The following is a 72,089-nucleotide window of genomic DNA, read 5'->3' as shown; positions in this document are numbered from 1 at the left end:
GAGCCAGAGACAGAGACAGAAACAGAGGCAGAGAGACAGAGAGACAGAGAGACAGAGAGGAAAGAACAAAAACAAAGCCAGAAAGAAAAGGGAAGGGAAGAGGAGAGAAGGGGAGGAATGGCAATATAATTTATTCATTTATTACTCATGTAATTCTGAAAGTTAAAGCCGAGAAAAGTTCAGCTGAGTTAAGTGCTACGAAGCCAGGCAATGCATTGAAGAGAGCATTTTTTAAAAAAGCTATTTCTTAGCAAATGCTCAACTTTCCTAACCTGGGAACCTGGAGAAGAAAACAAACAGTGCTTCTGAAATTTACTTTTGTGAGCACAGTGAGATGCAGTGGTTGGAATTTGGCTTCCGATCTGCCAGATGCTGAAGCAGCCAGTGGCTTCAGCCATTCTCAATGGCAACTAGCCACTGTGGTGAGAAAATAGGTATCACCGGCTCACTGAACTGCAGCGATGGCTGGGGACACACAAAAACCAGAGCCCCTCTGTGGTTTCCCTCACTACTATGGCAGCTGCTCCCTTTCCCAACCCGGACAGAGGGCCTCTCCTGGCCAGCATTTCTACAGAAGGTTAGCATGGCTCTTTTGTGGTCGTGTTTGTTTGGTGTTTTGTTTGGGGTAGTACAGGTGTGTTTGAACTCAGGGTCTTGTGCTTACTAGGCAGGTGTTCGGCCTCTTAAACCACACCAAGTCCTTTCAATTTTCATTATTTTTCAAACAGAAAAGCCTCAGGCTGGCCTCCACCATGCTCTTGTTGATGTTTCCCATGTAGCTTGGATGACAGGTGCATCCTACCACACCCAGTTTTTTTAAGTGTGTGAGATGGGGTCTTTTGAACTTTTTCCCCCCAAATTAAATTCAAACTAAATCCTCCTGGTCTCTGTCTCTTGAATAGGTAGGATTACAGGCAGGAGCCACTGTGCTTGGCCTATTTCATGGTTTGTTTTGGTTTTTGGTTTTTTGGGTTTTTTTTTTTTTTTTTTTTTTTTGTAGGTTGTGGGCCTGAACTCTGGGCCTGGGCGCTGTCCCTCAGCTCTTCAGCCCAAGGCTAATGCTCTACCACTTGAGCCACAGCATCACTTCTGGCTTTTCTTTTTCTTCTGTTTATGTGGGGCCGAGGAATCAAGGCATGTGAGGCAAGCACTCTACCACTGAGCCACCTTCCCAGCCCCTCTTTCATGTATTTTTAAGTTCCCTAGCAACTGGCACCAAACAGATACACACTTGCTAAGCAGCACTGAATCTTTCTCCTGGCCAGCGCCAATCCAGCACGTTCTAGGCTCCCTCTCTGAGTTCTCTCCCTGCTCTGCCTCTTCTAGAATTCAGGACTCATTTGGCACTTGGCTTTGAGAGTGTAATTCCACTATCTCACAGACAAAGAAGTGCCTCTCCAAAATCTCTTCTTGGAACTGGGGAAGTAGGTCCTTATTGTAGAGTCTCCAACCTCCATATCCACGAGATTCCAGCCTGTCTAGAGTAGGTACATAGTATAGTTAGACTACTCCACTACATGTCTCAAACATACATGCTCTGGAAGTGGAGGGATCACATCTTTATGACCCAAGTCACTGAACTGGTAGACCACCGGATTTTATTAACAATTAACCTAGTGCAATTGCTCATACCTGAAATTAATTCCAGCTTGGCATTCCAAGCTTGGGAAGCTGAGACCAAGAGAATCACAGACCTAGGCCAGTATAAGCAAAAAGTTCATGAGACCATATTTCAAACAATAAAAAGATGGATTCAGTGATACATGCCGGTCATCCCAACTACTGTAGAAATGTAAATAGGAGACCAACTAAAAATGGACACTCTATTCAAAATATAATAAAAGCACCTGAAGATGTGGCTCAAGAGCTAGAGTAACTGCCTAGCAAGTGCAAGGCCTTGAGTTCAATCACCAATACTGTAAAATAAATAAGCAAATAAATAAATAAAATGAAGGGCTAGATTGATTTACTAACTTAGGGTAGTGGCTTTCCAACATTATTTGTCAATTTTCAAATCATTGTCCCTGAGCTTTTTTGTTCAAGGCTAGTGTTCTACCACTTGAACCACAGCTCCACTTTTTGGTAGTTAACTGGAGACACAAGTCTCACTGTCTCTCCTTCCTTGGCTGGCTTTGAACCTGGGTCCTCAGATCTCAGCCTCCTAAGTAGCTAGGATTACAGGAATGAGCCACTGACAACCAGCTCTAATGTTTTTAAAATATTATTCCTAGATATGGAAACAGCCCAGATGCCCTACAGTAGATCCTAAAAATGTGGTACTCATACACAATGGAATTTTACATAGCCATTAGAAAGAATAAAACTAAGTCATTTGCAGGGAAATAGAACTAGAACAAATCGTGTTAAGTGAGGTAAGCTGAGCTCAGAGAGACAAACAGCTCAGGTCCTCTCTGATATGCAGTAATTAGATCTAAAATACATTGGAATATGATCAATTATACAGGATTCTAGATCCACACTGTGAGATCAAAAGAGGATCCTCTTAGGAGAGAAACACAAAGAAGCAATGCCAATGTGCCTCTTAATATTCATATAAAATTATATATATAGTCTCAAAATGAACTCTAAGACATGGAAACGAGATAACGCTCTCTTTCCTCTTTGAATTTTTACTTTTTTATGATTCTGTCCTCTTTTCTTTATGTATGGTATATTCACATGTATATCTTCAGGAGGGTGGGGGGATAGTGGAGAACTAGAGGGAAAAAGGGTGAAAAAGTACAGCAGCGTTGTCCACTGGACATTGGTGAAAGATGGGAGGTAGCCACAGGAAGGAAGGCCCGGGAGAGAATGAGGGAAGGGACGATGCTATACAGAAGGAAATGTATTCATTACCTGACTCATGTCATTATAATCCCTCTGTACATCACCTTTATAATAACAATGAAGTAATTTTAAATAAAAATTAATAACATAAAGGAATATCTGTCAACAAAAAACAACAACTATTATTCCTGATTCTGGGTACTGGTGGTTCAAAGCCCACCAGTAAAGTCCTCAAGACTTTATCTCGAATGATCCAGCAAAGAAGTAGACCTAGAATCATGGCTCAATGGGTAGAGTGCCAGCTGTGAGCAAAAAGCGAAGCAAGAGCTAGACACCCCAAGTTCAAACCTCAGTACCAGCAGGAAACAATTGTAAATGCTTGCTACAAGCAAAATTTTGTAAATGGACTCATTTCTGTTGTAAGTATCTGTGTTTGTTGCTGTCTTGCTGTATCATTTGTTTATTTATTTGAGGCTGGGAGAAGGGCCAAGCATTGAAAATGTCTATCCAGCTGTGAGAATCAATGGGAATTAGTTAGGAAGGCAAGCCTGGTGCCATGTGTGAAAATGTTTTCACAGAATATCTGATAGTCTTCATAAATGTCTCGCTACACTTGACTTTTTCTGTGGTTACTTCAGCTTAGGCCCATATCCCAGCTTCCAGGTACAGAAAGAAACTTTCACCCAAGGGTCACAGAGAGTCATTGACACCTCTGGGCAAGCCATCAGGCCAGAGGAGAGAGTGAACAGGCTTCCTGGGAGGCCAGGGAGATGCCACAGAGTTCAGAGAAGGTGAGAAAGTTAAATGCATTCATCATCAGCAGAACTCCCGTGCCTCTCACCACAGACCTTGTTCCCTGGGCCCTGCTCTTGTGCGCCTGTGCACGTGCCCACATTCCAGCTCATCTCACAAGGTCAGGAACTTGGCTGTTGTGTCCTGGACAAGCTCTTCAAGATGGACCTGTGAGAGAGAGTGAGGGAAGAGGTGACATTGGTCAAGATGCACTGTAACTCACAAATTGGCACGTCCAATTGAAACTCTTATGGACAACTACTTAAAGATAATAAAGACAAGTAGATAAATAATTGACAGATTAAACAGAGATGATAAGGAGATAATTGACAGATAATAGGTGATTGGTAGGGCTGGGAAGGTGGCTCAGTGGTAGAGCGCTTGCCTTGCATGCCTGAGGCCCTGGGTTCGATTCCTCAGCACCACATAAGCAAAAAGAAAAAAGTCAGAAGTGGCGCTGTGGCTCAAGTGGTAGCGTGCTAGCCTTGAGCTGAAGAGCTGAGGGACAGCGCCCAGGCCCAGAGTTCAGGCCCCATGACTGGACCAAAAAAAAAAAATAGGTGATTAGTAGATGACAGATAATAAATGGTTGACAGATGATAGACATCACAGCTAAGTAGATATTTGGATAGATGATAATGATAGATAGATAGATAGATAGATAGATAGATAGATAGATAGATAGATAGATAGATAGATAGATATGAAAGCCAGGCTCCAGTGGCTCACACCTCTAATCTCAGCTACTCAGGAGGCTGAGATGTAAGAATCACAGTTTGAAGACATCATAGGCAGTAATAACTCCACTTTTAAACACCAAAAAAAGCCAGAAGTGGAACAGTGGCTTGAGTGGCAGAACATTAGCCTTGAGCAAAAAAAGCTCAGGGACAGTGTCCAGGCTCTGAGTTCAAGCCCTGTGACTGGAGTAATAAATAATTAAAGATAAATGAAGAAGATGAACCTGTGGCTGAGAGCATCTTAGTAAAGAGCTTGCTCAGAAGGCAGAACGCAGTTTGGCATCTGTACCTCTACTCACCAGCCATGGGGACTAAACACCATTAGCCCAACCCTCATCTTCCTGGCCAGCAAGATAAGGCAGCCCTTCCCTGCAGGGATGCTAGTGTGGATTAAGTGAGATCATCCCTGGAAACCATGTGTGCAAAACGTTGGCTTTCATCAATTATTATGCAACCTGACTCCATTCATAAACGAAATGAAAATAAAGAACATAGTTGCCCCGCTGGGCCCCGGACATGGCAGAAGAGGGGAAGGCACTGCTCAGTGCTGGCTCCACTCAAGATTTGCCCCTAAGACTGCAGTTCAAAGCCAGCCTGGGCTGAAAAATCCCTAAGACTCCCTCTCCCAACTAACCTGCAAAGAGCCAGGCTGGATGCATGGCTCAAGACTCTTATCTCTAACCAGCAAACACTGCAAGTGGTACTATAACTCAAAGTGGTTCAGTGCTAGCCTTGAGCAGAAGTGCTCAGGGACAGTGCCCAGGCCTTGAGTTCAAACCTCCTTGAATACCAACTGGGACAAGCCATCCCAGCAATGGGCACCTAGACTCAGCCAATCTGGGGGACAAGGGACCGTGGAGAGGAGTAAGAGATGATGTCATATCAGCCACTTTGTGCCTGCCCTTTCAAAATTAACCAGAGCCGGGAGGTCAATAGAAGTAAGAAGCCTGCCCATCTAATGTCCATATCTGTCTATCTATTAACTGGACAGGAATTTACATTCTTGCCTTTGTTACCTGACTTCTCTACCTAGTCGCCAGATGTCAGAAGTAACAAGGGACATTTCTACCAACATTTTCAGCCCCAAGTCCTTCCTCTTGCCATTTATTTGCTCTCTAGTATTTTTTTTCAGTCCCTCAATGCCTCATGAGATTTCTCCAGACCTCATCCAAGAAACTTGCCTCCTCCAGACTTCATCTAAGGACTCAAAGCCCAAGTGACAGCTGCTGCCTGCTGCCTTCTCCCAGAGGGGACCACATCTCAGCCTTTTATCCCTACTGTCCGCCCCTGGCCAGCAGGAAGTAGCCAGAGAGAATCTTCGCCCTTTTTCATAATTATCAAAAGGCTGGAATGTAAGGTCTGCACAGGGACACCTCCCTCCCTCTTGGCTAAGTTTCCACCCAGTATCTGTTACCTAGGTAACTGGCAGACCTGGAAGCAGTCACCTTCCCCTCCTGCTAGGTCACATCCTAGGCCACCTCTGGTCACAGGCCTCCTGTCTGACCTTAGAAGGGTCCCAGACACTGAGGTCACATCTGGCTCCAGTGTGGCCACACCTTTCTCCTACTTGGCCACACCTCTTCCTGCCCCTGGCCTAGATAAGTCCTGGCCCAGGAGTGGGTTGTCCTTTTTTTTGCCCCTCCCTCCTCCTCCCCATCCCTCCCCCCCCCCCCCCTTTCTTTTCTTGCCTGGAAAAAAAAGAAAACAAGATTTGCCCCTAGCCTCTGTGAGATGCCTAACAGTGCCCCTGGGCCAAACCCTCAAAGTGGGGCATATCCAGGGCTTCTCATCTGGGTCCACCCTCTTGTCTTTTCAGCTTTTGAGCTTTCACCACTTTTTGGAAAGAATACCTAAAGAAAAAGGTTGAATTGGCTCTAATAGCCTACACCTGTAATCCCAGCTACTCAGGATGGGGAGGCAGGAGGACAAGAAATTCAAAGTCACCATGGAAGATAGATAGACAGATAGATAGATGATAGATAGATAGATAGATAGATAGATAGATAGATAGATAGATAGATAGATAGATAGATAGATAGATAATGAGGTTCAAGCCAGCTTGGGCTACATAGCAAGACTCCATTCCAAAAAAAAAAAAAGGGAGAAGAGGAAAGGAGAGAGAAGGGGAGGAGAAGAGATAGGGAGGGGAGGGGAGGAAAGAGAGAGAAGGAGAGGGGAGGAAAGAGGAAGGGAAGGGAGGAGAGAGGAGGAAGGGAGGAGAAGGGGAGGAGATTGGAGGAAAAGGGAGGGGAGGTCCAGGAGAAGACCACCAGGATAAAAGCCTTCCCTAAACCTCACACCTGGGTAGGGTGACCCGCCCCTTTTGGCTTGTCTAGGTTATTCTTACATAATTATAACCTTTTGTTACCTGGCCCACGGCTGGATGCCTCATTCTGCGAAGGTCCAGCCCCTGGACATTGAAGGGCAGGAATCCTCTCAAGCAACGTATACCAGATAGATGTGCCGAGACACCAGCTTCCTGGGCCAGCAGCCACAAACAGCCATCTCCTTACTTGCAAACAGCCGACCCCAACACCAGCCACCCTACCCTTCATCCAAACTGTGTCCCTGGGAGTTCCTTTAGCCCAGGACCTTAATCAAAACCCCTCCTCCTCTGGAAGAGAGTCCTAGGAGGCCTGTGACCACAAGAGGCTCTAGAGAAGTCTCTCAACCTGCTCCCACTGGGTACCCAGGCCATGACATGAAGCCCAGAATATCAACTTCTGAAGGTAGAGTTGTGGCCCAAAGTTTAGCTCAAGCCCTTGAGCAAAAAAAAAGCTAAGCAAGAGCTGGAGGCCTTGAGTTTTAGCACCCTCCCCCCAATACACATGCACAAAATCAAAGGGTTAAATTACAAAGAAATAACCTTTAAAACTTTGTAATAAAAATGCTACATCCTAGACCATAATTGCTGAGTACTGGTGGCTTCGTCCTGTTATCCTTGCTACCCAGGAGGCTGAGATCTGAGGATCAAGGTTCAAAGCCAGCCCAGGCAGGAAAGTCTGTGAGACTCTTATCTCCAATTAACCAGCAAAAATCTTGAGGTGGCTCAAATGATAGCGTGCCAACCTTGAGTGAAAAAGCTAAGAATAAGGGCTCATACTTTAAATTCAAGTCCCTAAATTCAAGCATACAAAATCAACAAAACTAAAACCAAGGGCAGTTGGTAGAGAGCAGTGGACAAGCGGGTCATTTCTGAGTATCTGCACATCACCTTATAGATCACAAACGTATTCAACTTACAAATCCCAATTTTTCTCCTTGCAGCCCAATACTGAGCACTAAGAGATCTCTGGAGTGTGTGTGTGTGTGTCTGTGTGTGTGTCTGTGTGTGTGTCCTGTGCACCGTCCTCAAGTTTTTTTGCTCAAAGTTAGCACTCTACCAACTTAAGCCACAGCTCTACTTCTAGCTTTCTGTGGTTAATTGGAGATAAGAGTCTCACGGACTTTCTAGCCCAGGCTGGCTTTGAACTGTGATCCTCAGATTTCAGCCTCCTGAGTATGACAGGCATGAGCCTTGTGACTCGCCCAGACTTAAGAGATCTTTTATACACACAATTGGTTGTGATGTGGAAGAGAGTTATAGCCTGTCATTGCAACTGTGGGATCCTTTCTGGACATAGCCAGTCCCCTCTCTCCCTCCCTTCACAATAAGGAACACAGTTAATTCAACGTCCTAGAGAGCCCAAACCAGCATGAAATGAGGTAAATTGTGGTTCTAAATTCATAGAATCTTATTGCTTGAATTGGGTGACCAGTCCTGAATACATTGTTTGCAATTTTCACCTCTGCCTAAGTTGCAGCCCTGCCCCATTTCCAAAGTATGCAAAAGGGGAAATGCAGCGCCACCTGCTGTCCATCCAGGGGAAAGTCGAAGTGGCTAAGGATTTCTATTTTTCCAAAGCAATTATCTCCATTATAAAAATAACAAGATTTGTTTGCTACCTTATGAATTTGTATGTGCCGGTCTGGGGCTTGAACTCGGGGCCTATGCACTGTCCCTGAGTTATTTTTTGCTCAAGGGTAAAGTACTCTACCACTGGAGCCACAGCTCCACTTCTTTTTGGTGGTTAAATGGAGATCAATGCTTGATAAGAAATGCACTCATTACCTTGCCCATGTAATTATAACCCCTCTGTACAGTATTTTCATAATTTAAAAAAATTCTTAAAAACTAAAGGTATGGAAGCCAATAAAAAAAAAGAGTATCATGGATTTTCCTGCCAGGGCTGGCTTCAAACTGCAATCCTCAGATCTCAGCCTTCTGAGTATCTAGGATTACAGACATGAGCCACTGACACCTAGCCTATAATAGGAATTTTAGTATACATATTTGTTTTTACTTTTGTCTGACAGTCTAGATTTTTATCAAGAAGAATACATTTGAAATATTAAATCTAGTTTGTAATACCTTATTTACTTTCTAGAAGCAGGGCATACATTTTACGATAAAGTATCTAACCCTAATTAGAATGCTTTCTTTTGCATTAATTTAAAACACCATAAAATCAATTATTATATCAGGAAAGCCAATATATATGCAAATATAAAGGGACTTATTGAACAGGCTAAATATATTCAAACAATGTTATAGAAGAAATAGCACTTTTAAGATAGCACTGGAATGAAAAGCAATTGATTCAAAAGCAGTCTTGCTTTGTTAGAAAGGAGAGAAGAAAAGAAAAGAAGGGAATGATTTGCACTGGTGGCTCATACCCAGAATCCTAGCTACTTAGGAGACTGAGGTATGGAGCATCACAATTTAAAGCCAGACTGGGCAGAAAAGACTGTGGGACTCTATTTCCAAAACAATAAACAGAAAACCAGCCTGGAGTCATGGCCAGAGTGATAAAGCACCAGCTGAGCAAACAATTAGGCAAACAAGTGCAAGGCTCTGCTTTCAAACCCTGGTACTGTCAAAGAAGAAAGAAAACGAGAGAGGGAGAAATAGAAACAGAGACAGAGAGAAGGGGAAAGAAAAGGAGGAGTAGAGAGCACACACAGAGACAGAGAGAGGGAAAGAAAAATACAGACAGAGAGAGAGAGAGAGACAAAGATAGAGAAACACAGGGAGGAAGGGGGAGAGAAGGGGCCAAAGTCATAATATCCCCTGCAAGGACACAACCTCATTGGTCTAACATCCTTCCACTAAGCCCTATCTCTGCAGCAGGGGTGGGAAACGTCAGCCCATGGACTGTAGAGGACTGGCAAAGTGTTAGGTATAGGACAGGACACACACTCATGCTTATTATTGGCTTCTCATCAGTTCCCCACAGTCGTCTGCTGATATCACTGTTTTCTATGACCTGTAAATGATGTAACAAAGACCTAAATGACCCTTGGCAGAGAAAAAGTCACTGCCACTGGGTGCCATCACCTCCTGACTATTTGGCAAGATGGTGGTGGAACTGCTAACACAGGGCCTTTGGGTTACATTAATCCAAACCATAATCAACCAGGCGCCGGTGGCTCATGCCTGTAGTCCTAGCTACTCAGGAGGCTGAGATCTGAGGATCGTGGCTCAAAGCCAGACCAGGTAGGATAGGCCGTGAGATTCTTATCTCCAATAAACCATTAGAAAACCAGAAGTGGAGCTGTGGCTCAAGCGGTAGAATGCTCGCCTTGAGCTGAAGATCTGAGGGACAGCGTCTAAGCCCAGAGTTCAAACTCCATACGGAGCAAAAAAAAAGTTTCTCATCCTCCTAGACTAGTTAAGCATCTGTCAAGCTTTTCTTGATGTAATTGCTATGTAGATAAAAACTATAGATACAATTAACATTTTCATACATCAACTAATAGACATGCTTTGTGACAATAAGTCAAAACTCCATTTTTTAGTAAACAAGTACCTCCTCCAGGCAATAACAGTGCACGACTGAGCTACCCTGCCATGCTGTTCACACATCTGAATTCTAAACCCAGAAATCAGAAAGAAAAAAAAAAACAAAAGGCCTGGGGCTCAAGCCTGCAATCCTAGCTATTCGGGAGGCTGAGATCTAAGGATCACCACTTGAAGCCAGCCCAGGAAGGAAAATCTGTTCAACTCATCTCCAATGAACCACCAAAAATAAGGACAGAAGTGGAGCAGTGGCTCAAGTAGAGCACTAGCTTTGAAGAAAAAAGCTTAGAAACAGCTCCTAGACATTGAGTTCAAGCCCCAGGACCAGCACACACGCACACGCACGCACACACACACACACACACAATCATGTTTCCTTAGGATTGCTGAAAATAAACTTCTTTTCAAAGCTGTAAATAGTAACCATAGCTAAACATTAAGGTCCAATGAGGCAGAAAAGAAGAGCGACTTGTAAACTCTGAGTTTGGGCTTTCAGGACCCAATTACTGTAGCAGGGACAATCGTGGTGTCTTTATCTGGAATTTGAGAGAGCTATTTACTTCAAGGTAAACCAATTGATGGCTCTCTTGGTGTAATTGAGGAGAAACCTCTAGGATCACAAATCCATCCAGTAATTACTTTGGGATTCCACGGAGAAAGTGTCTACATAATTTCCTTTGTATGTGTTTTCCAAAAGGACATGGGTCTCCTAGCCAGTGTTCTCGAAGTCACAAATGCACTCCATTGATTTTCTCCCATCTACAGTGGGTTGATTTCTAGCCCATAGTGTACAGAGTGAATGAAACAATGACCGAATTGAGAAGATATTGATTGGTGACCATTGATTTCAAGGCCCCAGGGTGTCAAAAGATTAGTTACTTTTAAGAGAAGTACGAAAGGTGACTTTGAACTACTTTTTTTTATTGACTAACACAGACCTGATAAAACATTCTGTTCAGCCACACAGTTATTCAAAAGCCCCTATGAGCAGATCTTGTTACTTCTTTGTTGGAGCTCAATGTAACACTAGGCCAAAAAGCATTGTGTGTTTGTGTGTGTGTGTGTGTGTGTGTGTGTGTGTGTGTGTGTGTGTGTGCGCACGCACGCGTGTGCACTGTTGAGGTTCTAAGCCAGGGCCTCAAAAACACAAGGTAAAAATGGAGCTGTGGTTCAAGTGGTAGAGTGCCAGACATGAGCAAAAAAGACAAGACGAACATAAGGTCCTAGTTCAAGCCCCAGTATACATGTGTATACACCCATGTGTGCATGCATACACACACACACAAACACACAAAGCAAGCACTTTACATATCATTGAGCTACATTCCCAGTCTAAGACCTGTATAACCCTATCAACATAATTTCCAAATATAAATGTATGATGCACTTTTTGCATCATGGTATTTTAATAAGAATGATAACATATATTTAGTGATTTTACACCTATTATCTTATTTAATCTTCACAACACTGCTCTGAGATAGGTACCAATGTTATCCATGTCTTAAGGAAGGAACTGAAGCACAAAAAGATAAGTGATCTAAAGTAACACAGCTAGAAGTTGGATGCTGGGGACTCATACCTGTAATCCTAGCTATTCAGGAGGATGAGATCTGAGGATCGAAGTTCAAAGCCAACTTGAGCAGGAAAGCCTGTGAGTCTCTTATCTCCAATTAACTATCCAAGAGCTGGAAACAGAGCCATGACTCAAGTGGTAGATCAGCAATCTTGAACAAAAAAGCAAAGGAACAGTGAGTGCCCAAGCCCTGAGTTTAAGCCCTGGAACTGGCATAGAAAATTTTTTTTAAATGAAAAGCAAGAACTTGTTTCCTCCCCCTTGTCACATGACCAGAACACAGGTAGGCCACTATCTTTGTCCAACTAGATATTCTCATAGCTCCAAGGCCATTCTTTTTTTTTTTTTAATGAATTCTTTTTATTGCAAACAAACTTCTAAACTAATTTCTCCACCCACTTTCTTTAGAAGGAAAAAGAAATCAGCAGGCTAAGGAGATACCCATTCAATAACTGACATGATTAGAAATTAAGATATAAATGGGTGACTCACAATTTCATTAGCTTACAAAGATGGTGGATCCAAGGCCATTCTTATGGTGTGGTTGACTCCTAAGCATTTTCAGCTTTGGAGCTCTTCATTTGCATCTTGTACAAGCATTAAAAAAGAGTTCACCACAGCCTAATCCAATGGTTAATTAGCAACACCTGCATCATGGCGCTATTAGCATCTTGCTACTAGGTTACTCTCTACATTACGGAGGAAGTGATTATGCCTGTCAAATTGTGACAGGACTTGCTTAGTTTGTCAGTTCATGTATAAATTTAAATGTCATCTTTTTAATAGCTTGCCCCCAAAAAATGTTTAGACATGACAATTGCTATTTTTGCATTTCACTCACAGATTGCCCTTGTCGATGACAGAATTGCAATTCAATTCCTAAAGATTAAGAAGTTATATTTACATGCATGAGTGTGTCTTTTTAATGGTGTATGTGTGTGTGTGTATGTATACTGGCGCTTGAACCAGGCAGGGCCTCTTGTAGGTTTTTCACTTAAGACTAACTGGCAGGCTGGGAAGGTGGCTCAGTGGTAGAGGCCTTGCCTACCATGCATGAGGCCCTGGGTTTGATTCCTCAGTACCACATAAAAGAAAAAGCCGGGAGTGGCGCTGGGACTCAGGTGGTAGAGTATTATCCTTGAGCAAAAAAAGCTGAGAGACAGTGCCCAGGCCCCAAATCAAGCCCCAGGACTGGCCAAAACAACAACAAAAAAGGCTAACTAGCACTCTCTCTGTTAAGCCATACTTCTACTTCTGGATTTCTGTGGGTGAATTAAAGATAAGTCTCCTGGGCCTTCCTGTGAGGGCTGACTTCAAACTTGGATCCTCAGATCTCAGCTTCCTGAGTAGCTAGGATGACAGGCATGAGCTACAGGCACCCAGTTTAGGCTATAGTCTTCTACCTTCACAGATACATGGACATTAATACAACAAGTTCCATTTTTACCTTTGCTCAAATGTTCTATTTTTGCAATGTATTTTCCCCAAGAACCACCTTTCACAATACCTTGAATATTAAATAAAATTAAAACAAAAACAAAACACACACAAAAACTCAAGCTGGGCTCATGCCTGTTGTCCTAGCTACTCAAGAGGCTAAGATTTGAGGCTTATAATTTGAAGCCAACCCAGTCAAAAAAAAAAGGTCCATGAGACTCTTATCAACTATTAACCAGCAAAAAGCCAGAAGTTGAGCTGTGGCTCAATTGGTAGAGTACCAGCCTTGAGTGAAAAAGCTAAAAGACAGTACCCAGGCCCTGAGTTCAAATCCTAATCCCAACACACACACACACACACACACACACACACACACACACACACAATCTATCTCTAAAATATTTTGTAGTCCCCTCCCCTTTTTTTTTTAGTTAAAGGTACTGATGGCTGGGTGCCAGTGGCTCACACCCGTAATCCTAGCTACTCAGGAGGCTGAGATCTGAGATCACAGTTCAAAGCCAGACTGGGCAGGAAAGTCCATGAGACTCTTATGTCCAATTAAGCACCAGAAAACTGGTGAAGTGGTGCTGTGGCTCAAGTAGTAGAGCACTAGCCTTGAGCTGAAGAGCTCAAGGACAGTACCCAGGCTCAGAGTTCAAGCCTCAGGACCAACTAAAACAACAAAAACCGAAACAAAAAAGATCCACAGTTACTATGAAGATGGGAAGCCTGTGGTGAGGTAGGCCCCTCCCTGGGACCCCACTGCACCCTGTGATAAGGGTCCTAGTTTCCTGGGAGGCAGACTCAGGTTTTGCCTACAGCTGTGCACTACAGAGCCCTGTAGACACGCTTTAATAAATTACTATTAAAAGTACAAGAATTGCCAGGTGCTAGTGGCTCACAGCCGTCATCCTAGCTACTGAGAAGACAGATCTAGGTTCAAAGTCAGCCTGAACAAGAAAGGCCATGAGACTCATCTCCATTTAACCACCTATAAAACAGAAGCGTCGCTGTGGTTCAAAATTGTAGAGCGCTAGCCTTGAGCAAAAAGTCTCAGGGACAGTGCACAGGCTTAGAGATTAACAGGGCGTCATGCATGCTAGGCAAGCACTCTTCCACTAAGCCACATTCCCAGCCCTAAAAGTGTAATCTTTTTCTTTTCTTTTTTTTTGGTCAGTTGTGGGGCTTGAACTCTGGGCTTGGGTGCTGTTCCTCAGCTCTTCAGCTCAAGGTGAGTGCTCTACCACTTGAGCCACAGGCCACTTCTGGTTTTTGAGTGGTTTATTGGAGATAAGAGTTTCATGGACTTTTCCTGCCTGGGCTGACTCTGCGATCCTCAGATCTCAGCTTCCTGAGTAGCTAGGATTACAGGCATGAGCTTTTAAAGTATAATCTTAACTTCGAAGCTGTAATCATGTTTTCAAAGCCAGGCTGTTTTTACTTTGGAATCTTTGGAATCTTCAGAGGTTTTTAAGGATAGGGCATTGTGTGTGTGTGTGTGTGTGTGTGTGTGTGTGTGTGTGTGTGTGTGTGTGTGCGCGCGCGCGAGCGCTAGAACTGGAGGCTTGAACTCAGAGCCTTGCACTGTTCTTTGTTGTTGTTGTTCAAAACTGGCACTCTACCACTTGAGCTATAATTCAACTTCAGGCTTTTTTCTAGTTAACTGGAGATAAGACTCAGATTTGTCTGCCAAGGCTGGTTTTGAACCTCCATCCTCCAGATCTCAGCATCCTGAGTAGCTAGAATTTCAGGAGCCACCAGTGCTCAGCACAAATAGGACGTTTTAAATTTGCCAATCTTCCTGATATTAAGAAATTAATGATAATATGATTTTATAATACATTCAATGAAAACAATAGATAGCTTGCCCTTCTCTGACCCACCCTTCTTTCTCTCGCTCTTCTTTTCTGCAGTGCTAGGGATAGAACCACAGGTCTCATACACTATGTAAGCACTCTACAACTCCGGTCCCAAACTTACCTTTCATAAGAAAAAAGGCCAAGAGAAGAAAAGCAAGCAACAATTTCAATATTCCTCTCTTCTGGGTTAAGATTTCCAAATACACTTCCCTATTGAGATACCTACTTTTTAGAAACAGAACAAAAAAAAAATTGGCACAAAGTATAATCCATAGGGTTTGGACATTTTACCCGGACATGCTGACTCTATAAAATGTCCTTCCTTGTATATAATATAAATCATCTAACTGTATTAAAATTAAATGTAATTTGAAATTAATGATGTGAACAATTTATTACAGTTATCATCGAATCAAACCACTTTGATAATGCAGCCATTCACCTTGGCTTCCCAGAAACGAAAGAAATAAATAGCTTTCCAAATGGCAGAGGAATGGCTGAGCATGTGGTACTGCATAATGCATCGCTGACCTCCATATTCTTGACAAGTCCTCTCACCTCCCTGGGCCCTGGGTCTCACCTGAAAACAGCACAATATTACCTGCCCAGAAGGTTATGGTCATCTGCAGGGCAAGTACTTACCAAAGGGCTCAGTAGGAGCAACTCTCCTGCATATTAGAAATCTAATGAAAAGTTAGGTGTTAGTGGCTCACATCTGTAATCCTAGTTACTCAGGAGGCTGAGATTGGAGGATCCAAATTTGAAGCCAGCCAAGCAGACAAATCCTGAGACTCTTCTCTCACGTTAACAAAAAAAAAAAAAAAAAAACTGGAAGAAAAAGGAAAAAAATCTACAAGAGAAGGTATGGCTCAAGTAGAGTGTCAGCCTTGAGGGGAAAGGCAAATGAGTATGAAGCCCTGCATTCAAGCCCTAGTAATGGTATGTATGCATGTGTACACATGCGTTACCTAGGCAACTGAAGACATGGAAGGTCACCTCTAGATCCGATGTGACCACACCTTTCTCCCACCTGGTCCCACCTCCCTTCACCTGGCCACACCTTCTCCCCCCTCCCCCCCACAGGCCTACCCCTACCCTAGCTAATGCAAGGGGCGGGAGGGGGGGGAGGGTGAAGGGTCAGGCACTCTCTTTCTAGCCTCCTGGAGTGCCAATCTAGCCTGGTGCCAGCCAGAATGATGAATAAACCTACCCCTTACCTGAATACCACATGCGTGGTGGTGTTCTTACTCGGCAGCTTCTTAAAAAACCTAACATAAATGGTGAAAAACAAAAAACCTCAAGGACAGTACCCAGTCCCTGAATATTCAAGCCCTAGTATTGACGCATGAAAAAAACAAACAAAAGCTAGGTGCAACCCCCAGTTGTAAGCTAGCATTGAAAGTTCAATTTGCCTGAAAAAGCAGTTGCTGTTTTCTACTAACCAAAGTTTTGGGTTTTAATAGCTGCTTAGGGACAGGGAACAGCCTGTGAACTTGCATAAGGAAGAAATTTGGAATTAAAGCCCCACATAGAACATTCACTGTCAGTTAAAGAAAAAGCTGGGGAAAGGCTGTCTATCCACCATTAGGGAGAAGGGGAAGAGACACAAAGAGGGAGGGGGAGAGAGAGAGAGAGAGAGAGAGAGAGGGAAAGAGAGAGTCAAGAGTGCATGCAGATGTGTCTAGCTTAACCCATATTCAGGTGCTTAAAAATAAAGATCGCCATAGAATTGAAAACCCAGAAATGAACCTACAGACCTATAGCCATCTAATCTTCAATAAGGGAGCTAAAAAAAAATAGAATGGAAGAAAGACAGCCTCTTCAGTAACTGGTGCTGTCAAAATTGGTTAACTACTTGTAGAAAACTAAAGCTAGATCCTTATATATCACCCTGCACCAGAATCAACTCCAAATGGATCAAAGACCTCGGAGTCAAAGCAGACACTCTGAAAACACTACAGCATGGAATAGGAGAAACCCTAGGTCTCCTTGGCACAGGCTGAAATTTTCTTAATAGAGGCTCAGAAACACAACAAATCAAAGAAAGGTTGGACAAATGGGATTGCATGAAATTGCAGAGCTTCTGCATGGCAAAGGACATAGGTAGCAAGATCAATAGAAAGCCCATGGATTGGGAGAAGATCTTCACTAGCCATACAACAGAAAGGGTCTCATATCTAAAATATGCCTGGAACTCAAAAAATTAAATCTCCCAACAACAAATCTTCAAAGAAACAACTGCCCGCCGGGCGCTGGTGGCTCACGCCTGTAATCCTAGCTACTCAGGAGGCTGAGATCTGAGGATCGCGGCTCAGAGCCAGCCCGGGCAGGAGAGACCGTGAGACTCCTATCTCCAATAAACCATCAGAAAACCGGAAGTGGCGCTGTGGCTCAAGTGGTAGAGCGCTCGCCTTGAGCTGAAGAGCTGAGGGACAGCGCCCAGGCCCAGAGTTCAAGCCCCACGGCCAACAAAAAAAAAAAAAAAAGAAACAACTGCCCAATAAATAAGTGGGCTAAAGACTTACCTCTCTAGCCATAAAAGAAATGCAAATCAGGCTGGGAAGGTGGCTCAGTGTTAGAGCGCTTGCCTTGCATGCCTGAGGCCCTGGGTTCGATTCCTCAGCACCACATAAGCAAAAAGAAAAAAAGCCAGAAGTGGTGCTGTGGCTCCGGTGGTAGAGCTGAGGGATAGTGCCCAGGCCCAGAGTTCAGGCCCCACGACCGGACCCAAAAAAAAAAAAAAGAAATGCAAATCAAAACAACATTGAGACACCACCTCACTCCAGTTAGAATGGCTATAATCAAGAACTCTAATAACAACAGATGATGGAGGGGATGTGGACAGAAGGGAACCTTACTGCATTGTTGGTGGGAGTGTAAACTTGTTCAACAACTTTGGAAAGCAGTATGGAGGTTCCTCAAGACTCCACACAATCCATCCCACTTTTGGGCATTTACCCAAATGTTCATAAACAAGACCACACTAAAGCTACCAGCACGACTATGTTTATTGCAGCATTATTTACCATAGCTAAGATATGGAACCAACCCAGATGCCCCTCAGTAGATGAATGGATCAAGAAAATGTGGTATATATACACAATGGAATTCTATGCTTCCATCAGAAAGAATGACATTGCCCCATTTGTTAGGAAATGGAAAGGCGTGGAAAAACTTAAGTGAAGTAAGCCAGGCCCAAAGAAACATAGGTCCCATGGTTTCCCTATTTGTAATATCTAGTATATGTCTGAGTCAAGCAGAAAAGGTCAGAAAAGTTGATGTTAGGGAAATGAACCCTAAGATATGTATTGAAATGTTTTTTTTTTCTTTCATGCGATTGTTTGCAACACATTTATAAGATTATTTCTTTGTTGCTTTGTATATCCCTCCCCCACAGTATAACCCCTGCTTTCACTGTTATTTGATGTCGGTATAATTTGTGGAGGGGAAGGGGAAAAACAAATCGTTTAAATAGGGATACAGGTGGACCCATTGCAACAGAAGTGTAAATCAGTATAAGAAACTAGGCTCCAATAAAGAACACAAAATAAGAAGGCACAAAACAAGCATATAGTTGCTCCAAATTGAAAATCTCAGCCAGGCACTGGCAGCTCATTCTAGAATTGTAGCACCAGGGCAGCCTAAGCAGAAGAGTCTGAGAGATCTCCCATCTGCACAGACGGAGCTACACTTGGTGGGGCACATCTGTGATCCCAGCAACAATGGGAAGCCTTAAGTGGTCAGCTCACAGTCCAGGGATATGGCTGGACAGAAAGGAGGCCCTCTCCTAAAAACAGCCAGCACAAATCCGGGCCAAAGGTATGGATCAGTGGTAGTGCACCAGCCTAGCATGAGTGAGGCCTAAGTTCTACGGAGGAAGAAAGAAAAGAAGGAAGGGAGGAAGGAAGTTAGGAGGGAGGAGAAAATAAGTCTGGCAGTGATTACACTGAAGTAGTATACCGAAGGAATATTTGAAGTAATTTAAATTGAAGATAGTCAATGGTTGATTCTAAAATACAATGAACCACCAGAGGGTGCCAGCGGTTCATGCCTGTAATCCTACCTATTCTGCAGGCTGAGAGCTAAGGATTAAGGTTCGAAGCCAGCCCAAGCAGGAAAGTTAATGAGACACTTACCTCCAAGTAATCACTGGCAAAGCCAGAAATGGCACTGCGAATTAAGTGGTAGAGTGCTAACCTTGAGCAAAACGAGTCAATAGACAGCGCCCAGGCCAAGTTTACACCCCGGGACCAGCTAAATAAAGTAAATATTATACAATGGAATTGTCTGACATTGAGTCATTTTCCACACTGGATCTTACAGATAAAATTTATGTATAATAAACTTCAGAAAAATTAGGGTTTGAAAATAAGCTGTTGGAATAATCCCTCTTTTTAGTGAAATATAGAATTGTGGGTCTTTTTTTTTTTTTCATCCAAGACGGGATTTGAACTGGGTAGGATTCATTCATTGGCTGGTAGTCTACCACCTGAGTGAGCCACACCTCAAAACCCCTATGCCTTCAATATAGAATAAGAACATGTGTGAAATCTTAGGCCTTCATTGGAACTATCTTACATAGAAATGAAACTTTATATTCACTTTCTATGTTTGAGCAAAGATAATTTCTGCAAACTTCTATAGGAAAGTATGGACTTAGTTTGTTTTCTGTTGCTGACATAACCAGGAGCTGTTGGCTCATGCCTGTAATCCTACTCAGGAGCCTGAGATCTGAGGATTCCGGTTCAAAGCCAGCCAAGGCAGAAAAATTCATGAGACTCTCATCTCCAATTAACCAGCAAAAAGCTAGGCTGGGGTATGGCTCCTAGTACAGTGCCAGCTTTAAGAAAAAAAAAAAGCCAAGAATGTGAGGGCCTGAGTTCAAGCCTCAGCACCAGCAAAACAAAACAAAAAACCCAAAATCAAAAAACTATCTAAGATCTGGGCTGGAGCTCAAGTGGTAGAGTGCCTACCTAGTAAATATGAGGCTGAGTTTAAATTCCAGTAGTGCCAAAAACAAAAATGTAAGACCTGGCTAACCAAACTGACAAGCACTTAACCTAAAAGCTGCAAAATTAGCAGTTACTGAGCTTGCATTAGCCTATCCTCAAAGGAAAGTGGCTTTTCATGTTCCTTTGGGAACATTCAACTCAGCCACCACCATAGTAATGCTATGACAGTGTCTCAATGGTGGTAGTGGCTCAAGCCTGGAATCCTAGGACAGAGGTTCAAATTCAGCCAGGCAGAAAAGTCTGTGAGACTCTCACCTCCAATAAATCATCATAAAGCCTGAAGTGGGGCAATGAAAGGGAAGAAGGGTAAGCAAATGTAACCATGATATTAAGTATATACTATGTAGAAGATGACCTATGTAACTTGTGGGCAGGGAATAGAGAGGAAAACTGGGGGAAAGCAAAGGAAGGAGGTGACATTGTCCAAAGAAATGTACTCATTATTTGACTTATGAAATGGTAAGCCTTCTGTACACCTTAATAACAAAACTGTATTTTTTAAAAGGGGGGGCTGGAAATGTGGCTTAGTGATAGAGGGCTTGCCTTACATGCGTGAAATCCCAGGTTTGATTCCTCAATACCACACAAATAGAGAAATTTGGAAGTGGTGCTATGGCTCAAGTAGGAAAGAGCTAGCCTTGAGCAAAAACACTCAGATACAGCATCCAAGTCCTGAGTTCAAGCCCTTATAACTAGCATGCACACATGTGCATGTACATGTGTACACACACACACACACACAAATGACTCACAGCGAGTGTTCAAAGCTCAGGTGGTCTGGTTAGTTCTGGCATCTCTGAGCTCCCATTTTCTGACTGTCCTACATGGAATGTTGGGCCATATTGGAATGAAGGTCAAGTTTTCCTTTTATGTGAGGAAAGTAGAATTAGGGACCAGTACTACTGACACTAGGGTTGAGTCATGGGCTGTTAGGGACAAGCACAAATAAGGAGAACAGAGGCTCTCTGGATAGGAGTTGCTTGTGCTTATACCATTCACTACTAGGAAACTGAGGCAGGGAGTCGATTGGCCCACTCCATAATGTATTATGCAAAGCAGCAAGACCTTCTGTGGAATCGTATTCCCACTGGCCAGTCCTCCTGATTAGCCAGCTCAAACCTTCACTCTTCTTCCAATAACTATCAGTGAGTTGATATCAGTGTGGGCAAGTGTGGGAGTTCCAATCCATGAGACAAATGGTATCAGCCTCCCAGGTACCGTCCCATCAATTATTCTAATTAGGCGGTGCTTACCTAAGGGTCTGCATATCGTGCCAGAACCTCTGCCTCCTCCATTGCTAATCCCAGAACCTGTGATTTACCACTCATCTTCTTCTTGAACTTAAATGTGCTGTTGGGTGCCTTGATATTCTATCCTGACTCCCTGCATCTGAGGTTGTATTTTAAATAGGAAAAAAAAAAAAAGCGCCAACTCTTTTGTACCACTACTTAAAGAAAATAATATTAATAATAAAAATTTTTAAAAATTTTAATCAAGCCAGGTGTCAGTGTAATCCTACTCAAGAGGCTGAGATCTGAGGATCTCTCGGCCCTCCTACTCACCAACTTTATCCACAACTTGAGTTTCTCTTCCTCTGAGCATCCATGCTGAAATAAAGGACAGTTTGTAAGTCTAGAGGTAGATCTTCATGGTCCAGCCAATCAGGAGAGCTTTGTTCTCTTGACAAAGTAATTTTTTTTAATTCCCTAATCTTGGGCAGGAATCCAGGCCTGGGTGCTATTCCTGTGCTTTTTTGCTTAGGTTAGCATTAGTGGTTACTTAGAAAAAAGAATCTCACAGACTTTCTTGTTCAGCTGGCTTTGAACTGTGATCTTGAGATCTCAGCCTCTTGAGTAGCTAGTATCATCGCTGTGAGCCAACGGACACCCAACACAAACTGATTAAGACAGCTACTGCTGTAACTAACTGTGAGGACAAGCAAAACCTTGCTCATGCAAAACTATTTCTACTTCTTTGTCACTGACATCTGGAATTTACCCCACCCCACTGGAGCCATGAAGGAAGACCAAGCTTAACACTGTGAGAACGGAACTTCCTCCAGCTTAAGACTCCTATTATCCAGCATCCTGGCCTAAAGATGACAGAATTGCTCTTTTGTCTTAAATAGTGGTACAATGGCGGTTTCACTTCCACAAGTCCGATTATGAGTACAATGCATCTTGATCAACATCACCCCTGCCATCATTTGTTTCGGCACTAGGAACTTTGCTCCTAAAACTGTGTATGACTGTTAAAATAATTCAGACACATACATTTGCAAAAATTAAACATTTATTGAGCACATGTTTGTTTAGTAACAGCAACACATTCTTTCTCCAGAAAAGATGAGTCAAATCCCTTTAAACTGAAGGAATAATTCTCTGTTCTTCCCAGGTTAGACCCAAATCTACATTTTTATACTCTGTAATAACTTTCAAATAATACATACACACACAAAATAACTGAAGGAACAGACTCACATTATTCCAAAATCAAAATAGTTTAAGGTAACAAGCAGTTAAAGGGCATGTCACAGTGTACACAACCCCGTCGGCAGCTTTAGAACTACTGCTACTCGAAATATTTAACTGTTTATGCAAAACACCTGTAACCTTTTCCAGTTTCAGATTTTTATTATCTCCTTCACAGATCCTGTTATAGCATCTATCAAAACCTATGGGTCCAGCTCTGAAATACTGTCATCACATAATGCCTGTGTGCTCTGTTAAATTCTTAATGGATAACATTTTCTGCAACAGTATAAGCCCTGGATTGTTTCTGCACAAAACAATATTCCAGTACGTCCTGAAGAGACCCCATACAAAGGTTGAAAACAGCTACTGTCCATCACATTTGGGTTTATGCTTTAAAATGCTCTGTACACAGTTGCATTATCTTAACCAATTTTTTTTTGGGGGGGGGCGGTGCTGGTTTTGGGGCTTGAACTCCAGGCCTCAGTACTGTTCCTGAGCTTCTTTTGCTCAAGGCTAGCACTCTACCACCTGAGCCACAGCTCTCCTTCAAGCTTTTTGGTGGTTAACTGGAGATAGAGTCTCATGGACTTTCCTCCTAGGGCTGGGTTCAAGCAGTAATCCTCAGAACTCAGCCTCCTGAGTAGCTAGGATTGTAGGCATGAGCCACATGCCCGGCTTAACCAACTTTTAAAGGGACTCGCTATGGTATTGTATCTCACACATCCCAACTGCATATATGAACTAAATATAATCCAAGGCTCCATACTGGTTCTTAAGTTTCATAGTAAAATGTCCAGACACAGACCCTTCAAACAGTATTCACAGTACTGGTAGTGACAGAAATTGTTAGCAAGGATTATTTTTGTTTGAAAATTTAGGATTACAGAAAATGCTAAAGCAATGATCGCCTTAGAAAGGTTGGGGGAGTGGCTCAAGTAGTAGAGTGCTTGCCTAGCGTGCACAGGCCCTGAGTTCAACGGGCCACCAAACAAAGGGAAAGAAATCTCATCAGACACTTAGAACTTAATAGATATGAGGTGACAGGTTTTCTAACACAAGTATGACATTGATCTGTGACTGTCCATTGTCCAGATCAACATGCTATTCAGTTTTCTCCTACTTCTGTAATTGCTTGTTATTTGAATGACACATATACAGTTCTAGTATCTAATCTCGCTCTTGTCTCTTCTTTTCTTTTTATGCTTTTTTTTTTTCAAGACAGGGTTTTGGCCTTGAACCCCAAATCTTCCTGTCTCAGCTTCTCAAGTACTGGGATTACAGGTGTGCACCACTACATCCAGCTTTCTTTCTAATTCTTGTAACAGTTTCTAGTTTCTGTCTTAAGTTTATGCAATTTAGTTTTTAAAAACTTATTTTTAATGTCCAACTAAGAAACACCAAACATCAAAACAGTTCTGTCTTTAACAGGCAAATTGGTTGCTTTGGCAATGTATAAAACAATAACTATTATAGTATAAATCATTTTAATCTACTTTTATTAAATATTCAAATGCAATAAGGCAATTATTACTTTAAGAAGTTTAAAACTGAGTTTAATAAATGGATAACTGGCCCCACACCTGACGTATTACACCCCTGCTTTTCTTCTCTACTCTATGAAACCAACATCGTTTTGAAGAAGTGGTCTCTCTGAAATCATCTCAAAGAGGTTCTGATCGCAACTACAGTATTACTTTCAATATAAGCATCCAAAAACAAAACAAAAAAACAAAAAAGCAAATGAACAGTATCTTCTGTGGCTTTCCTTTCATGTGTCTACCATCAACTTTTGTATCCAGTCTTGACAGCACAGCCCAAAGCATCCCTACTAAGAGCAAGCACACACCATCTACTGTGCCGTCTGCCACTGGAGGGGGCAATGATTCCCAAACCCTACTTCCTGTCAGGACCATTTGGGAAACAGAGTTGCAGGCTCCCCCTCAGATCTAATGAAGTAATCTTCTTCCCAGGAACATGTGGTCAGTCTTACATAACCTAACATTTGGAATGACTAAAGGACAATGTTATCAGAGAGTAGGATCCAAAAAAAAGACAAAAGACAAAATGTGGGGTTGTTGTTGTCCTAAATGATCAGTGAGTAGGGTGACTGGAAACATGCCTAGTCTAGTGGTGGTGGACCCAGCAAAGCCAGCTCTGTTACCCACTGCATGAAAGCCAGCACCTTTCTGGCGCTGAGCAGCGGGCAGGCAGATGTCGGCCTAGAGAAGGCACACACCACTTCTCCATCTCTGCTTCTCCATTTTCTCACCTTCTTTTCATCTTTCCTCTTACTCTTACTTCTGCCGTCCTCCCATTGTCCTCTCTCCTCTCCTCATCTCACTTCCTCTCTTTTCCTTCTTGAGTTATTATTCATGTACACCATTCTTTTCTTCTCTACTTTCTCTTCCTTGGAAACTCTCCCTTACCTAACAGAAGCAAATTCATTCTGGAGCTCTACGTCAGGAAGCATTCAGCCAGAGGACACTGACCACCAAGGCAAATGAGAACCTCAGCGGCAGCACGGCTGTGGCAGGACGAACCTCACGGAGGATTTTCCAGTCCCTTTCCTCTGCTGAGTCAAATCTTCTGATGGGGTTTGAAGGGCACACCAACTGTGCTTAAAAACCTAAGGCACGGAGAAGGTTACGTGACATGCCTGAGGTCTCTAACCAAGAGAAGAATCCAGATCTGGTTCACAATCTGGTCTTCCTGTGGCTACACCCATACCTGACCAAAGGCAAAACGAAGAGGCCAGGAGTGGGCCAGTGTTGTTCCAGGCTCTAGGGTGTCCAGAGATAACTTAATGACCACGTAGTTACCATATATATGCATATATATATGAAATACTCTTCATAAAATTATATATTTTCTTAAAATATAAATCGAGATTCTCCCAATTCTTTTAAGATGACTACTTCATACAAATAAAGTCTGACTACATTTTAAAATCTTTCCACTTTGGCAATACTATAGCCCAGAGATAGTTCCGAGGTCAGAATTGTTCTAACACACAAAGAATATAATTTATATAAAATGCATAGGCACGTTATGTTCTATGAAAGACTACTTACACTGAAAAAGCATGCAATATATTGTTATTTAACCTTAACTCTGGAAATTGCATTTCTGAAGACTTCACAAGGAAATTACCTTGTCTAAAGATAAAATTCAGGAAATTCACTATTAAGAAACATTCTGTTGATAACATTAATCTTATGTAAAACAGTAGACAGCCTTTACCATAACCTGATTTATGATAAAATGATCATTAGCTCGAGTCTGAAGAGACCAGAGGGGTCTTTTGGCTCATCTACAATGTACATGGTGGGACAGTATGAACTGACCTACAATACAAAGGAGACTGCAGCATTTAGCCCTGTGACTAAAGCATGGACACTACCATCAATGCAATCACGTCAGAGCAGAGTCTCATCACTGACTGAGAAAATTAAATCTTTGGGATCTTATGGTCATAAATTTGTAACTTGCCACTAACACCAATTGACTCCTCTAATTTCAACAAATGTGGCATCCTAACTTCAATGTTAACTTTGGTTAAAAAAATAATAATCCATGATTCCCAAACCAGTTGATATCAAAATTATCTAAGCTTATTTTAAAAACCATAATCATCACGTGCTTGCATTTGCACCCTGATTCTATAAACCATCTATGTGATATTTGAAACAAGCAAGGAAATTTGTGTCAAGGACTGGCTATCAAAAGGAGTCAACCTACTGTTGCTACTTTTATCCTCATGAATACCAATGAAGTATTCACACCAGTGAAATAACATGATGTCTGAGGTTTTAAGGTATTTCTTTAAAAAAAAAAAAAAGGGGGGGAACAAGGGATGGAGGAGGAAGAAGAGAAGGCAGCAAATATAGTAAGAAACTGGGTATTGGTTAAATTTTATTTATTATTTTTGCAGTGCTGGCGTTTGAACCCAGGGCCTTAAGCATGTTAGGCAAGCACTCTACAACTGAGCTACACCCTCAATCCACTCTTATGTAATTTTGTATTTCTTCCTCTTCCCATCTCTCCTTTGGACTCCTTCCTAGACAAAGTATACTGTACCTCCAAAGGGTGAAGCTCAGGCCATCTATTTTTTTAGCAAGCTATTTACAGTCTTACATAGCCAGGCAGAGGTTATTGTCATTCATGGACCATTTGAATGAATACGTATGTGTGTGTATGTATGTACTTAAAGTTTTTAGGCTTCTCACTTTTTGCTCACAAGTGACACCATAAGGATTCTCATTTTCTACTGAGCAAACTAAATTTCAACAGTTCTTACTTCACTAAAACACTGTGCCAAGAGTATACAGCTCTTGATTCCTAATCTACCTGTTTTAAGAATAGTAAGCTGGTTATTAACTTCTCTTTTGGTGGGGGAAAGGGTATCAACTTCTACTTCACCTTTTTAAAGCTTCTCTCAGTCTGTCTCTGGTTGAAACACACAGGACAGTGCCATGCTCTCATCACTTCATCCTGTATACTCCATGCTCACACTGGGTACTGGGTCTCACAAAGCCAGATGTTACAGTGTTCACATGACTGATATTTTACTTCATGATTCCCTCTTGTCCAGTTAAGCATTAAATAGCCAAGATGGAATAAGAAGGCAACCATGCAGAACTGGTAAGCCATGTGCCCTAGCGTACATGCTAAGTAGTCAGAATGTAGAACTATCGCAGGTTAAGAATGGCAATACAGGTAATCCTTTTCTCATCTTCAAGATGTAAAAAACTTGTCTTTAGGGAAGAGAGCCAGGTGCTGGTGGCTCATACTCGTAAACCTAGCTACTCAGGAGGCTGAGATCTAAGGATGGTGGTTCCCATGCCAGCCTGGGCAAGAAAATCTGAGAGACTCTTATCTCCAATAAACTACTCAAAAGAGCCAGAAGTGGCACTGTAACTCAAGAGGAAGAGTACTTGCCTCGAGCAAAAGAAGCTCAGGGATAGCGCCCAGGCCTAGAGTTCAAGCCCCGAGACCAACAACAACAAAAAAACACCTAAGAAGGTATGCACACTACCCTAATAAAAACAACTATAATTCTGTGTAAAAGACTTCTTGATCCAAGTATCCACTGAAGATGTCTAACTTGAAGTAAAGCTCTATATATTTGCTTCTTCAAAAAATGTCTTGTAAAGCCATTTTGAGGTAGAAGAAAAGTCTAAATGGACCTCTTTTTTCTATGCTGGCAAAATTAAACTTTCTGGTCACAGAAGTACTTAGCTATGCTTTTGGTCCATTGCATTTCCCATTCCCACTAGGGCTTCTCACTTTATTATCAACACAGTGTAGTTTGCTTCCAGAATGCCCAGCAAATTTTTAAATTTTTTCACTTATAGTGATTTAGAAACAAAGTCCCAAAATATCCTAGAGCTGTGTTTTGGCAAGACAGTTTGACACAAACAAAATGAAAACATTGTATTTCTCAACACACACACACACACACACACACACACACACACACACACGTATGCCTCAAAGTGTTTACCTGTTTCTTTTCTCATACAGCTCAATTTTTTTTTAATGTGCAGCTTACTTAAAATCTAAAAATAAATTTAAACACGATTGTCACAAAAATATCGTAGAAGAGAGATGAAATGTATAAGGGTACACATAGATTGTCAATGGTTACATTGGTTATATCACATTTCTTGAAAACAGAACTTTTCTGCTCCTGTAAACAACTTTTTCCCACATGTGTAAAGTGAGGTTAGTGCTGACATCATTATTGCTATACTCACAGTTTGAATGTCTCCATTGTGTATGAGGTACATTTTCTCCATCCATACACACACACCGCTCTTACTCACTCAAGAGTAGGAGCCCACACAGCTACAGGCTACAACCACTCAATGTTTTCAACACTGGAATGACAGGAAGTCATGCTACAAATATCAGAGATCGAATGTCTTCTGGTTGGAGACCCAGATTCTTCATTACATGAATAGACTGCTCTGTTAACTTCTTCAGGAAAATAAGATTACTCAGAAGATAAACAATCTCATGCTAAATACTTCATCCAAGAATACTCCTTCCATTTGTCCTCTGACACTTTACTGTTTTAGCCTCTGAATTTAGCAGCCACCAGAGTCACCTTTCCTCTCCAGGTCTGTCATAGCGTTCTCTTATGCTCTTCGCTAGTTGTTTGATAAACACTCTGTAAATTTTCCCACAGTAGGTATGCACTGTCTTCTGTAGTTCCAGTTCTAAAGGCTCTAATAAGGAACGAACATCATCATCTTCAAAGGAACACTAGAGAAAGAAAACAAAAAGGCAAAGAAACATATAAAAATTACCTAAATGATTTCTTCAATCAGTTTAGTATTAACGATCTCCATTTAATATCTAAAAATAACATGCTCAAAAAAATCACAATTTGAAGATAGCTTGGGTAGAAAAGTCTGTGAGACTCTTATCTCCAATTAACTATCATTAAAAAAAAAAAAAAACTCCAGAAGTGGAGGTATGGCTCAAGTGGTAGAGCCCTAGCCTTAAGCAAAAAAGCTAAGTACCTCACACAGACAGGCCACTTAACTTCAAAGTCAGTGGAAAATGCTAAATCACAAAAGAAACTCATAATCTGAAACTGAGAGTTGCAAGGGACCCTCTGGGATACTTCCTGCAGATACTTTGCAGGAAGCCAGTCTTCCAAGAGTGCCAGATGCCCGTGGCAAATGCCTATAACCCTAGTTACTCAGGAGGCTGAGATCTGAGGATCATGGTTTAAAGCCAACCCGGGCAGTAAAGTCTGTGAGTCTTTTATCTCCAAATAACCACCAAAAAAGCTGGATGTGGAGCTGTGGCTCAAGTGATAGAGTGCTAGACTTGAACAAAAAAGCTCAGAGACACCACCGAGGCCCTGAGTTCAAACCTGAGGACTGGTACATACACACAGACAGGTACATGGAGTCTCTTGATATGAGATGTTTTCTGAGATAAAAACAAAACCAATTCTCAAGAAGTAGGCCTCCAAACATCATCATTCTCCTATCCTCACCTCCTAAATGATGAGATTACAGGCATGTGCCACCCTACTCTGGTATGAGATCTTTCTCTTTTAAAACACTACAAGAACAAACTTGCATGCTTTGTTGGAGGCTGTGCCTTTACCTGACTGCTCCTTTCCTTTGGGACCTGGTATTCATCAGCCTGACAACTGGGGCAGAGGTCAACTCCTCAGACAAGCCATTCTCACACAGTTCATTGTCACACAAACCTTTTGGAAGGTCATACTTTATAACTAAGGCTGTTAGTTAAAACTGGGAGTAAGTAAATTGTAAGGCTGTGATGATCACAATTAGGCACTCAGGAATTTTCAAACAGCTGAAGCTGTATGAAAAATACAGAACAGCAGTTCAGCATCCAGCAAAACCTGAGTGTTGAACACATACACATACACAAACACACAGAGGTACTATGGTAGAGAATATTCAAGGCTCCTTTGCAAAGACAGCTATGCAAATATAAGCAGAGTATGAAGTAAAACAAAATAACACAGGAACACAAGGAAACATAGTAATTCAGAATGAAATACATGAAGCAGAAAATACCCTACAGAGCCATAAAATGTTGTTCTGTTTTTAATTTGTAGTTTTTTAACTTAATATTTTTATTTACTGAGCAACTAATATTTAACCAATATGTATAGACTGCAAAAACTGATTTGCTGACAAAAATCGCTATGCATTTTAAAGATAGCTTACATCCTTTGTAATTCATACCATTTATTGTATTCTCTGATTATGACTAAGTTTCTTCTGAAAACTGAATAAATAGCCGTGTTTGAATGCAATTCTTTAAAAAATTACACTTCTCATTGAATTATAGATAAGAATATAAACCAAGAGCATCATAAAAGACTGATTAAATTCATTAAGCTGAAAAATGAATAGATATAAGCTGTAGTTAATATAGACCCAAAACAAACACCAAAAATCATTAATTCAGTATTTGAAACCATTTTAAAAATAAGTTCTATTGTTTTAAAATCAAGTACAATTAATCACCTTAAAACTTACTCAGATTTTAAAAGGCATGTAATTCTAAGCCAAAACAGGGAGAAAAATCAAATAAAATCAGAAATACTTCACTAATAACAGATATTTTAAAATGCTCAAAAAGAAACAATCTCATTTTTATAGGAACGCATTTCTTTTCTATCCTGCAGTCTCAGAACCCCAAAAGTACTTTTCTTCATTTTTATCACCTCTGAAAACCCCTAATAAAGCAACATTAAAATATGATATTAATTTCTGAAGGCATACAAGGCCTGTTACATTAAAATGAAAATCAACATAAATGTGTAATTCTTCAGTGAGTATAGTTATATCATGATAACCTGATTTACTTAATAACTTTATCTGTCAAGTTTATAAGACAAGAAACTTAGCAATTATTCCACAAAAATATCAGCCTACAATGCTGAGTATTTCTGGTCTACTGCTGAGTCGAGAAACCCTGATCTTGGGAGAAAACAATTCCTTCTCAAGGTGGGCCATCCCATCAACATAGTTTATCTTCCACTTCCATTCCAGCCACCAAAACCTTCATCTCTCCCTTGACAATGCCAGGTCTCTCTTTGGACCTTTGCCCGGCCTCGAAACCTTTCTCTCAGTCCAACTAGCTCACTCATCTAGCAAATGCTTAGTCATTCTTTGGGCCCATTTCAAATAGCACCCTTCCAACAGGGCTTTCCCTAACCTGTCAAGGCAAATCTTCAAAACTCTTTTTCTAGTGAAGTCTCTCTCATAATCACTTACAGTGTCTTTATTTGTACTGCTCTCAATGAGACTATACTGTATACTAGTTCCAGGTTTTCATTAGCAAAAAATGTCAACCCAGCAGAGGAGTCATCAGCTCTTCTAACCCCAAACCCTTAGGCCAAACTAACATTTCTATTGTGTTTACTCTTCACATCTACTAACATTAAGCAATCTAGCTGAAGAGAGTACATGTGAGTGGCCCTATATGCTTCTCGCTGGACAGCAATGAATTAACTGACTGCTCCTTGGATTTGTCCTAAGTCAGGGCCAGAAACAGTCAAAGCTCTGGTTCAAGTGTCCATCTAGAGGTTTTGAGGTGTAATTATTCGCCCTATTAACTGACTGTAATCATACAAAAATTTTCTTGTAAAAACAAGGAGAGAACAGACACTAGGGCGAGGAGAGAGGAGCAATGTAATTGTTTCTAAAATCATTACAAAGTAAATGCTTAAAAGAGAAAGATTTCAGCTGGGCGCTGGTGGCTCACACCTGTAATCGTAGGTACTCAGAAGGCTGAGATCTGAGGATCATGCTTCAAAGCCAGCCCAGGCAGGAAAGTCCATGAGACCCTTATCTCCAATTAACCACCAGAAAAACCCTAAGTGGCACTGTGGCTCAAAGTGATAGAGCACTAGCCTTGAGGCTCACGGACAGTGCCCAGGCCCAGAGTTCAAGCCCCACAACCAACCAAAAGAGAGAGAGAGAGGGTGGGGGGGAGAGGGAGAGGGAGAGGGAGAGGGAGAGAGATTTCACAACAGAGTAGGGTGGAACATGCCTGTAATCTCATCATTTAGGAGGTGAAAACAGGAGAATCATGTTAGGGCCAGCTAGGGCTATACAAGAAAACATTCTCTCAAAACAAAGAGAAAGCCCTATTTATAAGTACAATAAATGAACAAACAAAATACTTAAATTTAAGACATGTCCAAAACATATAAGAAAGCTGTAAAACATGTCTAAAAGCCGTTTTTTCTCCATTACAATATCTCGGCATCATTATTTTAGTCTGTTTTCTGCTGCTTTAATAAATACATATAGGTAGTTTATAAAGAAGAGGATTATTAGCTCACAGCCCTCAAAATCCAATATGTTCCAGTACGTGGTAGGCTTCTAGGGCAGAAAGTGGAAGAGAAGCAGGCACATGCCCAAGAGGGCCTAGAGGAGGTGCCCAGCTCACTTTGTAACAGCCTACTCTCAATAACTATCTATTCCCAATGGAACTCTATGAATCCCTTTATGGGAATGAAACCCCTTCACCTTAATTTCTTCTCAGAAGTCCTACTACCTGTTAAATTTAACAATTAACTTTCCACATGAGGACCAGGATTTGAACTCAGCCTCATCCACTCTCAACTTGCTTCCCCATAGCTGGTGGTCTACCACTTGAATCCCTCCTCCAACCTGGCTTTTTGCTGACTAATGTTTTAGAGACTGACTCTCACAGACTTGTCTGCCTGGGCTGGCCTCAAAACATGATCTTCTAGGGCTGGGAAGGTGGCTCAGTGGTAGAGTGCTTGCCTTGCATGCCTGAGGCCCTGGGTTCGATTCCTCAGCACCACATAAGCAAAAAGAAAAAAAAAAAAAAAAAAACATGATCTTCTAGGTCTCAGCCTCCTGTGTGCCATGAGCAACTGACTCCAAGAGGAGTTTTCTTTCTTTCTTTTTTTTTTTGGTAGGTCCTGGGGCTTGAACTCTGAGCCTGGGCACTGTCCCTCACCTCTTCAGCTCAAGGCAAGTTCTCTTTTGGTTTTCCAGTGTTTTATTGGAGATAAGAGTCTCATAGACTTTCCTGCCCAGGCTGGCTTTGAACTGCAATCTCAGATCTCAGGCTCCTGAGTAGCTAGGATTACAGGCGTGAGCCACGGGTACCCGGCTCAACATGAGTTTTCATGGAGATAAAGTACATCCAGCCCATGATATTAGTCCCTGACTTAATATGAATTAAAATAAAAAAAAAAAAATAAAATTATCAAGATGATTTTTACAACACATTCAAGGAAATACACAATAGCTAGGATATTACTAAAAAGGATAAGCCATAAAGAGGGAATGGCCCTACCAGATATTAAAACATAAAAGAAAGCCGTTACAACTAGCATTGTAACAACCAATGGGAAAAACAGAAAATGCAGAAATTACTCCTGGGTAAATGACTCACATTTATAATCCTAGCAACTAAGAAGTAAAGATCACTTTGAGAAAGAACCAACTGAGAATACAAGACTTAGTAGAGAAGTTTTGATAAGAAGCAGAGGGTTTACATGATTTTAGACTATCCCCACCCACTGCTTACTACATAAAAGGGCAAACTAGATGAAATTCTTTGCATTATTTTTGCAAACCCTCCACAAACTTGCAAGGTTTTTCAAATAAAAAGTTCCTCCACAGTATGGAAGACATAACATCACATATGGATGATCAGAAGCAGGCTAAACTGAACTAATCAAAAGAAAAGAGGCCAAAATAAAAAATACAAAACAAAAAAGAAAGAAAGAGAGAGAGAGAGAGAGAGAGAAAGAAAGAAAAAGAAAGAAAGAAAGAAAAGAAAAGAAAGAAAGAAAGAAAGGAAGAAAGAAAGAAGGAAGGAAAAGAGGTAGAGATGGTAACAGATTTTAAGTACCAATATTACATTTTCTGAGCTTAGTATCTATATTGTGACTGATAAGAGAATGCTGTTATTTTTACAAAACCCACCAAAGCATTTAGGGATAAAAGTAATGCACGCAACAACAAATAATTCAGAAGAATATACAATGTAGAAAGAGAACAATAAAGCCAACAGGGCAAACTGTTAGTGACTGATGAAACTAAGTAAAAGATTTGTAGAAATTCTTTGCATTATTTTTGCAAACCCTCCATAAGCTTGCAAGGCTTTTCAAATAAAAAGTTAGAAAAAGAAAAAAAAAAGGCAAGCTTACATTTCTTAGGGCTTCATAAACAGCTCTGAACGCTGGCTGCTTCTCATCATGGTAGACACCCCTGTTCCCATGAAGAATGGAGATTCCTCCTTCCTCGGCTTCCAGACAATTGCTCCCATATATACAGTGATCCGGTCGATAATTCCAGTGACACGGAAAAACAAAAAGGCTTTCTACATGAAGAAAAATCAAACAATGAAGCACCTATTCCTAATTCTAGAAAACTTAACACTTTGTAAAATTGTAATGTATAAATATAGCTTTGTCAGAATAAGACTTTACTTAATTAAGACAGTAGAAAATATTCCCTGGCTTTACATTTTTTCTAACTAAATCATTATTTGAGGGAAGACTTACTCTGTCTCAAATGTAAATAAATAGTGACGATCATCAGTATAAGCCAAGTCAAATGAATGAGTCTTTCTTTCTGACTAATTATTGTCTATGATTGTTTCTACAAATGCCAAGGACAAAAGGAATTTACATGATTACCTGGATTATGAAAAAACATGATATTCAATAGGTCTTGATCACCCCAGGTGATGTTTAGCTTGTATTTTTTAAGCAGTGGCATAAGTATGTCTCCCCATTGTAGCCGTACAGTTGTCATATCATTCTGTTGATAAAAACATCCAAGAGTCTCAGAATTTCAAGTTCACATTCCTCTCTTAACAAACCTCACAGAAGCACAAGAAGAAATGTAAACTCCTTTTGTTATTTAGAATACTAAAAGTGAAAAGCATAATACATAACAAAAGAGCCAGGCACTAGTGCCTCACACAAACAATCCTAGCTACTCAGGAGGCCGAGATTCTGCCCAGGCAGAAAGTCTGTGAGTCTCTTGTCTCCAATTAACCACCAGAAAACCTGAGTGGAGCTGTGGATCAAAGTGGTAGAGCAAAACATCTCAAGGACAGAGCACAGGCCCTGTGTTCAAGCCCCCTGACTGACCAAAAAAAAAAAAAAAAAAAAAGGATAACAAAGAATCTGAAGCTACATTTAATAGCGAAAAAGCTACGAGGCAACAAAGAAAGGGAAAGTAGCAATTGGTGCTACATCTTCATTTTAAGATGTATTTTGAGAACATGAGACAATCTTAGTACAGTGTGTTACTATAATTTTCTATTGTCTCATTATTATTGTTAATATTCTCCTGGTCCCAATTACAAACTGAACTCAGCTCTGCCTGTAGTTTGGTATGCCCCAAACTTCCAGGTATCCACTTAGGGGTCTTGGTTATCAATCCTCTTCTTATTCCTCATAAAATCAGTAATGCACAAAAAAAAAACGATTATAAAGTTTAGAGATTACTTCAACCCCTACATCTCTATCAGTAGCTAACTTAAAACATGCCACAGGGATGGGAAGGTGGCTCAGTGGGGTACAGTGCATGCATGAGGCCTTGGGTTCCATTCCTCAGCATCACATAAGCAGAAAAAGCCAGAAGTGGTGCTGTGGCTCAAGTGGTAAAGCTAGCCTTGAAGAGCCTGAAGAGCTGAAGGACAGTTCCCAGGCCTAGTGTTCAAGCCCCAGGACCGGCAAAAATAAATAAATAAAAAGCAAAAACCACAAACAAAAGGATAAGAGGAGAGGCAAAAACTACTGAGGTATTTAAGAATGGCATATAGTTCAAAAAGCTAAGTAAAAAAGTAGAATAAACTATACAGACAGTTATATAGCTATTTTTTAACTTTTAAAATCCAAATGGTGTTAAATTATCTCTATGGTTTTATGCAACACTAAACTCATAATTCTACAAATTTCCATGCAGTTATTGAGAAATATTATTTCTTAGTAGATAATCTTATAGCACCATCTTCTGGTATAATATTACCAAGCATAGTCTAATAATCAGAAAATAAGAAAATCATGTTAGGCTGGTTTTTACTTGGTCAAACTTTTATGACCTATGCAATGTTAAAATTTAGAATGCAATAACAAACTAAAGAATTGTTAAGCAAGAATAGCTATTACTTAACACTCGTAACACAATCAATTCTGGAAGAAAAAACTGAATTTAAACCAAGATTTGCAAAGGTTCAAAAAATGAGTTTATTAAAACAAGGTTCACCTAGTCATTAGGATGCAAGGGCCGCAGGAATGCTAATACTCAGCGACGGTGGCTACATGTGGCTACCCCTCAACCATTTAGCCCTTCTAAATGGTGAGGATTTAAGCAGGTATGTAGGGGAATTTTAATTACTATTATAATTATGTAAATTCTGATCTACCACACAAAAAATATAACAAATACAGACTCCTAGGACATAGTATCCCTTAATGTCTAATATACTTTTAATAGACATTCGGAAATGCACACTGAAGAGAAAGCCAACAGTAGGTGTTTGCCCAGGAGTCACATTTGTTTTTATCTACTGTTTACAATCTGTCTGTTAAGTTTCCAGATCTGTACTAAATACTTTAGATGGATGACTTCCAAATTAATTTGGTTAAATTAAATCAGCTTTCTATTTTTTCAGTTGAGAAAGTTGACAATGAGAGCTAACTAGATGGTCAGCAGTTAAGCATTTTGCAGGAGGCAAAGCTACACATAAGCCAGTCTGACCATCACCCCAATCAATGCCTTCCAACTGACCACATCCAGGTAATCCCATGGTAGATAGTAAAGCATAGCGACAAATTCAGAATGCAATCAGTGAATTTACTGTCACTTCCACTGACCCCGCAGTTTGAAAGATTACAAACAAGATCATTTTAAGTTAACTTCCAACACAGCATTATAAGAGCCAACATCGATATGTGCAAGCCTGTCTTAACTCACTTAGTCCTCACTGAATCATCAAAACTTGAAAACAGCCAGGTGCTGGTGGCTCACGCCTGTAATCCTAGCTACTCAGGAGGCTGAGATCTGAGGATCACGGTTCAAAGCCAGCCCTGGCAGGAGAGACCGTGAGACTCCTATCTCCAATAAACCACCAGAAAACCGGAAGTGGTGCTGTAGCTCAAGTGGTAGAGCGCTCGCCTTGAGCTGAAGAGCTGAGGGACAGCGCCCAGGCCCAGAGTTCAAGCCCCACGACCGACAAAAAAAAAACAACTTGAAAACATTACTATTGCTATCATTCCACTTTACAGATGTACAAAATTAAGCCTGCTTATAGCCCAAGCCTATCCAAGTTCACTGAACTACCAAAAAGGTAAGGCAGGTACGGTTGGAAGCAGACCAACAGGCTGGAAAATCTACAGTCTGATCCATGGGTCTGCTGTCCTAAGACAGTGCATAATTTAGACTCAACTATCCTGTGTGTGTGTGACTACTTCTTGCAGTAATACCCCAGAGGGGTGAGGCTCACTACTTGTGCAGATTTCACTTCCTGGCTGTGATGCCATTTGGTTTGAGCTATGCTAATGAGTTGCAAAGAGAATACTATAAACACGCTTTTCTTCACATAAAATTCTGAATAATTTAGCCTAAACTTTAACAGAACACCAAATTGAAAAGCAATTTCAAGAAGAGAAACAATAACCTACTACTTCTACCTAGCAACTCACCTTGAAATACTTCCTTCTCATTCGAGTCATGTTCATCAACATGACCCCAGAGTTCACTCCAGTTTTCCCATAGTATGGGTGTCTAGCAAAGCGATTGTACCATCCTATTCGAGGCTCCTCATGTTCTGGTGCCATTGCAGCAATTTGTGTGGAATTAAATTTCTTCAGTAAAGACCAAATATCATCAACAGGTCGTAAGAAGAGGATATCAGTGTCAACATACAATAGGGAGTCAACTTCTTTCAGGATTAACTATGAGGAGAGAAGATAATTCAAACATTACTCCTAGTTTAATAAAAAAACCAAAATACACTTTACTCACAAACAAGACCAGCAATACTAACAGTTAGGAGAATCAGAGCATTATCTTCAAAGATCAGGAAGGAAGCATTTTACATAATGGATAATAACGTTTAAGAGTGGATTGGGGGGTGGGGCTGGGAAGTTGGCTCAGTGGTAGAGAGCTTGCCTCGCATGCATGAGGCCCTGGGTTCAATTGCTCAGCACCACATAGGCAGAAAAAAGCCAGAAGTGACGTTGTGGCTCAAGTGGTAGAGTGCTAGCATTGAGCTGAAGAGCTGAGGGACAGCGCCCAGGCCCAGAGTTCAGGCCCCACAACCAGGGAGGGGGAGAGAGGAGGTGGATTCCTATCTTGAACACTAATTTCCTGAGATAAATGAAGAGTTAGGCCAACACTAAGGAAGACTTTCTGAACTTGTTCCCTCAGCCTATAATACTGGCACTTTTCCAGCACCAACTAGTAAGTAGAAGAGCTAAACTGGAACCCAAATCACAGGTTGTAAATGTGTAGAGAAATCCACATTTGGCAACAGTAGAGTGACTTGTCATAGGTGAAATCTGGCCACATAGCACTTTTTAAATCTTTAAATTTTTAGCATTTAACATTTAATATCTGGATAATTTTTTTATTCTGCCTTATCCACAAACTCCAGAATCAGACTCCTGTGAACTTACATTTGATTAGGCTCACCTAAACTTTTTTTTTTTTTGGTGCTTGTCCAGGGCTTGAACTCAGGGACTGAATACTATCCTTGAGCTTTTGTGCTTTTATCATTTGAATCACTTCTTGCTTTTTGGTGGCTAACTGGAGATAAGAGTCTCAAGGACTAGCAGGACACCAGTAGCTCATGCCTGTAATCCTAGCTACTCAGGAGGATGATATCTGAGCATTGAGATTTGAAGCCAGAAAAGTCCCTGTGAGATTATTATCACCAATTAACCACTCAAAAACCAGAGTGGCACTACATGTAGCTCAAGTGATAGAGCTGGCTTTGAGCACAAATAGGCTCAAGGACAGCACCTAGACCCAGAATTCAAGGCCCACAACCAATTAAAAAAAAAAAAAAGACGAGTGTCAAGGGCTTTTCTGTCCCACTGACTTCAAACCCTGATCCTCAGATCTTAGCCTCCTGAGAAGCTAGGATTGTAAGTGTGAGCCACTGGTTCCTTGCTTATACCTAAACTTTTCTAGTTAAGAATACAATGAGAACAAAAGCTTCATTCTTGATCTGCTAGTTTTTCTAACCTTTATTATTGCTTTCTACAGCAGAAAGAAGACTTAAGAAAGATCCTAGGACAAATTTTTTTTTGTCAGTTGTGGGGCCTGAACTATGGGCCTCTGGGTGCTGTCCCTCAGCTCTTCAGCTCAAGGCTAGCGCGCCACCACTTGAGCCACAGGGCCACTTCCGGCTTTTTCTGCTTATGTGGTGCTGAGGAATGGAACCCAGGGCCTCATGCATGCAAGACAAGCACTCTACCACTGAGCCACCTTCCCAGACCATATGACACAAGGTTTTAAGCATAGCATCAAAGATGCTGTTAAGGCAGATTTTGCTATCAAAGTTACAACTAAAGGTACTTGATATTTTGGAGTCAGTAAACTACATTCTTACTATGTATGCTAAGATTACCTTGAATCCTCTTAACAATAATTGAAAATGTTTCTACATAGTTCATACTCTTTCTAGGAACTTATGTTCTTTTAAAATCAGCATTTCTACTACCATCATAAGAATTTATTGTTTTAACTGACAATAGAATAAAATTTTTAAATGTCATAGTTGTTTGAACAACTATGAATTTTTAAGTTATGAGTGAAATCAACTCAAAATGGAAGAAATAGCCTTGTTTCTGATAATTAGGACCATTTTTGAAAAATGGATTATCGGTGCTGTGAAAGTGGCTCAGTGGTAGAGTGCTTGCCTTGCCTGCATGAGGCCCTGAGTTCAACTCCTCAGCACCACATAGCAGAAAAAGCTGAAGTGGCTCTGTGGCTCAAGAGGTAGAGTGCTAGCCTTGAGTTGAAATGCTGAAAGACAGCACCTATACCCAGAGTTCAGGTCCCATGACTGACAAAAATAAAAAATAAAAATAAATAAAAGGATTATCACCAGAAACTACCACCAAAGAAGAGTTGCTATTTTTCCTGTAAGTTCATATATTTTAGATTCTGGGTACACATTCAGGTATCATTTAAAAATGTTAATGGGCTTGGCCTAACATACAAATGTTATTTAATTATGCAGTTTACCTAAGTTCCCAAGAAATCCATGCAGTCTGTAACTTGAAAGTGATACTACTTACTACCCACTATACTTATGCAGAAGGAGACAGGCTCCATCCACATCTGACCACCACCCCCTCCTAGTGATAAAATAGCTCACAGCAACTGAATTTAGTTAAAATGGAAGAAGGATTATTTTCAACACAAATTATTTTAAAATGTTCCTTTTTGTTTATATGGTCCTGCAGGGTCAAACCCAGGACTTCACACACACCAGGGTAGTATTCCCTCCCTTACTCCCTTCCTTCTCTCTTCCTTTCTTTTTCTTCCCTCTTTTCCTTCCTTTTTATTCCCTCCTTCCTATCTTTATCTTTACTCTCCTACTCCCCTCTCCTTTCCTTTCCATTCTTCCCCCCTTCCCCCCCACCAGAACTAGAGATTAAACCCAAAGCTCTGTGCATGCTAGGAAGCACACTACCAATCTAGCTATACCACCAACCTTTCTGGGTTTGTCAACTGGTTTTGAGATCGGGTCTCTCTAACTGGCTGGGCAGGCCTCAAACTTGCAATCCTCCTGGCTCTGCCTTCTTAGTTGCTAGAATTACAGGAATACACCATCATGCCTGAACAAAATTTGCATTTTTAACATGCTTCCATTATAGTTTTAATTTGTTCTATAATTTTGTTGTTGTTGTTTGGTCTCAGGGCTTGAACTCTGGGCCTAGGTGCTGTCCCTCAGCTCTTCAGCTCAAGGCAAGAGCTCTACCAGTTGAGCCACAGTGCCACTTTCAGTCTTCTGGTGGTTGATTGGAAATAAGAGTTTCATGGACTTTCCTGCCTGGGCTGGCTTTGAACTGCGATCCTCAGATCTCAGCTTCCTGAGTAGCTAGGATTACAGGCATGAGCCACTAGCACCCAGCTGTTCTATAATTTTTTTACTCATACATAAAAGGAAAATAGTATGTGTTTCTATGTATCTATTTATCTAGGTTTATATGTAACTTTTCAAAAATTCATCTGCATAAAAGTTTCAAATTAAGAAGAAAATCAGAAACAAAAACCATGGGGTTGAGCTTAGGGGGGGGACAAAAACTTACTGGCAAGAATAACCTCTGGGAAGCACATGGTTTAAAGAGTTTTTTCCACTCTGCTGCATTCTCATTCGGAAAGGTAATGGAATACAATGTGTAATTAAATCTTTGTAGAAATGACCAGTTGTTGAGCTAAAAAATTAAAAATTAAAATTAAAAAGCTTGTTTCATTGTTAATTTTCACTGTAATAGAAACCAAGTTATGGCACAGAAAAATTGAAATAAAGGTCACACATATATTCTATGTTATACAGTTAAAAGAAAGATTCTTTTCCATCATTTTCTTTGTTTACATTCAAAATCTAAAATCCATTGTAATATCCCAGAAAGACTTTACTACAGACATGTAGGACACAGTGGAAGTTCTCAACCAAAGACTAATAATTTTATTTTTCCTCCCAACTTATAAATCACTTAGAGCTCCTTTCAATACCAACTTTAAATGAAATCTTTGACATTTTTTACTTAGCAATATTGCTGTATTTGGAAAATAAAAGGATGTTCTTCCAAATACTTCCCATTTCATCAAAAAGCAAATCCAAATATCTCCACATTGATTAGTCAAAGTCTAAACTTAAAAGCATAGTATAGAAATCTGGGAGCCAGTGGCTCATGCCTATAATCCTTGCTATTCAGGAAGCCGAGATCTGAGGATTGTGGTTCGAAGCCAGCCCAGGCAGTAAAGTCTATGAGACTCTTGGTCGGTCGTGAGGCTTGAACCCTAATCCTGGGCACTGTCCCTGAGCTCTTCAGCTCAAGACTAGCATTCTACCACTTGAACCACAGCACCAGTTACAAGTCTGTGAGATTCATATCTCCAATTATCCACCAAAAAAAGCAGAAGTAGAGTTGTGACTCAAATAGTAAAGTGCTTGCCTTGACCAAAAAAGTTCAGGGATAGTATCAAAACTAGTACACACACACACACACACACACACACACACACACACACACACACATACACACGTGTCCACACACACACACACACACACACACACACACGTGTCCGCATAGAAAAATAAGTGAATAGGGCTGGGAAGGTGGCTCAGTGGTAGAGCGCTTGCCTTGCATGCATGAGGCCCTGGGTTCGATTCCTCAGCACCACATAAGCAAAAAGAAAAAAGCCGGAAGTCACGCTGTGGCTCAAGTGGTAGAGCGCTAGCCTTGAGCTGAAGAGCTGAGGGACAGGGCCCAGGCCCAGAGTTCAGGCCCTACAACCGGACCCAAAAAAAAAAAAAAAAGAAAAGAAAACTAGGTCAGTAGCATCATCTTTATCACTATTTCAAAACACAAGGTAATGAGATCTCAGGTCAATTCTTTCTCTTTTTTTTTTTTTTTTTTTGTTGGTCATGGGGCTTGAACTCTGGCCTTTGAGCTAGTACTCTACCACTTGAGCCACAGCACCACTTCCAGTTTTGGGGTTTTTGGTTTTTTTTTTCTGAGTGGTTTATTGGAGATAAGAGTTTCACGGACTTTCCTGCCTGGGCTGGCTTTGAACCAGGATCCTCAGATCTCAGCCTCCTGAGTAGCTAGGATTACAGGCATGAGCCACCCATGCTGGCTCAATTCTTTCTTTAAAGGTAAATTCCCAGTATCTGATCTGATGTTTTGTCGTTGGTAAGATTACAAAGCTGCCCTGATTGAAATGTGTATTTTTTTCACAATACACCTAAATTTATCAGAAGGTGTATTCACAGTAATGTCATGTTGGACAATGAATTAGAAGCCTCATGTTGAAATGGCTTAGCAATATAACTTGCTCTGCCTACTTTTATGTGAGAGAGAAATAAAGTCTCATAACCACGTTTCAATCAAGGCTTCCTGGAACTAATCAGTAAAATCTTGATGCTTCACAATAGACTTTAAGTTGCTTCTTTTTGTTCAAAAAGATTTCTTCCTCTTACACTCTATGTCTAGATGCACATGGAAGTGGTTACAAGAATAATCTCCAATCTAGAAAAGCAGTTACATTATAGTTTTGTTGAATGAAGGAACAAAATAACAGTTGATTATAGTGTAATAATATTCAATTCCACAACCTTGACTAAATCTCAAATACTCACTCTCTCTTTAAAGCTATCATGTAGTTGATCTTCAGCGAAAATGTGGAACTGTAGAGGTTTGATACTGAAAATTATAGCAGACTTCAACATGGTCATAGTTTCTTCCAGTCTTTCTCCGCAGGCCACAACGGCAAGGTGCATCTTCTCCACAGGCTGTGTTTTCATGCTATACCTAACAGGAAAGAAAGACACATTTTCCAGCTGTTTCAGCATGTCTACAAATACATCGTTATTTTTACTACATGCAAAAATACAAGTTTAAAACTTCTATTGAAAAGGCCAAGAAACATCAAACAAAGCAATAAATGAGGAATCAATTATTCTTACACACACAAACACATATGTGGTGTGTGTGTGGTATGTTGGTTGGCGTGGGAACTTGAACATAAAAGTCTCACATTTTTTCTGCTCAAAGCTGGTCTCTACCACTTGAGCCACATCCCCACTTCCATCTTTCTGTTGCTTAACTGGAGAGAATCATCTCTCAGCTTTGTCACTCTGCATTTCTTGGATCTCAGCCTCCTGATAAATGGGATTATAGATTCGAGCCACCAGCACCAGGCTCAATCAAATCTATGTTTTCCATCAATCTTGTTCCTGTCCTAGAACTCCAGAATATAAACTACTTTCACAATTTGCCTAAGGATATGTAAACAGCTGCATTGTAGCCACAGAGAAGTTAACTCATTGGCCATACTAGATGCCTTAAGCCCACCCACGGATTACTATGAAGGAAGGCAGTCACAATTCTGTCCACAATACTGCAGTATTACACCCAGTCTTAAATTATGCTGACAAGAAATTTCTTCATGTAACTTTGTTCAATGGCAAACACTCAGTTCCACATACCAAGTGAATGGCAGGATGTAAGCATCTCTAAAGGATCTGGAACACTATCGGAACACTAATATGTTTGGAGAGCAGGACTTCCTAGTGCCAGGCCTAGCCTATCCACAACTAACAGCAGCAGTGTGAAACACCAGACTTAAGGGGCAGTCACAACTCTGTACAACTGCTGTGCCACCTCCTTCACTCCTCTGAGAAGCAGCAGCTCAGGTCTTCTTAAGCTCTCCAGGCCTTTCATTGGCAGAAGCAGGAACTCCTCCCTGTTTATTCCCTCCTCTGCCCTTCACTTCGGTGAAGGGAACCTTATCAGAGGAGGGGATTACCTATGCTTTTATATCTAGGACAAGGAGACATTAACTTGGTTCATCTATGATCCGAGAGAATCATAAAAACACAAGTTAAAAATAAGGAAATTTGGGGCTGGGGAAGGTGGCTCAGTGATAGAGTGCTTGCCTTGCACGCATGAGGCCCTGGGTTCGATTCCTCAGCACCACATAAGCAGAAAAAGCCAGAAGTGGTGCTATGGCTCAAGTGGTAGAATGTTAGGCTTGAGCTGAAGAGCTGAGGGACAGCACCTAGGCCCAGAATTCAGGCCCCACGATCAGAAAAAAAAAAAAAAAAAGGAAATATAGGCATACCGCTCTACAAAAGTCTTGGCAATTCCTCTTCTAGTAAATGTCTCCAGATCCCACTTCTCATATAAAGACTATCATTAAAATATCTAGCACTCTGGAAGGTGGGGCAGGAAAGAATGATACTTATAGGGGGGACCTAAGCTACTACATACATATCAAGACCCTATCTCTACTAAAATGGTTTAAAACTCATGATTTGAGAATTTCTCATAGGCTGTGCTGCTAGACTGTACTAGACTGTACCACAATATCAAGAGGCAAAACAATACTTTAAAAGTAAGCCAAGCGGTTACATAGTTCTGCTCAAAATTCTAGACACATAAAGAATAATAAATGTTAAGGAAAAAAGCAAAATATTCCTCAAGGGAAGGAAAAATCCTCTAAAATCAGTCCCAGGGCCAGATTTCTCCAAGGCCCCTCAGTGAAGGCTGTTTAGCCACACTGCCTGCATTCTGCAGTGATGAAGCACTGTGCTGCCCACTGCACTATGCTGGCTTCTCTGCAGTGTCTCTGCAGCAGAGCAGCATATATGGTACACACTCCAACATACCTCAATTGACAGAACAAAATACACTCTGAAAACACCTCTGCCCACCAACCTGTCCCTACACACCAGGGACAGAAAAAATCAGTTGGAACCAAAAAGAAATCTAAAGTCTACTGTAGGACGTGATCATGAAAATTTTCTGAGCAGTATGTGCAGTCAACCCAGGAATTCTACAGCATCTGTATGCCAGGCTCCTATCAGGGTGAGTAAAAATGTGCTGTTTTAGTTACAGTGTGTATTAAAGTTCCTGGAGATTTAAAAGATGCTAGCAAAAAGGACATTTTCATGCCAGGACTATTTTCCACATGAAGAGGAGATATCCTCAGTTCAAACACCAGACAGCTCCCGTGGTTAGATGTGCATGACCTAACTAGCTGCCTGACAGCTGCAATCCCTGCATAGAGTGAGTGTAGCTGGCCTGCCAGGTCCTGGAGCAGTAGTACAGGAATGGGTGGTTCTGTGGAGTTGCAGACTTTTGTAGACTTTTTTGCATGAAGAGGCTGTCACACTGCTGGTCACACTGAGAGGGTCTTTGGGCCACCAGGTGGCGCTTTTTGACAAAGGCTTGTAATTCCTTGGGCAAGGGGGAGGGCTTGCCCACCCACCCTACAGTGATTCCAGGAAGCCCTCAGAAGCTATGCCAAAACTATATGCCAGGTAAGCCTCACTTCACAGTTCAAGTGGTGCTGGCCACTTGTACACAGAGGTGTGGTTTAAGTCTCCTACAGTGACACTGTTGTTTGAAGGCTTCCAGAACCCAGATCACATCACCTCCAGAGGGCTCGAAACCAGGTCAATGTCCATGGCTTTCCTTAATTGAGCACTGAGAGCATGCATAGCTTATTTCTTACTTCCTAGGCTTTTTTTTTTTTAATGCCAGTAGTGGGGCTTGAACGGGGGGCCTCAAGCTCCCTCTGCTTTCACATGGCTGGTACTCTACGACGACTTGAATCATGCCTCAAGACTTTCAGATGTCTGCTCAAGCTGACTTTGAACCAATACTCCTATCTCAGCTTTCCACGTAGCTGGGATTATAGGCATAAGCTACTAGAGCCCAGCGCATGTAGCTTTTTATATATTTGTTTCCCCTTTTTATCTTTCTGTTATGCAAACTCTTAATGTTAGTATCAAAAACACTGTGCTTTACTGGAAGTGCAGCTTATCAAAATCACATAAAAAAAAAATTAATGGGGCTGGGAAGGCGCTTGCCTTGCATGCCTGAGGCCCTGGGTTCGATTCCTCAGCACCACATGAGCAAAAAGAAAAAAGCCGGAAGTGGCGCTGTGGCTCTAGTGGTAGAGCGCTAGCCTTGAGCTGAAGAGCTGAAGGACAGCACCCAGGCCCAGAGTTCAGGCCCCATGACCGGACCCAAAAAAAAAAAAAATTCAAGCTGAGAAAGCTGAACCAGGGCTTAGAAGAAAGCTGCCCACTCATGGTACCTGGTGGCAGGCAAGAATGTGACACCAGGGGCTGGGAAGGTGGCTCAGTGGTAGAGCTCTTGCCTTGCATGCCAGAGGCCCTGGGTTCGATTCCTCAGCACCACAAAAGCAAAAAGAAAAAAGCCGGAAGTGGCGCTGTGGCTCAAGTGGTAGAGCTCTAGCCTTGAGCTGAAGAGCTGAGGGACAGTGCCCAGGCCCAGAGTTCAGGCCCCACGACCGGACAAAAAAAAAAAAAATGGGACACCAAAGGCCACAGTAGAAAGCAGCTTTACCAGGGTATGCAGATAAGCTCCTGAAAGCCCAGCAAAACTGACATCGTACTTAAAGTGAATACAGAGTACATAGCAAACACAGTGACTAAAAGTAAATGGATCACAAGAACAACAGTTAAAAAAAATCATTTTTTGAGAAAGGAATTTCAAGGCTACTTGCCCTCTCCTCTGCCACTAGCTCAGGAGAGTCTAAGAGCCACTGCCAATTCCATTCCGGTCAACCCTGTTTCTTTCACAGATTAGAGAAGGGAGGGAAGAGAGGTCAGTCCCTCCAATACCTTCTTTATTCAGCAGTGAACAAAGCCAAACTATTCAGTGACTTAAAAGGTCAATAAACAACCTCTATCTTTGGCTCCTTGGAGCCAAACTATTTACCTTACTTTCCCTCTCCCATTCCTCAACAAGCAATCACTCAGCTAATTTCTTATACAACTCTTGAGTTGTATTTTTAAACTACACCAGCTTTGAACTGGAAAACAGATGTGTGTAAGTGTAAACGTCCACTTGAAATCTGTCTTTATCACATGCATATTATGTTACTAAAGCATATTATATTACTAACTGCTACCAAAAGTTGGATTATAAATTCTCGTAAGACTAATGGGTTACAACTAAAAAACAACTAAAAGCAAAAAATTAGAGCATTCACACATTGTGTTAAAAATTGGTGGTAACAATTACAAAAATAGGAAAAAGGAGAAGACCTAGTCAGAAACTGAAATTATTTACCTGTAGGGTAACACTAAATTTCAGGAAAAGAAGCACTATTACAGTGAAAAGCTTTACCTACTAGCTAATCTTACCTACACTCATCTACCAATTAAATATTAAGTGCCTACCTAAAAGCCGCTTCCCAAAAGCAGTTCATTCCACAAACATCAGAGGGCAGCATCCAATAGGGATTCCAGTAACACAGACAGAAATCTTTACACCTAACAGTAAGACAGAAATAACAGTCCTGTATGAACATTTTGGTTGGCAACTAACAAGAAGTTTACTGAGCAGCACAGTAACTTATTGTTGTTTTAAAGCAACAAAATGACAAGTCCAAGTTTCTAAGTTTTAGAACACTGATTTCTCCCCTTACTTAGGGCACTACTGTTTTAAATAAAAACTTTAAAAACATTTAGGTTAAACTACACTACAGACTGGAAAACAGTTTTCTAGTTAGGAGTTCTCTTGGCATATTAAAATCCACTCCTGGGGGGGGGGGGGGGGAAGGAAGGGAAGGGGAAACAAAGGAGGAGGCTACAATGCTTGATAAGAAATGTACTCATTATCTTGCCCATAATTGTAACACCTCTTTACAGTATTTTCACAATAAAAAAAAGAAAAATAATAAATAAAATAAAATCCACTCCTCTAACAGTATAAAATGTATCTAATTGTTTTTGTGAACTCCAAATATTATCCTAGAGCAAAATTCATTTCATCCAAAAACATTTTTTATTTAAAAGTGTCACAAAAGCTGGGGAGGAAGGGGAAGGTCATTAAATGCTTTTAATCCTCAAAAACAAGTAATTTGTATTGTGTTTCAACTAAAAATTGAGAAATGATGCTGACAGTTGTGGCTCAGTTTCACTTCTACATTATCTCCAGCTCATTCCATTACACAAGCTAAAATGGAGGCTAAACTGTGTTCTTAAGACTGCTAAAAAGAAAAGTGTTTTTCACTGCTACTCCCTTTCAACAATCTTCTAAACTTCACTGCTACAGTGGAGGCAACACTGATCTAAGCATAGGTCAGGGTGAGTCACTCAACTACAGACTTTATATCTCTTGACCCAGAAAAGCTTTGTTTTCTCTCACTATGAATCCAGTAAGTTACTGGCTCTTATATCAAAATGGCTGTGAAATTTCAGATTTGCAAACTTCTTTGATCAAACCTCCCACACATCAAGGATCTAAGGCCGGGGTTCTTAGCCCTGGAGGCATAATGAAATCACTGGATACCCATGCCAAACCTATTAAATCAGACTCTCCAGTGACAGGATCTGCCACCTATGAAATTCTATAAAGAACAAAGCCAGGAGCTTTTTAAATCCCTAGAAAGTTGGAACTTTTAAATGTCCAGAGAAAGTTACACTGCAATTTTATTTTCTTTGAAGAACAGGACAATAAGTTCAAAGTATTTATTTACTTATACATTATTTATTTATTGTCCGAGTAGGGCTTGAATTCAGGGTCTGGGCACTGTCTCTGAGCTTTCACTCAAGGATAGAACTCTATCACTTTGAGCCACAGCACCACTTCTGGTTTTCTGGTAGTTAATTGGAGATAAGAGTGTCACAGGGACTTTCCAGCCTGGGCTGGCTTGGAACTGCAATCCTCAGATCTCAGCCTCCTGAGTAGCTGGGATTACAGGCATGAGACACAGGCACATGAGCCACTCAAAGTCCAGGTATTAAGAAAAAAAAGAAGAAAATGTGACCCAAGTATTGGTGTAATCCTAGCTACTCAGGAGGCTGAGATCTAAGGATCATGGTTCAATGCCAGCCTGGGTAAGACAGTCCACAGAAAACCAGAAGTGGGGTTGTGACTCAATGTAGTAGTGCCTTGAGCAAAAAAGCTCAGGGACAGTGCACAGACACCGAGTTCATGCCCCATGATTGATACCCTCCCCCCACCAAGGGGAAGGGGAAGGGGAAGGGGATGCGGAAGGGGAAGGAAAGGGAAAAGAAAGAAAATGTGTACATATCAGCCAGATGTGATAGTGTATGGCTGTAATATCAGTACTTGAGAGAATTGAGGCAGGAAGGAAGCTCTTGTGTTCAGGGGCAGCACTGGCTACCCAGAGAGATCCTATCTAAAACAAACCACAAAAAAAAAGTAAACCTATTAGTGACACTTATCAATTTGTACCCTCCTAAGACATTGTTATATATGCTTAAAATCTTACATTTCCTACCAGGTAGACAAACTCTGTAAGACTAGTAACTAACACATAATTCTTTCAAGTTCAAGTAATGTTATATCTATTTAAGCCACAAAACAAACCTTTAAGGAAAAACAGTAACAAAACTATTCCATCTCCCTTGTCAAACTCTACAACAGAGGAAAAATGAAAAACGCAAAGCAAAGTTCAATTTTTCCATAAAAATTACTTGAAATAGTGTATCCGTAACAATGCCAATTGCTGCCTCAGCTTTTATTTGATGTTAAAAAAAAAATCAGTTATCTTGGCCATCCTAAGACCACTCATCTGATATACAGATATAGGAGCCTACTGAAAACCTCATTAACAGAATCTCCAGACAACTGGCTAAGAAGCTAAATGTGCCCAATGCCACAAGGTAAGTCTTAGGATCAGACCTGAGTGAGAAAACAGTTACCAAGGCTTATTTAGAATCAATTTGGGAGTGGTAGTCCATGCCTTAATCCCAGTACTCACAAGACTGTGGTAAAAGGATCATGAGTTCATTCAAGGCCAGCCAGGAATACTTAGTGAAACCCTGTCTCCAAACAAATGTTAATTTGGATTTTTTTTTTAATCAAAAATATTGTCTAGCCAGGTGCCAGTGGCTCACACCTGTAATCCTAGCTACTCAGGAGGCTGAGATCTGAGGATCATGGTTCAAAGCCAGCCTGGGCAGAAAAGCCCATGAGACTCTGATCTCCAATAAACCACTAGGAAACCGGAAGCGGCGTTGTGGCTCAAGAAGTAGAGCACTCACCTTGAGCTGAAGAGCACAGGGACAGCACTCAAGCCCAGAGTTCAAGCCCTATGACCACCACCACCACCAACAACAACAAAAAATTGTCACCCACATGCCTAGTTTATATAATGTCCTTGGTTTGATCCCTAGAACCACCACCCCTTAGAAAACAGTAGTGATGAAATTTCTCATAAGCAATCCTATTTAGCTGGGCACTAGTGGCTCACTCCTGTAATCCTAGCTACTCAGGCGGCTGAGATCTGACGATCTCTAAGTGATAAGAGTGGCTAGCCTTGAGCTAAAAAGCTAAAGGAGCCAGGTGTGGTGGCTCACACCTATAATCCTAGCTACCCAGGAGGCTGAGATCTGAGGATGGTCTGGACAGGAGACTCTTCTTTTTTTTTTTTTGTCAGTCATGGGACCTGAACGCTGTCCCTCAGCTCTTCAGCTCAAGGCTGCTCTACCACTTTTGGCTTTGTCTGTGAGACTCATCTCCAAATAAACCACCAGAAAACCGGAAGTGGCTCTGTGGCTCAAATGGTAGAGCACTAGCCTTTAGCTGAAGAGCTGAGGGACAGGGCCCAGGGCCGGAGTTCAAGGACCATGACCTACCAAAAAAAAAAAAAAAAAGCTAAAGGACAGCATCTAGGCCCTGAGTTCAAGCCTAGGAAGGAAGGAAGGGAGGAAGGGAGGGAGGAAGGAAGGAAGGGAGGGAGGGAGGAAGGAAGGAAGGAAGGAAGGAAGGAAGGAAGGAAGGAAGGAAGGAAGGAAGGAAGGAAGGAAGGAAGGAAGGAAGGTTGGAAGGTTGATTTGTTGTTATAAACTGCAGTGAGGCTTGGAGTTGTTACAAAATAAAGAACATAAGCCACAATTCCCTTCTAAAAGTGCACAATTTATTCACTCCTAGATATATTCTCAAAGTAATGGAAAACATTTATCTTTACAGCAAAATAGTACATGAATGTTCACAGTACCATCATGTAATAAGTAAAAAAAAAAAGTAGTATATCCATTTAATTAAATATTATTTAGCTATAAGAAATGAAGTATAATGGTAAACGCTACAGTGGATAAACCTTAATACAGCAGCTAGGTGAAAAAAGCCACAGTCAGAAGGTCACAGTTTATAAGATTCATTTCTGTGAATGTTCAGAACAGGCAAACCTGTGAAGTCAGAGAGCAGTTTTCTGCCTGCCTGGTGAGAGAAAGGGGCTGAGAAATGAAGTGGGAGTCATTGCTAGTGAACATAGGTTTGATTTTTGGCAATACTGGGGTTTAAGCTCAGGGCCTTGAGCCTACTAGGCAGGTCCTACACCTACTGAACCATGCCTTGCTCCCTGCCCTTTTACTTGAGTTATTTTTAAATAGGGTTTTGAATTTTTCCTGGGGAACGCCTTCTAACTACAACCTTCCTACTTAGGCAGCCCTTCCCTCACAACTAGGATTACAGGTCCCAGCAACCACACCCTGGCTGATAGTTTCTTGGGGGGGGGGGGGGTAATGACTAACTCTACACAGCAATTAATCAGATTTGCGCATAAATTTGGACAGGCAGAGTCAGGTTTTAGATAATTTCTTGGCCATAATTCCATGCCAAACATACATAATATACAGAGAGGATATTTTTCTTTGGTCATTTATGGCAATATAAGAACATGCATACTAGTCAAATAAACCTGCGATTTTCCTTTTTAAAAAAAAAAAAATGAAGTCTTCTGTCAAGAAATGGAATTCTTTTAGTTTCTGAACTTCCATTCTCTGATTTATGAAAATCTAGAGACTGAGGGCAGAAGCTCACACAGAATTCACCTTATACTAGACACAGTTAATAAAATTAAAAAAAGACTATTAAGTTAGGGAAAAAAGCAACCAATTTGAAGACAGTGAAAGTTCCAAACTACTGGACAAGTAAAATCTGCCCAGCTATGGGTAACATTCACTTATAAAGCAGTCCCTCTGCTCACTAATCACAACGGAACACACTTAGCTGAGCTACGGGGTATGTCTCCAGTGAACACTGACATCCATGAGCCAGAGGTCCATAAATGCAATTATATTTTCTGTGGACCAAACTGAAACTAAGCTTCACTGCGGTTCCTGGTCAAATTTCCTTCCACTTGTTATATTCAGCTCTAGGAGGTTTTCTGTAATATATACTGACCAAGGGGTAGCACGAGACCTTTGCCCTAACACATAAAACTGGGGATGATCTGAATAAGGTCAGTGGGTTGGACACTGGCAGCTTTTATGGTTATTATATACTATACTACTGGAACATACCTATTTTAGATACAGTCTACGACACTCTTCATGTAAAACGTTAAAATTGGGAAAAGCTAAGTGAAAAATACATGTAGTATCTCTTATTTCCTGTGAATTTATAGTTATTTCAAAATGGAAGGGTTGGTTTTTTTTCTTAAGGGCAAAGTGGTAAAAAAATAAACATTGTCAAAATTTTCAGCACTTGAAAAATGCTTCAAACATTGAGACAATTCACGCATTGGGTTAAAAAAAAAACAAAGATGGGTGTGGTATCATGTACTTAGACCGGGCTGCTTGGGAGGCTGAGGCAAGAGAATGGCTTGAGTCCAGGAGTTCAAGGTTGGCCCAGACAACAAAGTAAGAGTCGTTTTTAAAGAAATTTTAGAGCATTTAACAACATAACAATAGCTCCTAAACAAAGTTTACTTAAATCCAATGACAAAAGAGCTATACAAGAGCGTTTACATTTCAAAATATACATGACAGCCATGAGGCTTTAGTAGAATATGTGTACAGCTCAGAGACTGGTAAATGTGTATGCGCAGCCCACAAATGTGGGAGTCTGAGGGAAGGGCTGGGAGGCAACAATTCAACTTCAACTCCTGGCCATCTGCTCTGGGGCTGGGTAGGAGAAACCCAGGCACTTACAGACATGTCCAAGATCATTCCCAAGATACTACCAGGCCTTAGTGATTTTATAAAGCACTGCTTGGATAACTCATTTTCAATACACTGTCTCGAGATGACTTAGATTAGCTAACTCTACACCAGATCTTTGGTTCTTTTCTTAAATCTCTAATTTCATGAGTACTCAGAAAGTGAGAAAAGAGACACTTTATGCAGAAATGGCATAAAACAATTGTCTAGCCATTAAAAAAAATTATCAGGCTAGGAAAGTGACTTAGCAGTAGTGTTTGCCTAGCATGCATGAGGCCCTGGGTTCAATTCCTTGGAAATAAATAAAAATTTTAAAAAATATCCAGTATACTCCCTTCTCTACCACACCTGAGTTAAAAGATGGGGGGAACACAATAAAGGATCAGATAGTTTTTATATACATAATAAAAGTAAAAACAATAAAGAAAAACAGCCCATGTAAAAACAAGAAGTTTAAACTTCCTGTAGTTAGACATTTTATGAACAAAATTCAAGTTAGCATGTGGGGGAAGGGCCTATTTCAACACCCAAAACACTTTAAAGAATAATCTATTAAGATTCTCAAATCAAAAGTATACATTTGTGGTTACTCAAATGTTCCCTCTAAAAGCACAGATTATCTTAATTATTAGCATTTACGAAATAATATATGTCAGCGATTGTGTCCCCAAATTCTTTTGTCGGAACCTGCTCACTAATGAGATGATGTGAGGAGTAATGATGTTTGGGGTAAGTGGTTAGGAAAGGAAGAAGGTGGAGCCCTCATGAATGAGATTAATGTCCTGTTAAGAGACAAAGTACTACAGGCCTACAGGCCCCCACACCAGGCTAGAACACAAAGAGAAGGTATCCTCTGAACCAGGAAATGGGCCCTCACCAGACACTAACTGCATTGGAGATATGATTTTAAGATTTTCAAGAGCCAGGTGCCAGTGGCTCACACCTGTAATCCTAGCTGCTCAGGAAGCTGAGATCTCAGAATAGAGGGCCAAAGCCAGCCCAAGCAGAAAAGTCCATGAGACTCTTTTTTTGTTGGTCGTGGGGCCTGAACTCTGGGCCTGGGCACACAACCCCTCAGCTGTTCACCTCAAGGCTAGTGCTCTACCACTTGAGCCACAGTGCCACTTCCAGCTTTTTCTGCTTATGTGGTGCTGAGGAATGGAACCCAGGGCCTCATGCATGCAAGGCAAGCTCTCTACCACTGAGCCACCTTCCCAGGCCCAATTTTTTTTTTTTTTTTTTTGCCAGTTATGGAGCTTGAACTCAGGACCTGAGCACTGTCTTTGAACCTCTTTGTACTCAAGGCTAACACTCTACTAACTTGAGCCACAGCACCACTTCCAGCTTTTTCTGTTTATGTGGTACTGAGAAATCAAACCCAGGGCTTCATGCCTGCTAGGCAAGCACTCTATGGTTAAGCCACATTCCTAGCCCCCCATGAGATTCTTATCTCCAATAAACCACTAGAAAACCAGAAGTGGTGCTGTGGCTCAAGTGGTATAGCGCTCGCCTTGAGCTGAAGAGCCAAGGGACAGCACCCAAGCCCAGAATTCCAGAGTTAAAGCCCCATGACCGACCAAAAAAAAAAAAAAGATTTCCAGCATCCAGACAGTGAGAAATAAATTTCTGCTGTTTATAAAATGCCCAATCTACTGTATTTTCTTATAGCAACCCAAACAACACTTTATAAGTATGTTTGAAGTAGGTGCCACTATGTTATTCAATAAAGTAAGATACAAGATACAGTGTACTGGTTTTGCATAACATGTTTTTGTATTAAAACAGGAAGTAAGGAAGCTTTATTATTCAATTTTCTTCTCTGTTCACTGTCCCAATTCCTTGCCTTCAAAAGTAACTGCATCAGAAAGAAAAAACTCCATAAACAACAACAGTACAGGATTGGGATGTAGTTCCTTGGAAATAAGCACTCACATAGCAAGTGCAAGGCTCTGGGTTCCCCATCAGAAAGAAAGAAAGAAAGAGGGGGGGGAGGTAAGGAGAGAGGAGCAAAAATGATAAAAATCCCTCTCAACAGAATCAAGGTTCATTGGCCTTATAACAATAGACACTAGCATCTAAAATGCAGATATTTGGACTCTCCAACCATCCACTCTGATTTTCAGCACTCCACTGGGGCCTAAAAAGAACAGTTTTCCTCCAAAGTCAGAAATTGAAAAAACTGCTATAAACTTAAATTATCAAAACAATCATCAACAGCCAGGTATCAGTGACCCATGCTTGTGATTATAGCTACTCACAAGGATGAGATCTGAAGATCACAGTTTGAAGCCAAACTGCAGAGTAGAAACTATGAGACATCTCTAATTAATCACCAAAAAGCAGTAAGTAGAGCTGTGGCTCCTATGGTAGAGCACTATCCTTGAGCAACAGAGCTCAGGGGCAGCTCCAAGGATGAATTCAAGCTCAGGATAGTGCACGTGTGTGCAAGCGCGCCCCCACACTCCCCTCCCCCCATCACCATATTAGCTATAATTTTATAATGACACATGCTTATACAAGCCGTCTCATTTTTCAGTTCTCATAGTATCATACTAACATCACAGATAATCTTACCTAACTACTAGTGAAGAAACATGTTCTAGGTCAACCAAACCAGGAGGACACACGTGACAAAATGAAGTCTGTGACCCCAAATCGCTTCCTCCTTTCTAGTCTTTAAATTCTCAGTACATCCTACAAGTGTTCACAGGACCCAGCAGAAATCAAAACCTGAGACCAAACCAGACAAAGGAGGGAGGTGACAACCACTGCACAACTCTATGCATACCAAAACTTGAAGTTATACACATCTGAAAAAAGTACAGTTTCCATTTGTCCATGACACCCCAATGCAACTGAAATTTTGTATGTCTCATCTATTTTACAGGTGAAGAAATCAATGCGCAAGCCAGGCCCCGGTGGCTCACGCACCTGTAATCCTAGCTACTCTGGAGGCTGAGTTCTGAGGATCTCGGTTCAAAGCCAGCTCAGGCAGGAAAGTCTGTGAGAGTCTTACCTCAATAAAAACCACTAGAAAACCGGAGGTGGCGCATTGGCAGAGCACAGGGACTGCACAAGCCTAGAGTTCAAGCCCCATGATCGATAAAAAAAAAAAAGAAATCAATGCATAGAGAGTAATGTCATAATCTAACTAAGTTACTAGCCGTAACTGCAGCTAGAGTGAGGACACAGGCTTGTCTGTCTCTAAGACACACATTTTCTGATAAGTAAGATAGTGTTTTCATTTTTTTCTTTCTTTGTGGTACTGAGGATTAAACCCAAAGCCTTATGCATATTAAGCAAACACACTATCATTGAACTAAGTTCTTTAAAAAAAAAAAAGACAAGAGCTTGCTACATATGACATGTTGGCCTGGCACTTGATACATCTTACCAAGTGCTGGAATACCAGTTATGTGCTACTATGCTCAAGTTAAAACAGTATGTTCCAAACAGAATGCAATGATAGATTTCACTAGAAAAAAAAAAATTACGCCTGTAATCCTAGCTACTCAGGAGGCTGAGATCTGAGGATTACGGTTCAAAGCTCAGGCAGGAAAGTCTGTGACACTCTTATCTCCAATAAACCACTAGAAAACCGGAAACGGCACAGTGGCTCAAGTGGTCGAGTGCTAGCCTTGAGCTGAAAAGTTGAGGGACAGCGCCCAGTCCCAAAGTTCAAGCCCCACAACTGAAAAAAAGAGAAAAAGAAAAAAAAATTGTTCTTACCATTTTAAAGTTCTTATCTAAGAAGGTGAAGGATTTTTCCAAGTATTTGCTTTCATGAAATTCTATGCGATGAAATTTTGTAAGATTTGACCAATCTTCTGGATATAAATCTAAGGCTACATATTTTAGATGAAGGAGAAAATTAATAATTTTAATTTGACCTTGAAAAAGTAAAAATGCAAGCCAGGTATGGCAGTGCACATCTATAATCCCAGCACACAGGAGGCTGAGGCAGGAGGACATCAGTAACTTGAGTTGGGAGGTCAGTCTAAGATACATAATGTGTCCCTGTGGAAAGAGAGACAGGGACAGAAAGAGAAAATGAGTGTGGTGGCTCATGTCAGTGATCCCAGCTACTTGGGAGGGGGGAGATCAGGAGGACAGTGCCTGGAGGCTAGCCCAGGAGAAGGCTGGCAAGACTCACATCTCAACGTAGCACACACATCATCCCAGCTATAGCAGTGGTATAAATAGGATTGCATTCCAGCCCAGCCCAGTCCAGGCCAAAAAAACAAAAGCAAGACCCTATTCAGAAAATAATGAAAGGAAAAAGAACTAGGGGCATAGCTCAAGTGGTAGAGTACCTGCCTAGCAAGCATGAGTGAAAGTTCAAACTCCAAACTGCAAAGACGGGAAAAGGAAGGGGGTAAAAAGGAGGAGGGGAGGGAAGAAGGATGGAAAAAAGGTTGTTTTAGCTGGCCAAGCAAATTCATAATAAAATCTGTCACAAAATAAGATAAAGTACAAAAAGGAATGTTACTCTATTAAACTGAAATGCTAACATTATAGTCTCTTTTCAGTTATCATTTGACTGAAATGTTGCTCACTAACAATTCTATCAATATAAAAAAAAAAAGAATTCCTTTTCTATAACTTGAAAAGCTTCACAGAAGAGCTGAGCTTCCATCAATCACTTTTTCATGAGCTCATTCCAAGCTTCAGTCACTGCTTCTACCAGGACAGATAACAGGAGCTGTTGAAGCCTGCTTGAACAGGCTTTCAGGAATATTAAGTCTTGAGATTCTAGGCATTTCTGACTGTAATCAAATCAGAGTTTTTAAAAAAATCCATTTTTTTCAGGCTGCTTCCCTGCTCAAATGTCATTTGATTTGTCATTTCATTCTAGAAATGATGATCAACTATTAGAGGATGTTCAACGATATCTTGCAGGGCTAACCTGCGCTCCCTCCTCCTACACCCTTCTCAGGCGCAGACCCCCAGCAGCTGCTCTTTGGTAGAGTGACTGGAACTTCGTTGCCCAGCAAGGCAGTGTGAAACGCTCACTCTGTTTTAAGTATGGATCATATGTTGCTCAAATATCCTTTCTCCCCGCACTGAAATCGGATGCTTCAAACTGTGAAAACGACCGGGACGAATCCACCTCTACCAGAATGCTGCTGTATAATTACCAATTAGTCGAGAGAGAGGAGGGCTCTCCAACCGCATCCACAACGCATTTTAACCTTGGTGAAGTCTCTCTTGCTTTTCTTAACTTCCTTTGCGGTTCAAGAACCAACCAGTTGTTTCCAAAAGAAAAAAAAAAATCACAGCTCGGACAAATGCCAAGTCCAGAGGACCCTAGGCGCGGCTATTAATGAGAACTTAGCGATAACACCGAAGTTAGCCCCGGGGAGAGGGGCTGGGAGGAGGGGGGGGGGGAGAGGAATGAACTGAAGGCGCCAGTCTCGTGTTTAAATATCTCAACTTGAACTCCATGGAAACAAGAGGGAATTCCTCCTGGCCAGACAGCAATGAGGGTGTTTTTTTTTTCCTTTTCTTTTGTGTGTATGTGCGTGCATATGTGTGTGCATGCATGTATGTGTGCGCGTGCATGTGTATGTGTATGCATGCATGTGTGCGTGCACGTGTATGTGTGCGTGTGTGCGCATATGTGTGTGCATACATGTGTGTGCGTGCATGTGTGCGTGTGCATGTGTGTGTGCGTGTATGTGTACGTGTCTGTGTGTATGTGCGTGTGCGTGCATTTGTGTATGTGTGCATGCATGTGTGCATGTTGTACGTGTGTGTGCATGTGCGTGTATGTGTGCGTGCGTGTGCGTGGAGCACCACTTTATTTTCAACCAACTTTTCAGTTGCGAGCTCCGTCGATCTGTAACTGCCTGGGAGCGCGCGCAGCGCCCCGGCGGGGAAGCGCCGGCTCCGAGGGCTCGGCGGCGGGCGCGGCTCGGCGCCCGGCCCCGCGGGAAGCCCGGGAACGCGGTCGGCGAGGACGCGCGGGACTCAGCCGAGCCCCGAGCCCACGCCTCTCCCCCCGCTCCCCACAACATCCCGCACCGCCGGAACCCCTCAAACCCCAGGGACCCCTACCTGTCGGACCCGCCGGGACGCACCGCGGGGCCCGCGCCTCCCGCCGCGCCGCGTCCGCCTCCCGAGAGCCAGGAAGCCGCCGCGGCCTGCGGCTTCCCGCCACCGCCGCCCGCTCCTTCCTCCACGGACACGGCGAGCTGGCTGAAGGCGTAAAGGAGCGAGCAGAAGCCGCAGGCCAGACACAGCACTACGAGGCGCAGGTAGCGCCGCATCGCCCCGGCCCCGCGCGACCGGCGCCACAGCCGCCACAGCTACCGCCGAGCCGCGCCTGCCCGGGCGAACTGGAGTCGGAGGAATGCCACTGCGCAGCCGCCGGAGCAACAAGTTCCTCCTCCGCCCCGCCCCTGTTCTCCTCTTCCCTCCCACCCCTTAGACCAGATGACAGACAACTCGCCCGGAAGCCGGGGCACCTTCCCCGCTGCTTCGGGCCTTCAGTCAAGAGATGTAGCCCCGCCCCGCTCCGTCCAGCTGCTCCCTGACGCGCCCTTCCCTGAGGCCCATGGGGCCCCGCCCATTCCTGCTGTGTATGGTCGCAAAGCATGAGAGGCTCCGCCCATCCTGCCTGGCCCCGCCCCTCCGCCCACGCGGTCTTCCCTAAGGCCCCGCCCCTCTTCGCCCCGAGGTCCTATAGACCCCGCCCACTCCTTTAGGGCCCCGCCCAAGACCCTCTTGGCCCCTCCCATCCCCGTGGTGCCCCGCCCTAAGGGCCGCCTGGCTTCTTTTCTCTCCGGGAAGGGTCTGGATCTGGGGCGGCTTCTGTCGTCTCTGAAGCCAGCAGGGTCCGAAGCGCCTGCGCGCTGAGAGCAGTGGGTGTTCCCCAAACCCGAGGTCAGTAATCCGGGAGTTCTGTTCTCGGTGGCGCCAAGGAGGGGAGTGGCAAGAGGAGTTGGGCTCAGGACATCATTGACCTACATTCAACCTGAAGCTTTGTGAGATGGTAAAAACTAGGTTCCCTTGAGGATGTTTTTCTCGTCTCTAAAATGGAAGATTTGAACCCGCACGCAAGGTGACTGTGACAAGGAAATTGAGGAAAGACTAAAAACACCTGACAGTAGGCACTTCTAGGATGCAACAGAAACTTCCTTTGCCTCTAGAAATTTTTTTCCTCTGGCATCAGTAATGGGGTTTGAGTCAAGGACTTGCACATGCTCAGTGCCCTACCTCTTGAACGATGCTTCCAGTCCAGCCTTTTCTGATTATTTTGGTAATGGAGTCTCAAAGACTTTTCTGCCTGGTTTGGCTTCAAACCTCTATCCTCTGGCTCTCAGCCTCCTGAGTAGCTAGAATTACGGGCATGAGCCACCAGCACCTGATTTCTCAGCTGCTAAATTTCTATAATACCATTACACAATCCATTTCAGCCACTTCAGGGTATAGCCTCATAATGTTCATAGTTCCCATGCCTACCTTGTCCCCACTTCCCATCAGGCTGTAGGTAACTGTAAGGCAGGGGACCACTCTTTTACATCTATTTGATTCCTTACAATTCATTTCTATATGCAAAGCAAAATTAGGATTCTCCACTAAAAAGCTACTCCTTGGGCTGGGAAGGTGGCTTAGTGGTAGAGTTCTTGCCTAGCATGCATGAAGCCCTAGGTTCGTTTCCTTAGTACCACATACACAGAAAATCCAGAAGTGGCACTGTGGCTCGAGTAGTAGAGTGCTAACCTTAAGCAAAAGAAGTTCAGGGGCAGTGCCCAGGCCCTGAGTTCAAGCCCCAGGAATGGTGAAAAAAGAAAGCTTTCCTTTTTCCACTCTCCCTGTTCCTCATCTGTTTCCATTCTACTCATTCATAGATGGTTTATAGAGCAATGCATGAGTGCTTTGGGGTGTAGGGAAGCAGCCTAGTGGGGTATGGATGGGAAAGTAGATTACTCATAAATGTGACCAAGCATTGATGGTTCACATCTGTAATCCTAGCTACTCAGGACTGAGATCTGAACATCACAGTTCTACACCAACCCAGGCAGAAAAGTCTGGGAGACTCTTTTCTCCAATTAACCAGCAAAAATGCCAGAAGTGGAGTTGTGACTCTAGTGGTAGAGCACTAGTCTTGACACAGACATTAGGACACAGACCTGAACGTGTGTACACACATACCCAAAGGTACAACCAGTCCTCACTTCAAGTGTGGTTAAGAGAAACTTCATTGCAAAGGTAGCCCAAGGGGGCAGAAGAGGGGTATGGGAATTAATTCTAGTCTGAAGGATTGATGAAACAGGCTCTTGTGTTCCAGAGTCTGTGAGAATTTTGATACCACCAGCTAAGTAAATTCAAGAGCAGATATGTTAACAGATAAGATAGGAAGGGGCCAGACTTTGAGTGCCCTGGGTTTGGCATACCAAGGAGTTTGAACTTAATTTGTTAGACAATGGTGAAGCATTGAAGACTGTTAACTAAAGATGTAACATGATGACATTTGCATTTTAGGAAGCAGATTCTAACTGCAGCCGAAGCTGGACAGAGCTGAGATTGGAAAAAGCCGCTCCAGTGCCAAAAAGTTAGGCTTCAAAATACACGCATATTGGGCTGGGAAAATGGCTTAGTGGTAGAGTGCTTACCTTGCATGCATGAGGCCCTGGGTTTGATTCCTCAGCCCCACATAAGCAGAGAAAAAAAAAAGCTGGACGTGGTGCTATGACTCAAGTGGTAGAGCGCTAGCCTTGAGCTGAAGAGCTGGGGCACAGCGCACAAGCCCAGAGTTCAAGCCCCACAACAGACTAAAAAAAAAAAAACATGCATATTTAATGGATAAAAATGATGCTCATAGGGGCTGGGAAGATGGCTCAGTGGTAGAGTGCTTGCCTTGCATGCCTGAGGCCCTTCGATTCCTCAGCACCACATAAGCAAAAAGAAAAAAAGCTGGAAGTGGCGCTGTGGCTCAAGTGGTAGAGCGCTAGCCTTGAGCTGAAGAGCTGAGGGACAGCGCCCAGGCCCACAGTTCAGGCCCCACGACCAGATCCCCCCCCCAAAAAATGATGCTCATATATTGTCCAAATTGCATCTTAAGTCATTGAATTTCATCACAAAATACAATATGGAGGAAATGTGTGTAAAAAATGCCAAGTCTGTGGCCCTGAAAAACTTAATGTTCTGGTTTCTCAATAAGGATTACATTTCTTTCCCTATTGAACAAAAACTTAAAAACAAGCATTCTATCAAGATGTATGAAGCTATGTCTCAAGTAGTAGAGTGCCAGCCTTGAATGAAAAAGCTAAGGGTCATTGCTTTGGCTCTGAATTCAAGTCCCACTTTCAACATGCACAAACACATACACACACACACACACACACACACACACACACAAAGAGAATAAAGACATTTGTTCACTCAGTAAAACATTTATTGAATATTTTCTACATGCGGAACAAGGGGCTCAGATACATGGTATTCTGAAATATGGGTACTTTCCTCAAAGGGGAGTCAGACCACTAAAACATGAATACTAAATAAATCTGCTATACCTTATAATTCTTAGGGGAATGAAGATAAAACTTAATGAAGTACAGAGAAAGATACTAAAAGCATTGATAAGAAAAGTTTTTGAGAAAGTTAAAGGATGTAATACCAAGAAACTAGAGTAAGAGCTAGTACTTAAACAGTTTAAAAGATGCTGACTACAATTGTTCTCTATTCCAATAAAGAAGTGACATGGCGTGAAAATTAACAATAAATCTTTTATTGTTCACACATGGTTAAAATATTGGAATGGCATAAAGGAAAGCCAGGCCATTTTTGTTTCTGCAACAATCTATGGGATGAGCCCATCCAAAAGAAGAATAATTCATATATTTGACATCAAGGTTCTGTTGGACATCATTCCATCCCTTTAAGTCCCTTTGTAATTATAAATTCTGTTGCCAAAGAATATAAGGCATTCTAAAAGTAGAAGTGGTTTTTGTATTACTCACACACCATCTTTTTTTTTTTTTTTTTGGTGCCATTCCTGAGGCTTGAACTCAGGGTCTAGGCACTGTCCCTTAGCATTTTTGTTCAAGGTCAAGACTCCAACACTTGAACACTGTTCCACTTCTGGATTTTTGGTGGTTAATTGGAGATAAGAATCTCCCAGACTTTCCTGTCCAGCTCACTTGAAGCCTCAATCATCAGGTCTCAGCCTCCTGAGAGGCTGAGGATTACAGAGTCTCTGGCACTCAGCTTAAGTGGTTAAAGTATTGAGAATAGTATTCATGTTGTCATCACCTCAGATCATTGCCACTAATCACACCTTGCACTTCTGTATTCCTAAAATTGTGCTTGAAAATTATTATTTTCAATAATTACTTTCATGTATTTTCAATAATTACTTTCAAGGTATTTTCCCTTTATTGTATGCATGTATTCCTGAATCTGCTTCTCTCTAGAACTAGTCTCTTGATTTTCTAATGATAGGCTGATTATATAAATGTTTTTCCCCCCTCTACCTCTTGAGTAGCTAAGTTTATAGGCATGAGCCACCAGTATGGCTTCATGTATATATAAATATATATATATATGTATATTTATATATACATATATATAATTTTCACTTTGTAAAAATATGTGCATAATATAATCTAGTCATACATCCATTTCTAGGAAGAGATGTTATTTTATTTAAAAATAAATAATTCCCATGGTCTGTAATATGATGCAGGAGGATCAAAAGTTCCAGGCCAATTTGGACTACATAACAAGACCTTGTCTCAATAAGAAAAACAGAAAGAACTGAAATTCAGAAAGGTTCCTTAGTCATATGGCTAATGAAGACCATAATTAAATCTTCTGAACAAATATACGTTGTACTGAGTGGTACCCATCAGAACTGAAAACAGAAAGGGAAATTCTGAAACATGAAAATCTCCTAGACTGATTTTAGAGATTAAAAAACAACTTTAAAAGTACAAGTCAAATTAGTTGGACAACACAAGGACTCAGAAACTCAGACCAAAAGTGAAAATTATTCTCACCTGTATTTGGCAATATAGTGTATGTCTCCATTTTCCACTGTTTTCCAATTCTCGTGGACCTTTTTGAATTGGAGAATTGGAAGATAATGCTGACAAAAAGTATTTGAACAAAAAATATTTTGTTGTGTTTGTTCAGATCAGTGGCAAGGAGTCACATCTCAAAGGAAGGACAAAAGAATAAAGTAATTTTCTTCATTCTGAAGAAAGTAGCTATAGACCCCAAGATTAGTAGAAGAGGCATTAGAGAAGCAAACATGGTGGTCCACACCTGTAATCCCAGCACTAAGGAAGCAGAGGCAGAAAGGTCTTGCGTTTTCAGTCAGCCATGACCATGAAGGTGGATTGGGGAAGGTCTTAGAAATCAACGGAAGTGTAGACTTCATGTTCCTCCAAATCCTGAGGCTGCAAATTGCCTTGTGTTTCTAGCTACAAGGGAGAAAGAAGCAGCTGGCCTGGGGGAAGGGTGGATGTTCTATGGACATTTTATGTCACCCTGGCTTTATCTTCACAAACCTTCCATTCTATGAATACTTTGTTTGCCGTACTGGGAGTTGAACCCAGGGGCTTATGTATGTTAGGAGTGTGATCTGCCACTGACCTACATTCTCAGTCCTCTAATCTATTTTAGAAAAATAAAACTCCCAAACAACATCTTTCTAAACCTATCATCAATCAAGGCTCAAGTTTAACCATATTAAGGCCCAAATAATGGGACTCTCTTGGCCCATGGTCTAGGCTGGTCTACACAAGGACACTACAAAATAATGAAAGTTATTGGGAATGGGATAATGGCTCTAGTGGTGGCCTATCTGGGGAGGCATAATTAACACCCCAGTACATTGCCATTCCCCCCCCTCCCCAGCTGAAATTAAGAATTACAATTCCATCAAAAGTCCAATGCTGGTGGTTGCCGGGCGCTGGTGGCTCACGCCTGTAATCCTAGCTACTCAGGAGGCTGAGATCTGAGGATCGCAGTTCAAAGCCAGCCCGGGCAGGAAAGACCGTGAGACTCCTATCTCCAATAAACCACCAGAAAACCGGAAGTGGCGCTGTAGCTCAAGTGGTAGAGTGCTCGCCTTGAGCTGAAGAGCTGAGGGACAGCGCTCAGGCCCAGAGTTCAAGCCCCACGACCGACAAAAAAAAAAAAGTCCAATGCTGGTTGAGTGCTGGTGGCTCACTCTTGTAATCTAGCTTCTCAGGAGGCTGAGATCTGAGGATTGTAGTTCAAAGCCAGCCCAGGCAGAAAAGTCTGTGAGACTCTTATCTCTAATAAACTACCCTAAAAGAGCTGGAAGTGGAGCTGTGGCTCAAATGGTAGAGTGCTACCCTGGAGCAAAAGAAGCTCTGGGACAATGTCTAGGCTCTGAGTTCAAGCCCAGGACCAACAACAATAAATAAAGTTCAATGCTTACCTGAAACTGAATTCAGCATTATTCTTGTCACACATATTCCTCTCTAGAATCAAATAAATAGGCAATCCTATGTCATTCTTCTATGTCAGGCTTCTGTCATTCTTCCAGTAAGTAAAGTTAAAAAAAAGTTCTTAGCTTAGAGGTGGTGGTGCACTTCTCTTATCCCAGTTCTCAGAAGGCTTCTGCAGGAGAAATGGAAGCTAAAAGCCAGCTTAGTCGATACAGTGAATCCCCCAAACAAGAAAAAAATACTTGTTCTTCAGCTTTTGTTCTGCCACTGTGGTTACTGTGCCTTCCAGAGCTTCTCATCATGTCTTCTCCCAAGACTTTCAGAATCAAGCAGTTTCTGGCCAAGAAACAAAAGCAAAATCGCCCCATTCCCCAGTGGATTCGGATGAAAACTGGTAACAAAATCAGGTACAACTCCAAGAGAAGACACTGGAGGAGAAGCAAGCTGGGTCTGGAAGGATTGCTTCAAATGCCCACATATTTATGCTCTACCATGAACCAGTCAAGCTGAAACATCAATACTGGACTGACAGTTGGGCATGTTGTAAATTGATTTTTCTTTGGTCATTTTAATAATAGGCACAGTAATAAACATTAGATTTGAATCATCAAAAAAGAAAAAAATACTTTTTGATCCTTACTAATCAAGTAGAAGTATCCCTCAGACTGTTTATCTTATTCTATGCTATAAATATAAGCTTTTTAAAATTTTTTTGGTAATAAACACCCCCCTAGAACCTGAAGCTCTTCAGGGAACTCAACTTATTCAATGTCATGTTTACCAATTTTCTTTGTCCTTTACTTGTCTTCTCCCAAGCTAGTTTTTCAGTCCTTCCCATTCTTGCTACTCTCCTAAGCAGACAGAGGGCCATTTCATTGTTGCTATAATTAGGAATTAAAAGTGAATAAAGACAGCCGGGTGCTGGTGGCTCACGCCTGTAATCCTAGCTACTCAGGAGGCTGAGATCTGAGGATCGTGGTTCAAAGCCAGCCCGGGCAGGAGAGACCTTGAGACTCCTATCTCCAATAAACCACCAGAAAACCGGAAGTGGCGCTGTAGCTCAAGTGGTAGAGCGCTCGCCTTGAGCTGAAGAGCTGAGGGACAGCGCCCAGGCCCAGAGTTCAAGCCCCACAACCGACAAAAAAAAAAAAAAAAGTGAATAAAGACACATATTAATAAGTCAACAATGATTAAATCTTCCTTGGTTCCCAGTTTAGATTTGTGTGTGTGTATGTGTGTTGGTCCCTGAGCTTTTGTGTTCAAGGTTAGGGCTGTACTACTTGAGCCACAGCTACACTTCTGGCTTTTTTGGTGCTTAATTGGAGATAAGATTCTCACAGACTTTTCTTGCCTGGGCTGGCTTTGAACTGTGATCCTCAGACCTCAGTCTCCTGAGTAGCTAGGATTACAGGCGTGAGTCATTAGTGTGCCTGGCTAGTTTCTGAATTCTTGCTAACGGCATTTACGTAGGAAGGTAAAGATGAGATGGTAGCTTTTATCCACTCTCTCCCTCTATGGAGGTCAGCAGATGAAAGCTAGGTTGTCATTCTCAGGACATGTAAGAACCACAGGCATTTCTCTGGAATTCCAGTAGGACTCTTCTGTTTCATCGGATCTTTGCCACCCAAACTTCCCTTTGGTGCTTATCCTCTTTCCTTGAAATAAAGTTTTTAAAAAATAATTACTGTTTAGTTTTAATTACACCATAGAGATGAAGCAGTTTATAAGAACAGAAAGAAAACATAAACTCAGGATCAGGAAAAATACAGGTAAATCAAGAATAATAAATTAGAAAGAAGTGCAGCAGTGGTCCTCACTAGACACTATGTTGAAAATGAATACAGAACTTGTGGGTAGGGATGGGAAAGAAAAACTGGAGAGAGCAAGAGAAGATGTGACATTGTCCAAAAAGCAATATACTATACTCATTACCTGACTTATGAAACTGTAACCACTCTGTCTATCACCTTTATAATAACAAAGAAAAATTTTAAGAGTAAAAACTTAGGATATGGGCAGGAAGAACACTGAGTCCTAGTAAATTCATACAGCTGAACCAAATTTTTTTTTTTTTTGGTTGGTCATGGGGTTTGAACTCTGGGCCTGGGCACTGTCCCTCAGCAATTCAGCTCAAGGCGAGTGCTCTGCCACTTGAGCTAAAGCACCACTTCCAGTTTTCTAGTAGTTTATTGCAGATAAAGAGTCTCACGGAGTTTTCTGCCCGGGGTTAGCACTGTGGCTCAAGTGGTAGAGCACTCGCCTTGAGCTGAAGAGCTGAAGGACAGCACCCAGGCCCAGAGTTCAAGCCCCACAGCTGACAAAAAAAAAAAAAAAAAAAAGAGGTCTAGAACTACAGATCCCCAAGATCTGAATTCCAAATCTTTACACTTTGCAACCAGCTGCAAGCAAGTGCAGTGCCTCACATCCAAAATGATCTTTATAAATATTCACTGAATTAAGCAGCACTGATACAAAGAAAATCTAGATCAGGGAAATACAGAAAAAGAATACAACATTAACCATTATTCTAGATACTTCCACTAATGGAGGAAGATAAGACTTAGCATATGAAATGTGAACCAGAGCACTAGTCTTGCAGAATTCGAATTGATCTTTCCATTCCAAGATCTGGTCTTATCATGGTATTTCCTATGCTTCAGAACTGGCCCATTTCACAAAGCCAGGAAGAACTGCACTGACTAAACACAGAGCCTAATTAAAACATTAAACATGTAACATTTAAATGACCTGGGAAAGTGACAATGTGAGTTGGGGAAAGTCAAAGAAAACTTCTGTATGATACCTTCCTAATGGCTTTTGATGAAAAGCACCAAAAAGGACTTGATTCTAAAAATCATCATAAGCATTTCACATACTATTCCCTAATGAAGAGTCTAGTACAAGTTAAACTTTAATTAAGGACTGAGTCATGATGACTTATCAGAGCACATAATCAAAATGTCCTCCAAGACTAACATGCTGACAGTTCTACTTGTTCTCTCCCTCCTCTGATTCTCTTATTATACAGACTGTATCCTAGTGCTGTTTCTACTTTTGCTTTTGATATTGTGTGGGGATTGTTTTTTTTTTTATCACCCTTAATACTCATATTTCCTTCTGCCTTCAAGAAAAGATCCATCACATCCTGTGCTCTGAAACTGTCTTCCGTGTCTGTGTGTGTGCACGTGCACAACTGGAGATAGGCTCATAGAATTTCTTGCGTGGATTGGTTTTGTATGATCCTCAGATCTCAATCTCCTGAGTACATTTTCAAAGTACAGGGCAGAAATTTGTGTCAATGGCTTACTAGTTCCTGCATTAGGTCCCTTAAAGAGTCTAAAAAGAGTTAATTTGCAGACCAAAAACCTAAAATAAGGGCCTCAGTTTTCTGAAAACTTCTAGACCATTTAGCCTCAATGCATAGAATAGTCAAAAGTACATTCTTTTGCACAAGATTTGTGGCTAAAAAAAAAGTTAACATGTTCTATCAACTTACAAGGCTAAGGCTTTCCTTCCTCTTATTAATATTTTTGCTTTGTCTATTACCACTGTAATTTTAGAAAATAAAATAGAAGTAGAATAAAATAAAAGTAGAAAATAAAGCATTTAAATTGTTAAGCCAACACTTTGTTTTGTAATATAGAAGTTTTAGGGTTTTTTGGCCGGTAAGGGGGCTTGAACTCAGGGCCTGGGCATGGTCCCTCAGCTTCTTTTGCTCAAGGCTAGCATTGGAGCCACAGTGCCACTTCTGACTTTTTCTGTTTATGTGGTACTGAAGAATTGAACCCGGGGCTCATGAATGCCAGGCAAGCACTCTACCAGTGAGCCACATTCCTAGCTCCTGCAAAAGGTTTTAAGAATATGATTGTGTGTATGTGCCTCAACAGTGCTGCTTTAGGCTTCTTCTGACAGGGCTGGCTTCAAATGACCATCCTTAGAGCTCTCAGCTCCTGAGTAGCTAGAATTACAGGAGACACTGCATCCCTCTGTGATAAAATCTTAAGTCTTAATAGCAGAGTTTTGATTTAAGAACAAAGAATATCCTCACTGTACTATTATTTTAATTCTTGATATCCCCTAAAATGAATATATATAACATTTTTTTGTGGTGGTGGTTGTTGTTTTGTTGGTCGAGACTTGAACTCTGGGCCTGATTGCTGTCCCTGAGCTCTTCAGCTTAAGGCAAGTGCTCTACCACTTCAGCCACAGCACCACTTATGTTTTCTTTTCTGATTTATTGGAGATAAGAGCCTCACGGACTTTCCTGCCTAGGCTGGCTTTGAATTGTGATCCTCAGATCTCAGCCTGAGTAGCGAGGAGTATAGGTGTGAGCCACCAGCACCCGGCTATATAGAACATTTGAAATGTTTCAGAGTATGACAAAAAAAAAAAAATCATGTCTCAAAAGAACATGCTTATAGCAAAGGTAAAACTCTGAAAAAAAAATCCAAATTTCTTTTGTATGGAAGTTGGTTAAATGAACCCATGGCTAAAAACCACACTGTAAGTTTACAAAACAGAGTTAAAAATGTAGCTTAAGTTGAGATTCTGAATATTTTTGCATATTTTAACATCAGGTGCAAATATGTATGGAATTTGCATGTTTTCCTAGTATAGAAGTATATTTGAGGTAGAGTGGAAGGAAGGCGGGTGGGTGGAGAAGACTGTGACTTATGAGAGGAAAACAAAATTCTGAACTGGGCAACTCAAGTTCATTTCTCCAGACTCACACAGTATACCACCTGGCTCTTCATGCACATGCAGTCTTCCTTGGGACCACAGCCAGCATCCGTAGAACCTACACAACACTTTTCTTTCACATCACCCCAGAAGACATAAAAAACAATTGTGCATTTGTGTAAATGGAATCTTACCTATGATGGTAAAGGCTCACATTGACTGAGCAACCAGCTTTTGTCATACTATTCAGAAATCTTCCATGGACTGATACTTAGTCCAATAATCCTATTGAGTTAGATATTACTATCATTCTCTCTTTTATGGACCAGAGATTATTCACTCCAGCTTATATCTGAGTTCTCCACCCCAGATTCAAAACTGATACTTCAGGTGGCACTTTTGTTTTTGTGCCAGTCTTGGAGGCTTGAACTAAGGGCTTGGGTACTGTTCCTAAGCTTTTTTGCTCAAGGTTAGAGCTCTACCACTTCAGCCATAACTCTACTTTTGGCTTTTTGGTGGTTAACTGGTGATGAGTCTCAGGTCCAGACTGGCTTCAAGACTCAGTCCTCGAAACTCAACCTTCTGAGTAGCTAGGATTATAGGCTCCAGCCAGTACTCAGCTTCAATTGGTACTCTCAAATCTGCCATACTACTTTCCTACCTATGGCCTTGGCTCAGGATAAAAAAAAAAAAAAACCCTTCTTCTGTTAAGATTTTTATCTCTTGGGGCTGGGAAGGTGGCTCAGTGATAGAGCGCTTGCCTTGCATGCATGAGGCCCTGGGTTCGATTCCTCAGCACCACATAAGCAAAAAGAAAAAAGCCAGAAGTGGCACTGTGGCTCAAGTGGTAGAACGCTAGCCTTGAGCTGAAGAGCTGAGGGACAGCACCCAGGCCCAGAGTTTAAGCCCCATGACTGGAACCCCCCCAAAAAGAAAGATTTTTCTCTCTTGCAGTCCATTTAAAATAATTCTGAAAATGTTTGATCATCATGATGTCTTTTTTTTTCTGCTGCCAGACCTGGGTCTTGAACTCAGGGCCAGGGTGCTAACCTTAAGCTTCTTTTGCTCAAGGCTACCACTCTACCACTTGATCCACAGCGCCACTTTCAGCTTTTTCTGAGTAGTTTATTGATTATAAGATTGTCGTGGACTTTCCTGCAGATTTGGCTTCAAACTGCAATCTTCAGATCTCAGCTTCCTGAGTAGCTAAAATTACAGGCGTGAGACACCAAAGCTCTGCTATGATAAAATGTCTTAATAGCAGAGTTTTA

General features: G+C 41.6%; 2 protein-coding genes across 3 annotated transcripts; one reads left to right on the top strand and one right to left on the bottom strand.

Annotated features, from left to right (window-relative positions):
* Positions 1-27,485: 27,485 nt before the first annotated feature.
* Positions 27,486-60,000, bottom strand: Gxylt1 (glucoside xylosyltransferase 1). Of its 2 annotated transcripts, XM_042677687.1 has the most exons (8): positions 59,768-60,000; positions 47,975-48,067; positions 43,397-43,568; positions 41,340-41,465; positions 37,719-37,970; positions 34,701-34,824; positions 34,209-34,381; positions 27,486-28,780 (listed from the first exon to the last, which is right to left on the bottom strand). In XM_042677687.1, exons 1-8 carry the CDS (start codon positions 59,977-59,979, stop codon positions 28,619-28,621), a joined length of 1,314 nt encoding a protein of 437 aa, XP_042533621.1. In that variant the 5' UTR covers positions 59,980-60,000; the 3' UTR covers positions 27,486-28,618. The 2 variants fall into 2 exon arrangements, with proteins under 2 accessions (XP_042533621.1, XP_042533623.1); XM_042677689.1 differs by lacking the exon at positions 47,975-48,067.
* LOC122106328 (60S ribosomal protein L39-like) lies at positions 45,769-66,655 on the top strand. Its single transcript, XM_042677690.1, has 3 exons — positions 45,769-45,774; positions 57,766-57,769; positions 66,430-66,655. Exon 3 carries the CDS (start codon positions 66,439-66,441, stop codon positions 66,646-66,648), a length of 210 nt encoding a protein of 69 aa, XP_042533624.1. The 5' UTR covers positions 45,769-45,774; positions 57,766-57,769; positions 66,430-66,438; the 3' UTR covers positions 66,649-66,655.
* Positions 66,656-72,089: the final 5,434 nt, after the last annotated feature.

This window comes from Dipodomys spectabilis, unplaced genomic scaffold, assembly GCF_019054845.1.
Source record: "Dipodomys spectabilis isolate Male_0828 unplaced genomic scaffold, ASM1905484v1 ptg000039l, whole genome shotgun sequence".
NCBI lineage: Eukaryota > Metazoa > Chordata > Mammalia > Rodentia > Heteromyidae > Dipodomys > Dipodomys spectabilis.
The sequence above is the reverse complement of the archived record's forward strand: the minus strand, read 5'-3'. Positions and strand labels throughout refer to the sequence as shown.

What these genes read in the sequence shown, in the direction of transcription:
- LOC122106328 (XM_042677690.1), top strand. Translation starts at nt 66,439, where the DNA reads ATGTCTTCTCCCAAGACTTTCAGAATCAAGCAGTTTCTGGCCAAGAAA.
- Gxylt1 (XM_042677687.1), bottom strand. Translation starts at nt 59,979, where the DNA reads ATGCGGCGCTACCTGCGCCTCGTAGTGCTGTGTCTGGCCTGCGGCTTC. An exon ending in CCCAGAGGTTATTCTTGCCA is followed by an intron (nt 37,971 to 41,339) that starts GTAAGTTTTTGT and finishes CTCTCCTCATAG; the next exon opens with TTAATCCTGAAAGAAGTTGA. An exon ending in TTTATGAAGCCCTAAGAAAT is followed by an intron (nt 28,781 to 34,208) that starts GTAAGCTTGCCT and finishes TTCTTTCTCTAG; the next exon opens with TGTTCCTTTGAAGATGATGA.